Source organism: Nerophis lumbriciformis, linkage group LG15 (genome assembly GCF_033978685.3).
Source record: "Nerophis lumbriciformis linkage group LG15, RoL_Nlum_v2.1, whole genome shotgun sequence".
Classification (NCBI taxonomy): domain Eukaryota; kingdom Metazoa; phylum Chordata; class Actinopteri; order Syngnathiformes; family Syngnathidae; genus Nerophis; species Nerophis lumbriciformis.
The window spans coordinates 21556351-21628255 of NC_084562.2; the positions used below are offsets into that span (position 1 = coordinate 21556351).

Below are 71905 nucleotides of genomic sequence, written 5' to 3' on the forward strand. Positions count from 1 at the left end.
CTCAATTTGAGGAGAAACGTCTGGTCTGTACTCTTGTACAGTCTCTAGCACGCTCTGCCAAAAGATTGCACGCCTCCTTCTTTTATTTGGACCTTCCCTGACCACATGGCCACAGCTGTTTCTAAGGGACGCGGGTCGTAAACAGTTCACAGAAAAGGTCGTAAACAGTTCACAGAAAAAGGTCGGTTCAAAAAAGAGGTTCGTAAAACAGTTCAAAAAAGAGGTCGTCTGGAACTTGGGCAGACCCTGCCTTCTCTCCGCTTTGTAGTTCTTGGGTTAAAACTATATCTTTCTGTTGATTACAATACATGAAAGAAACAGAAACACCTTCATGTTGCTTCCCCCCTTACACAGTAGAGTTTTACAAGCCTTCTTCTTGGTAGGTTTTGACGGAGGCAGATGATTATATATATCCATATTTGTGTGTTACTTCTTTATTTTCATAGTCATATTACAAAACAGCTAGTGTTCTTTATTTGTTCTCTTCTGGTTGTCTGCAAGTACTGTGTGCCAACTTTGAATTTTAGGAATGTGAGGAGGGATCTTCTCTGCTTCTCGTCTCAGGCCAACTTTAGATAAGAGACACAATGGACATGTGTTGAGGTGAGAGAGGGGGGGGGGGGGAGATAGGAGAGGAGAGTGTTTTTCCATTTCTGGTTATCCTCAAGTCCAAGGGGAGTAGCAATAAATCATTTCTCTTATCTGTTCCTGTGCCCAGCTGTGGAGGAAGGGACAACGAGGGTGGGGGCAAGGGAGACGTTATAGAAGAGTGTTTTCCGTGATATTAGATTAGACCATTTTTAGCTGCGCTAGTGAGCGCTTCTGTACTGGATTTGGTCTCACGTTTATTTCCAAAGGCTTTGGAAATAAATTACAAAATACCTATTCTGTCTCTGGTGGTCCTTCTTACTCAGCTTATGTGTCATCAAAAGAGCTTGGGAGTGACCAGCAACTTGAATTCCCTGGGAGGAACAACTGGTCGAAACGCAACAGTTTCAAAGACAGCTTTTGGTCTTCTCGCTGGGAACTCATTTCAATACAGGTCACCCTCAGTGTGACCTGTATGGCTGTTGACCAAGTATGAATGGCATTCACTTGTGTGTGTGTGAAAAGCCGTAGATATTATGTGATTGGGCCTCCACGCAAAGGCAGTGCCTTTAAGGCACGCCCCCAATATTGTTGTCTGGGTGGAAATCGGGAGAAATTCGGGAGAATGGTTGCCCCGGGAGATTTTCGGGAGGGGCACTGAAATTCGCAAGTCTCCCGGGAAAATCAGGAGGGTAGGCAAGTATGACTGGGAGATGCAACTGCTCTGTACTTCTCCCTACGTCCGTGTACCACTCCGTACAGCGGCGTTTTAAAAAGTTATACATTTTACTTTTTGAAACCGATACCGATCATTTCCGATATTACATTTTAACGCATTTATCGGCCGATAATATCGCCAGTCCGATATTATCGGACATCTCTACTGTCAACTCATCATAAACACATGGGAATATTTACAGTTAATACATGTGATTGGTATTGGTATTGGTATCTCACTCATGGAGAATGGGCAGCATAAAACCCTGACCAGCACATTGCTCAAAAGTAACAAACCCACAGTATGGCCAGGTCCATCATGTTCTCCAGTGCAATGATGGAGGACCTGCGGATCTTCTTCAGGTTTCCTCGAACGCCGACCTTAAGGGGAGCTGTTGCAAACATAGCGACAAGTGGAGCATATGAGAGACAATAATACAACTTTGGTTGTAACATATACAAAATATTGTCTTTTGCAAGTCAGTAAATGTTGCAGTAGGTACAGTACAGCCCAAAAGTTTGGACAAACCTACATACATATACATATATATATATATATATATATATATATATAGTCGAGGTTTCTGTGGTTTATTCGTTATACAGTGCTCAATACCGGGGTAGAGCGGAATATACGTTAGGTCAGGAAAAAACAGAGGCTATTTCATCCCTACAAGCCTGTTTTGCAGGTTTCCCTGCTCTTCAGGGGATTTTATATCAAATATAAAATACAGTTCACCTGTTTGCTCTTTTATTCCACTTTTTGATGGTTTTTTTTCTTAAAATATAAAATATTTTAGATTTGATATAAAATCCCCTGAAGAGCAGGGAAACATGCGAAACAGGCTAATAGGGAGGAAATAGCCTCTGTGTTTGTTCCTGACCTATACTTCAGATGTATCTGAAGTTGATCGACAGATTTAAATTAACATATGACTTTTTAAAATATTTTTTGACTGAGACCCTGAAAGGTTTTATAAATATATATATTGTATTGGTTTTGAAAATGAAAATATTAAAATGGCCCCCACATGCTTACATTTTTCAGTCAGTGGAAAAAGTTTGGACACCCCTACTCTAATGGCATCTAATACAGGGGTTGTATTAAAATGTAAAGATATTCACACATCATAATAACACAGGATTTTAAGTAAACAATTTGTTATAATTGTCAGTGGTGTAAAACTGCACTGAATTATACTGAGGTTATGTCTGATATTTCGGCCATATTTGCTACATTAGGGACTAAACATTAAGTGACTACAACCACAAAATAATTAACACGATTCTAACATGTTTAATTAATCGAAGTAAGCAAGGAGCTGAAAACTAAAACACACCTTTTCTTTTCTTCGGTGATTGCCTGTCATCGTCGTCCCTGCGTGGAGAATCCTTCACAAAATAACCACAAATAAAGACATTTTAGTAGTCATTTTGACCGGAAGTACAAACATTAATGGACATAAAAATAAATGTTTACGTTGTCTTACCGGATGTTCTGTTGATGAATTGACAACATTTGTAGTTTTAGTCTTCTTTTTTAGGTCGGGTACATTTTTTGCTCTTCGATTAGAACCGCGTACGGGCTTCATTTTAATTCACCTTTCCGTTTATTTATCAGTACATATGTTCATTTATGGCAAAGGTTCCAACGTCCTCGCGTTTATTTACAATATGCCGTCTCCGCGCCACATTTCGAAGTGTGCATAAACACGCATGCGTCACTTCAAAAAGTTACCCCTCCATTTTCCCTCATAGGCAGATGTTTCGCTTCTGCTCAATACCTGTCCAAACCATAGGAACTAAAAAAGATAACTTGTGTTGATTTCTTATTAGTCACTTAATATAAATAGTCTTTGTTCTTCCAGAAAGATTACATTACATTTTAAAGAAATAATGGCAACATATACAACCTATCAGTAATACCGCAGGGCGAAATCTTGTAATGTTCCCATCTTACGTCAGCACGCTGTAGCGGCCAACGTGACATGACTTCATGGCGGCCATCTTGGTGGGGGCCAGTTTCCCATTCAAGGCAATGCAATATGATGCGTCGTATACAGAAAACAAATTATAACTTGCTTGCAATTTGCATTTAGCTTACTTTAACGACAACTTAAAACACCTGCTATCAATACACATGTAATTATTTTTCGTATACAGAAAACAAATTATAACTTGCTTGCAATTTGCATTTAGCTTACTTTAACGACAACTTAAAACACCTGCTATCAATACACATGTAATTATTTTGTAAAAAAGACAAAATATCCCACCTATGTTATTTCCAATGTTCTTGTTTGGGCAATTTGGATTGATTGATTGAGTTTGAGACTTTTATTAGTAGATTGCACAGTACAGTACATATTCCGTACAATTGACCACTTAATGCTAACACCCGAATAAGTTTAATGGAGTTTCAAATTTTTCTATAAAACCTTTTTGCTTTTGTTTAGTACAAGTACTATGCACCTTAAAATATGTATAAACATTTAAAACATGAGTTTTGAAGTATCTGAACATGTTTAAGTATCCGAAGACTGTTGCTAACAGGAAAAAAACTGAAATAAAGATGCCTACTCAGCATTTACTGCATGGTCTTCTTATTCGTGTTTTTGATTGGATCGCGTTGTAATTGAGTGTAGAAATGCGTTTTCACATTGAAATATTTTTTTATTGATGAGGCTAAAACTCAATATTGTTATGGGTGGATTTGTCAGAAAAAGGTGATGACGATGAAGACATTTAAAATGGAAATGCATAGCACGAGTCTCTCATATATATTCGGAAAAGTAGATCGAAGGATCCTCCAATGGCGTTGAAAAGAAGTGTCTTTAAGGACAATCACACTCTACCAGGAGAGAAAAATTTTCCTGTGTATCGTCCCTGATTCGCCAGGTCACGCGGGCTGAGGACCTTCCTAATACCGAGCATGTTCCCTTGGACGATCTTTTTGAAAGTCCATGGGTTTTGGTTATTCTTCTCCTTGTCGATCTGTTTCTGTTTGAAGGCTTCTAGGCTCTCTCTACTCATCACCTGTTGGAGATACAAAGAAAGTTGCAAATAAAAAAATAATTATATATATATATATATATATATATATATATATATATATATATATATATATACACACACACACATATATATACACACACATATTTATATACATACTCATAAGCACTGCAGTTCTTCGGTAATTAAATAAAAAGACCAATTCACAGGTTTTCATGTTAGTTGGAATATTGTTACTGCTCCTATGTTGTCTACAGAAGAAGAAATTAACATCACACACACACACACACACACACACACACACACACACACACACACACACACACACACACACACACACACACACACACACACACACACACACACACACACACACACACACACACACACACACACACACACACACACACACACACACACACACACACACACACACACACACACACACACACACACACACACACACACACACACACACACACACACAGCTTAATACCACTTTTATGAGTGGGGCCCCTTTGGGTCATACTTGCCAACCCTCCCGGATTTTCCGGGAGACTCCCGAAATTCAGCGCCTCTCCCGAAAACCTCCCGGGACAAATTTTCTCCCGAAAATCTCCCGAAATTCAGGCGGACTCAGGTCCTCCACAATATAAAAAAGCGTACCTGCCCAATCACGTTATAACTATAGAATGATGGAGGGCGAGTTCTTGGTTTCTTATGTGGGTTTATTGTTAGGCAGTTTCATTAACGTCCTCCCAGCGTGGCAACAACACACAACAACAGCAGTCACTTTTTTGTATACCGTAAAGCAGTTCGTCTGCCGTAAACAGCAATGTTGTGACACTCTTAAACAGGACAATACTGCCATCTAGTGCATTTGATGAAAGCACTTTTGTGCGTGCCACACATCAATGCATCATCAGAGAGGGTGTTCAGCATGGTTCGAAAAATAGTGACAAGAGAATAGAACAAGGATGGACAATAAAACCCTTAACTCAACAATGAGTAGATGAGTGTTATGTGTGTGTATATGTGTAAATAAATGAACACTGAAATTCAAGTATTTATTTTATGTATATATATATATATATATAATATAATAATATATATATATATATATATATATATATAATTTAAAAAAAAAAAAAAAATATATATATATATATATATATATATATATATATATATATATATATATATATATATATATATATATATATATTTGTATATACATATATATATATATATATATATATATATGAAATACTTGACTTGGTGAATTCTAGCTGTAAATATACTCCTCCCCTTTTAGCCACGCCCCCGTCCCACCCCGACCACGCCCACCCCCTTTCCCCACCTCCCGAAATCGGAGGTCTCAAGGTTGGCAAGTATGCTTTGGGTCCCCAAGAATTTCAGTGGGATTTTTATTTTTATATTGTCATTGGTCAAAACATAATTATTAAAATCAATATTGTTATCATTTATTGACCTATTTAGGCTCCAAATGTTCCACATCAAATATATCAGATTTTAAATTTGGGCATTATTTGTGTTTTTTCTGTAATAAAAAACAATGTTTTCCTTGACAAAAAGGGCATAAAACAAAACAAAAAATGATAGACTTATAATTGATGGATAGATCTGAAGTTGATCTGGACATAAGCATTGAAAGTAAAAAACAAAATAAAATAAAATGTATGACTAATTTTTAACACTTTTATGAGTTTATGAATTTTTTTAACTGTCATTGTTCCAAAAATAATAGATGATTAAACTCAATGTTATTATTAGAGATGTCCGATAATATCGGATGCCGATATTATCGGCCGATAAATGCTTTAAAATGTAATATCGGAAATTATCGGCATCGGTTTCAAAATTATCGGTATCGGCTTTAAAAAGTAAAATGTATGACTTTTTAAAACGCCGCTGTGTACACGGACATAGGGAGACGTACAGAGCGCCAATAAACCTTAAAAGGCACTGCCTTTGCGTGCCGGCCCAATCACATAATATCTACGGCTTTTCACACACACAAGAAAGGGCGTGTTCAGGACCAGTTTCGCTTCAAGATCAGGGAGAACATCATCCCAACTGTCCAAGACAAACCTGTGAAGTGCTTGGGGAAGTGGTACAGGGCAGACCTCAATGACCGACTGAGTGTGAAAGAAATGCTTAGCCAAGCAGAAGCCTGGATGACATCCCTCGAAAAGAGCGGCCTCCCGGGCAAGTATAAGGCCTGGGGTTACCAACATGGGGTTCTCCCCCGTCTGCTCTGGCCACTCCTGGTTTAAGAGGTACCTGTATCCACAGTTGAGAGTCTGGAGAGGAAGTTGAACACCTACTTGAGGAGATGGCTGGGTGTCCCAAGAAGCTTCTGTTCCATTGGACTGTACAGCACAGGAAGCAAGCTACAGCTGCCAATAACATCAGTGGTGGAGGAGTACAAGGTGACAAAAACACGCCAGGCCTTGATGCTACGAGACAGCAAAGACGAGCGAGTACGGCAGGCAGGCATTGTCGTCAGAAAGTGGTCAGCCAGCAAAGCACTGAGGGAGGCGGAGGATCGACTGCATCACGTGGACATTGTGGGATCAGTAGCCCAGGGAAGACTTGGTCTGGGTTGCTCATCCAGAACAAGATGGAACAAAGCTGACCCAAAGGAGCGGCGAGGCTTGGTGCAGAGGGAGGTCCGAAAGGCTGAGGAGGAAAGCCGGTATGTCAAGGCGGTAGCCATGAACAAACAAGGCAGCTGGACTAGATGGGAGAGTGTAAAAGACAGATCTCTAACCTGGCAGGACATCTGGGGCATGGAAGGCCACCGGATCAGGTTCCTGCGGTGTTCTACATATGATGTCCTGCCCACCCCATTAATGTTGTGTCGTTCGCGAACGATTCGTTCGAACGAACTAATCTTTTGAGTGAACGTACTAAACCAAATCACTTCATGAACTGATTCGTTCCTTTCTCAGTTCAGTTGAGCTCCGCCGCGACCATGCCGGTATGAGTGGAACTGCCGCATTCTGTGACGTCGGCGAACGACGCAGCCAGCTACTCATCATGGGGGCGGGGGGAGGGACTGAGCGAACGATTCGTTCACCGCGGATTAACGACATGAATCACTCAGTGAACGATAACGCTCTCGCTCTCTGCTCTGCTTGCCCCAATGCCGCCAGTGTTTCTCCTCCCGTCGCGGGGATATGTTTCATGCCATTGGCATCCGTTCTCCATTCATTCTCCAAGCTAACGGCTAATGTTGACTCAAGCCACATGAAAACAAACACACACACGCGCCCCATCCCCATTATCTCAACACATGAAGTTATGAGAGTAGAGGAGACAGAAAGAAAGTCAGTGCAGGGCAAGGCTGAGCAGCAGCGACGCGAGGGGGAGGGGCGGGGGGTAAAGTGTAGGGCAGGCTGTTTTGAGAAGATTTAAAATAAAAATAATAACTAATGTATGTACATATACATAGGCTATTATTTATCTTGATATTTATATTATTTAAGCTATTTATTTTCTTTTTTATTGCATATTTAAGTTGATATTTCCATTTTTATATTTCTAAATGTAAGCTACAGAAATTTTAGTTTTAATGTTGGCTTTTCTGGCACTTGGTTTAATATTTGTTTTATTTAAATAAATAAATAAATAAATAAATGATAAATGGGTTATACTTGTATAGCGCTTTTCTACCTTCAAGGTACTCAAAGCGCTTTGACAGTATTTCCACATTCACCCATTCACACACACATTCACACACTGATGGCGGGAGCTGCCATGCAAGGCGCTAACCAGCAGCCATCAGGAGCAAGGGGTGAAGTGTCTTGCCCAAGGACACAACGGACGTGACTAGGATGGTAGAAGGTGGGGATTGAACCCCAGTAACCAGCAACCCTCTGATTGCTGGCACGGCCACTCTACCAACTTAGGTAGCCTATTTATTTTCTTTTTGTTCGCACATTTAAGTTAATATTTTCTTTGTTATATTTTTAAACGTAGGCTACAGAACATTTAGTTTTTATGTTGGCATTTCTGGCTCTTAATTTATTTGTTTTATTTTGAAGGTATTTATTTTCTTTTTGTTTGCATATTTAAGTTTACATTTTCTTTGCTACAGAACATTTAGTTTTTTTGTTGGCATTTGTTAAGGGTTTCTTAATTTAATATTTGTTTTTGCACTAAACAAACAAGGCCTATTTATTTAACTGTTGATTGCAAGCATTTTAGTAGGCTATAACTATTTTTTTTATTTCCCATTTTTATTTATTTCTTATTTTCATTTCAGTGCAATAAAACATATTTAACAACAGGACTCGCGAACCTACTGACACAGAGAACTGACTGTGTCGCGGAGGAGGACGTCACATTGAGGCTCTCGTTCAGTCACTGTGCGTGTCGTTCATTGGGTGCTGAGGGCTTGTGTCGTTCGCGAACTGACACACACCGAGATCTGCCGCTGGGGAATCTGTTACTGACTGACTCATGATTTGCCGACCTGCACACAGAACTGCTGCTGCAGAAGTGATTCGGTGATTCGGTGAACACATTTTTTGAACGAATCAATTTAAGGAACTGATTCTAGTGATTCAGTACAGTCAAAAGAACTGCCGATCCCATCACTACACCCCATCAAACCTCCATACTTGGGGAATGGTAGAGAGCCCCAGCTGCACACTCTGCGGGAAGATAGCTAACCTGGAGCATGTCCTCTCCTCTTGTCACTCAAGTTTAGCAGATGGCAAGTTCCGGTGGCATCATGACCAGATCCTTGCTCAGCTGGCAGAGGGTGTTGAGCAGGCCAGGAAGAGGACAAGGCAGCTCTCTAATGGGCCTCCCTTCATCCACTTCATCAGGGCAGGTGAAAAAGCAGCAGCAGGAGGGAGGAACAAATGAGTCCTGGCCACGGCAAACGACTGGGAGATGCGGGCCGACCTGAAGAAGCAGCTCAAATTCCCAGAGGAGATAGTCCACACTACCCTGAGACCTGATATTGCTCTGTGGTCTAGAGGAACCAAACAGGTGGTGCTTATCGAGCTGACAGTACCTTGGGAAGAGAGGATGGAGGAGGCGTACGAACGCAAGCTCATGAAGTACCAAACCCTCATCCTCGAGAGCCAGCAAAATGGATGGAAGGCCTGGAACCTACCGGTGGAGGTGGGCTGTAGAGGCTTTGCGGGGCGGTCGCTCTGGAGAGCCCTCGGACTGCTATGGATCGAGGGGCTGGCTAGGAAGTGGCTGGTAGTCAACACCACTAAAAAGGGCAGAGGAAGCATCACGCTGGATTTGGATACAAAGAAAGGTGCGGTGGCAGAGCCGACCTACTGAAGGACTAGGGACATAGAGTTGGGTGGCATTCAGCAGGGGTAGATCCAGGACACGAGCCCCTCCGAAGCGTCATGGGCTTAAATTCGACAAAACGTTGATGACGGGGGGGTGCCCATTTGAGAACCTACTGATGCCAACCAACTCATGTCCAGTTGAGGTATGCGGTCAAGCTTGGTCTTGGCTCAGGGAGGAGGACGTCCCTGCCATGCAGAGTCCCGCCGGTGCTTTGATGGAAGGAGAGATGAAGAGAGCGAGGCCACAGGCTCACAGATGGTGCAGGGGCGAGTACCTGTAAAGGTGAGCCAGTTGCGATACCCTTATCGTATTTTGCATGTAATGCAAGGCATACTTGGTCAACAGCCATACAGGTCACACTGAGGGTGGCCGCATAAACAACTCTAACACTGTTACAAATATGCGCCACACTGTGAACCCACACCAAACAAGAATGACAAACACATTTCGGGAGAACATCCACACCGTAACACAACAGAACAAATACCCAGAATCCCTTGCAGCACTAACTCTTCCGAGACGCGACAATCCACACCCCTTGTCACCCCCTAACCCCCCCCACCCCCCCCACCCCCACCTCAACCTCCTCATGCTCTCTCAGGGAGAGCATGTCCCAAATTCCAAGCTGCTGTTTTGAGGCATGTTAAAAAAATAATGCACTTTGTGACTTCAATAATAAATATGGCAGTGCCATGTTGGCATTTTTTTCCCCATAACTTGAGTTGATTAATTTTGGAAAACCTTGTTACATCGTTTAATGCATCCAGCGGGGCATCACAACAAAATTAGGCATAATAATGTGTTAATTCCACGACTGTATATATCGGTATCGGTTGATATCGGTAATTAAAGAGTTGGACAATATCGGAATATCGACAAAAAAGCCATTATCGGACATCTCTAGTTAATATAAATTATTGAACTTTTTAAGGCTCCAATTATGTCACATTAAATATTCCAGTTTGACATTTTTTCGGGGGAAAATATTGCATATTTGGGGGTTTTGCCATGAAAAACAGGGTTTTCTTTGACGAAAAGGGTATTAAAATATTTATTTTCCAACTTACGTTGACAAAATAAAAATATTTATATACATTGATACCATCCATCCATCCATCCATCTTCTTCCGCTTATCCGAGGTCGGGTCGCGGGGGCAGCAGCCTAAGCAGGGAAGCCCAGACTTCCCTCTCCCCAGCCACTTCGTCCAGCTCCTCCCGGGGGATCCCGAGGCGTTCCCAGGCCAGCCGGGAGACATAGTCTTCCCAACGTGTCCTGGGTCTTCCCCGTGGCCTCCTACCGGTCGGACGTGCCCTAAACACCTCCTTAGGGAGGCGCTCGGGTGGCATCCTGACCAGATGCCCGAACCACCTCATCTGGCTCCTCTCGATGTGGAGGAGCAGCGGCTTTACTTTGAGCTCCCCCCGGATGACAGAGCTTCTCACCCTATCTCTAAGGGAGAGCCCCGCCACCCGGCGGAGGAAACTAATTTCGGCCGCTTGTACCCGTGATCTTGTCCTTTCGGTCATAACCCAAAGCTCATGACCATAGGTGAGGATGGGAACGTAGATCGACCGGTAAATTGAGAGCTTTGCCTTCCGGCTCAGCTCCTTCTTCACCACAACAGATCGATACAGCGTCCGCATTACTGAAGACGCCGCACCGATCCGCCTGTCGATCTCACGATCCACTCTTCCCTCACTCGTGAACAAGACTCCGAGGTACTTGAACTCCTCCACTTGGGGCAAGATCTCCTCCCCAACCCGGAGATGGCACTCCACCCTTTTCCGGGGTGATTGATATATTATATATATATATATATATATATATATGTATATATATATATATATATATATATATATATACATTGATACCATTTCTAAAAAAAAATGTATGACTGGGTAATTGCGACATCACTGTTTTCTGGACAGTATTATTGGATCTTGTCAGAGTATGCAAGTGTATCGAATGTTGTGGCAGGCGAGTCTCACCTTAGAAGGAAATGGAAGCTTTTTGGTGATTTCGATGAGGTAATCCTCCACTTCCTTGAGCTCCACCTTTCCCCCGACTTCTATGATAAAGCGACCGCAGCGCACAGGCGTCACGTAGTGGTCGATGGCTCCCTTGCCTCCACCCATGCGCTGACCGAGCCCTTTACGGGTGATGGGCTTGTACGGGGCTTTGATGCGCCAGCGGGCAAACGTGGTTCTGGTGTCCATCTTTCGGTTGACTATTAGACGCATCATCTCGATGTGGCCAAAATGGAGGTAGCCCCCACCCATAGCCTGGGCACCACGAAGGGAAGGGAGTTTAAGTGTCACAATCAGGAGTATTCATAATACATGACCTTACCACTATGGCGTACTGTCCATTGGTGAAGGTGTTCGAAGTCATAGCGGGGCCTTGAATGTCTCGCAGCTTCTTCATCTCCTTCTTAGGTTTTTTCAAGTTAGGCACCTTGTCCATAAACTTCAGTTTGGTCCTCTCTGGCATCAGCACATCTTTAAAAAGGGAAAAAAAACAAATGATAGGTTAAGATGGTGCACTCAAACATGGGATGTGCTTTGAAGGAAATACAAACAAATGAGATTAAAATAGGAAGTGCAAAAGAAAGCAATACCGCTGAAGTCAGGAGGGATTTCGTATGTCTTCACTCCGGAGGTTAGAGCTTTCAAGTGGCCGTGCAGGAGTCCTGTACACACATTCGTTAAGTAAAACTCATCACTTGGCCGTGTTGTTTTATATGCCCTTGCAAAAGTTTGACTATTTGTTGAGTCTTTTTTTTTATTCTACAATTGAACAAACAACAATGACTATACAAACTAAATAAGGCACTTCCTATACAATTCAATAATTGACAACAGGTTGAGCAATTTTCATGTCAATATGGAAGAAGAAAAATACAATCTATATACAAATAAAACCTGCTTAAGCAAATAAAAGTCAAAATAATACAGGCAATATAAATTGAAGGAGACTAGTAACAAACAAACCGGGCTTATGTAAAAGAAAAATAAAGTAACCAATTAATAGTCCATAGACCTACTCAGTGGCCTAGTGGTTAGAGTGTCCGCCCTGAGATCGGTAGGTTGTGAGTTCAAACCCCGGCCGAGTCATACCAAAGACTATAAAAAAATGGGACCCATTACCTCCCTGCTTGGCACTCAGCATCAAGGGTTGGAATTGGGGGTTAAATCACCAAAAATGATTCCCGGGCGCGGCACCGCTGCTGCCCACTGCTCCCCTCACCTCCCAGGGGATGAACAAGGGGATGGGTCAAATGCAGAGGACAAATTTCACCACACCTAGTGTGTGTGTGACAATCATTGGGACTTTAACTTTAACTTAATAAAATGAGCTATTAATTGATGGTAAATCTTACCCAAATAATACATTTTTTATTTATAAAATTGTAATAAGTTGTTCTCTAAATAATAAACAACATATACACATTTCCATTAATAAAACAAATGTTTAAAAAATAACAGTGAATATATTTAAATATTTTATGTAATAAAAAAAACAATAGAATGTGGCAGTAATTGATGGTAAATCTTAACTCAATTTAGTATTTATAAAATTGTAATGAGTTGTTCTCTGAATAATGAACAACATATACACATTTCCATTAATAAAACATGTTTAAAAAATAACAGTGAATAATGTTGTCTGTCTGTCTGTGTTGGCCCTGTGATGAGGTGGCGACTTGTCCAGGGTGTACCCCGCCTTCCGACCGATTGTAGCTGAGATAGACTCCAGCGCCCCCCCGCGACCCCGAAGGGAATAAGCGGTAGAAAATGGATGGATGGATAACCAATAAAGGCAATAACTTAAAGCAGTGTTTATTAACCATAGGGCCGCCAAAATGATCTGTTTCCCTCTAAGGGCCGCAGCAGTACTCAGTTGTGATACACTTTTCCACTACTTCTGGCAGCAATGACAATATTAAACAGAAGTAGTCTGCAGCTAAAATCGTAGTGTTGTTTTAAGCGCAAAAATTATGATTAAAGTGGTGAAGCCGTAGTTTTTATTTGCACTTTAATTTTATTGACAGTTAAGTTAAACATAATCATTACCGTATTTTTCGGACTATAAGTCGCAGTTTTTTTTCCATAGTGTGACTTATACTCAGCAGCGACTTATGTGTGAAATTATTAACACATTACAGTAAAATATCAAATAATATTATTTAGCGCATTCACGTAAGAGACTAGACGTAAAAGATTTCATCGGATTTAGCGATTAGGAGTGACAGATTGTTTGGTAAACGTATAGCATGTTCTATATGTTATAGTTATTTGAATGACTCTTACCATAATATGTTACGTTAACATACCAGTTGGTTATTTATGCCTCATATAACGTACACTTATTCAGCCTGTTGTTCACTATTCTTTATTTATTTTAAATTGCCTTTCAAATGTCTATTCTTGGTGTTGGCTTTTATCAAATAAATTTCCCAAAAAAAATGCGACTTATACTCCAGTGCAACTTATATATGTTTTTTTTTCCTTCTTTATTATGCATTTTCGGCTGGTGCGACTTATACTCCAGAGCGACTTATACTCCGAAAAATACGGTAATTAATTTATTTCAGCAAAACATAATTGTATGTCAATTTAGAGTCCCTTCTCATGCAGTATATTTGGTTAGTACCTTTTTTCTTAATCAGCCTTGGCCTAACCAAGTAAATAAATCATCTTTGTGATTAACACATGCTTTCATATCATTTGAAAAGGTTGTAAACTGTAGGTAGGTTAGATGTAATTATTGAATACATTAAAATCATGAGTAAGATTACGAATTCGGTGTTAATATTTGGGCCCTTCTATGGTGGAAAAGTTGGACCCTGAGGTCTAAAAGGTTAAGAACTAGGAATGTCCGATAATGGCTTTTTTGCCAATATCCGATATTGTCCAACTCTTAATTACCGATACCGATATATACAGTCGTGGAATTAACTCATTATTATGCCTAATTTGGACAACCAGGTATGGTGAAGATATGGTCCTTTTTTTTTTTTAATTAATAAAATAAAATAAGATAAATACATTTACAAAAATTTCTTGAATAAAAAATAAAGTAAAACAATATAAAAACAGTTACATAGAAACTAGTAATTAATGAAAATGAGTAAAATTAACTGTTAAAGGTTAGTACTATTAGTGGACCAGCAGCACGCACAATCATGTGTGCTTACGGACTGTATCCCTTGCGGACTGTATTGATATATATTGATATATAATGTAGGAACCAGAATATTAATAACAGAAATAAACATCCCTTTTGTGTGAATGAGTGTAAATGGGGGAGGGAGGTTTTTTGGGTTGGTGCACTAATTGTAAGTGTATCTTGTTTTTATGTTGATTTAATAAAAAAAATAAAAATAAAAAAAACCCGATACCGTTAATAAAAAACCAGTACCGATAATTTCCGATATTACATTTTTTAAAGCATTTATCGGCAGGCCAATATTATCGGACATCTCTATTAAGAACCACTGATTTAAAAGATGGACTTTTATGGACAGAATTTCTAGGCGCAGTCTAGGCTTTGAGGGGATCCGGTTTGGTGGCTGCAGGATTAGGTCTCTACTTTTTGCAGATGATGTGGTCCTGATGCCTTCATCTGGCCAGGATCTTCAGCTCTCACTGGATCGGTTCGCAGCCGAGTGTGAAGCGACTGGGATGAGAATCAGCACCTCCAAGTCCGAGTCCATGGTTCTCGCCCGGAAAAGGGTGGAGTGCCATCTCCGGGTTGGGGAGGAGACCCTGCCCCAAGTGGAGGAGTTCAAGTACCTAGGAGTCTTGTTCACGAGTGAGGGAAAAGTGGATCGTGAGATCGACAGGCGGATCGCTGCGCCATCTTCAGTAATGCGGACGCTGCATCGATCCGTTGTGGTGAAGAAGGAGCTGAGCCGGAAGGCAAAGCTCTCAATTTACCGGTCGATCTACGTTCCCATCCTCACCTATGGTCATGAGCTTTGGGTTATGACCGAAAGGACAAGATCACGGGTACAGGCGGCCGAAATGAGTTTCCTCCGCCGGGTGGCGGGGCTCTCCCTTAGAGATAGGGTGAGAAGCTCTGCCATCCGGGGGGAGCTCAAAGTAAAGCCACTGCTCCTCCACATCGAGAGGAGCCAGATGAGGTGGTTCGGGCATCTGGTCAGGCACGTCCGACCGGTAGGAGGCCGCGGGGAAGAGCCAGGACACGTTGGGAAGACTATGTCTCCCGGCTGGCCTGGGAACGCCTTGGGATCCCCCGGGAGGAGCTGGACGAAGTGGCTGGGGAGAGGAAAGTCTGGGCTTCCCTGCTTAGGCTGCTGCCCCCGCGACCCGACCTCGGATAAGCGTAGAAGATGGATGGATGGATTTAAAAGATTATTTTAACTTTTTAAAGACCTAAATTATAGCTAATATTTTTACATTATTAATCCAAAGAGAGGGTTTCACTAAAACAACGACTTTTATGTATGGAAATTTCCCTATCAACAAATTGACACAAATAATCAGTGTTGGCTGATTGATGACGTCATATGAGGACGACTTTTGTGTTCTATGCGGTAACCCGGATGTACGTTAAAAGGGTTTGCACGCTCGCTCCAAAGGAGTTCAAGTCCATTCGTTTTTGTAACTTACAATGTAGTTTCACAGAATACAAATGATGTAACACAAAATAAAAACCACGGAAAATAATGATTTGCCTAACCTATTGATTTTGTCCCAAAAATTAGTTACCTTGTTGGTGACCACGGCTACAGACGGCGGCCACGCTACACACGGCAGTCTTGATTAAAGATATCATCGTGTGAATCTTGATCAAATCAACACGAGCAATAAAACAGCACGTAATGTGAGAACATTTTAGGTTGCTTTTTAAATAAATTCCATGCTCTACGCAAGGTCGGGAGCACCGCTTTGATGACGTCACTTCCGCAGCGTCGTTCTTCTTCGTGCGTTGGAACGAAGCCCTCCAACGTGTTATACCGCTCCTTGTCGAGTACACGAGGAACTACAACAATAGAGACCTGCTTCATCTGCCCAGTTATTTTCTGCTGCCCAAAAAATACATCCATCCATCCATCCATCCATTTTCTACCGCTTGTTCTACCGTTCGGGGTTGCTGGAGCCTATCTCAGGTGCACATGGGTGGAAGGCGGGGTACACCCTGGACAAGTCGCCACCTCATCGCAGGGCCAACACAGATAGACAACATTCACACTCACATTCACACACTGGGGCCAATTTAGTGTTGCAAATCAACCTAAAAAAATAATTTTGATATATTTTACTACTTATTTAAAAAAAAAAAAAAAATTGGTAGTACATGTTTATCATGAAAACAATTTAAAAAAATGTTTCCCCCCCATATAAATTATTTGGATATATTTTATTTGTTTAAAAAAAAAACTAAATTGAAAACATTACGTTTAGTGTTTTGTGATCCAGAAAAACTAAAAAATATTTTGGGTATATTGTATTACTTATTTTTTTTAAAACATACTTACATGTTTTTCATCAAAACATTTTTGTAAATTAGTTTTTATCCAGAAAAAATATTTGGATATATTTTATTACTCGTTTAAAAAATACTAAATTGGTAGTACATGTTATTCCATGAAAATATATTTATATTTTTTTATTATCCAGAAAAAAATATAATTTGGACGTATTTAAAATATATTTTTTTTTAATTAAAAAAAATATTTAAAAAAGTAAATTGGGAGAGACATGTTTTTCATAAAAACAATTTTGTAAATGTATTTTTTTACAAAAACTAAGAAAAAATATTTGGATATTTTTTATTACTTATTTAAAAAAAACTACATTAGGAGCTAATGGAATTGAATGTTCCAAATGTATCTTTAATAAAAGGCAACATGTCATTCTACGCAGAACATTTTGTGAGATTTTTCCACAAAAATAATAACTTTTTTTTTATAATAAAGAAATATATTTAAAATAAACACACACTTTGAATGTCTCTTTTATTACATGCATATAGTTTTTTTTATACAAAAAAAAGCTAAAACAAAAGTATTTTATTTATTTCTGAAGGTAGGTATCTAAATTGGGAGATGCATGTTTTTCATCAAACAATTTTTGTGATTGTTTGTATTAACCAGAATAAGTTAAGGAGAATTTTTTGGATATATTTTATATATATATATATATATATATATATATATTTTTTTTTTTTTTTTTTTTTTTTTTTACTAAGTTGGGAGATACTGACAAGTTTTTCATGAACACATTTTTGTAATTTATTATCCCAAACAACTAAGAAAAATATTTTGATGTTTGTGTGTATATATATATATATATATATATATATATATATATATATATATATATATATATATATATATATATATATATATTATTTTTATTTTTTTATTTTTTTGGGAAATACACGTTTTTAATCAAAATTTTGTTGTGAATTATTTTTTATCCAGACAAACTAAGAAAATAATTTGGATATATTTTATGACCTATTTTTAAAAAAACTAAATAGGTAGACATACAATTTAAAACTATTAATGGAATATACCCTTAAAATTATTTTTTTAAACTAAAATTTAACATGGAGGTTGACAGCTATGGAGCTGTAGAGGATGTCAATCATCTGTTTGTGGAATGTGAGACTGTACATGTGTTTTGGGAGGAGATCAGAAAGGGTGTGGAGATGACTCCATTCACTATAGAAGAGATCAAATTTGGCATATTTATAAATGATGGTAACATAGAAATGTTTGTCAACATTATTATGCTCCAAGCAAAAAAATTTTATACATAAATGTCGATTTCGTAAAGTAAAAACTACATTTTCTAATTGGCCTAATGGTTTCAAATGATCAATTAAATCTTGGAAAATAATTAAAATTACAAAAGCCCTTTAAATTTATATCTTTATTGAAAACATTTAAAGTGATTTAAATTAGCCCTTTTTTTTTGTGTCTTTTTTTGAATTTAGTATTTTATCATATTGTTTATTATTATTATTTTCAATACTCAATTTGTATTTGCTTGTATTTTCTTTCCTTGACATGTTTTGTTAAAGTCATATTTTGCTCAACCCGATGGATGTGTAAAATTGTTGAATATGTTGCAAGTGCCTTGACTTTTATGTACATTGTGGATATATATGTTTGTTGTTCAATAGAAACAAATAAAATAAAAAAGCATGTTAACAGTTAACATGCTAACTGTGTCATCATCAATATTTGTACCAATTATGATTGATTACTTTGACATGCGTCCTCTCATTATCGACGTCTCCATCGATATTCAGGATGAAACGTAAATCTGGTCGCAGGGGGTAATTTGTTCTAATTTTTAAGGGGGCAATACCCCATCAAATTAAAAATTTAACATTCGGGCCCCCAAAAATTCAATAAAATATATTTGCAAAAATTCGGGCCCCCAAAAATATACAATTCGGTGATTTTTTTTTAGGATGTTAAGGGCTTTATAAACATGACTATAGTCGGGGGATTAAAATGAACAAATAGATAAATACTGTTTGTATGGAGGTGCCATTACTGTACTTGGCATAGTTTTGTTAAACTGCCACTGTCAAATCAATTATGAAAGAATATTGGAGAGCATAGACAATTTTATTACAACAAGTGGTAGAAATGGATGGATGGATATGTATTGGATTAATACATATTTATAAACAACCGTTTTTCCATGGGAAAAATATTTTATACAAATATATATATATATATATATATATATATATATATATATATATATATATATATATATATATATATATATATATATATACATATATATATATATACATATATATATACATATATACATAATTGCATATGCATTAATATGAATACACATAAATATACATATTTACATAAATAAAAAATAAAAATATTTATAAATAGTACAAAAAAAATATTGTATATTGATATACGACTTATTTTAACACTTTTATGAGTGGAGGCCTTTTGGGTCCCCCGAGACATTTAGTCTGATTTTTTTAAACATCATTGTTAATTTAAAAAAAAAAAAGAAAAAAAAAGAATCAAAAGTAGGGATGTCCGATAATATCCGACTGCCGATATTATCGGCCGATAAATGCTTTAAAATGTAATATCGGAAATTATCAGTATCGGTTTCAAAATTATCGGTATCGGTATCAAAAAGTAAAATGTATGACTTTTTAAAACGCCGCTGTGTACACGGACGTAGGGAGAAGTACAGAGCGCCAATAAACCTTGAAGGCACTGCTTTGGCGTGCCGGCCCAATCACATAATATCTACGGCATTTCACACTCACAAGTGAATGCAAGCAAACTTGGTCAACGGCCATACAGGTCACACTGAGGGTGGCCGTATAAACAACTTTAACACTGTTACAAATATGCGCCACACTGTGAACCCACACCAAACAAGAATGACAAACACATTTCGGGAGAACATCCGCACCGTAACACAACATAAACACAACAGAACAAATACCCAGAACCCCTTGCAGCACTAACTCTTCCGGGACGCTACAATATACACCTCCCCACCCCCACCCCGCCCACCTCAACCTCCTCATGCTCTCTCAGGGAGAGCATGTCTCAAATTCCAAGCTGCTGTTTTGACGCATGTTAAAAAAAAAAAGCACTTTGTGACTTCAATAATAAATATGGCAGTGCCACGTTGGCATTTTTTTCCATAACTTGAGTTGATTTATTTTGGAAAACCTTGTTACATTGTTTAATGCATCCAGCGGGGCATCACAACAAAATTAGGCATAATAATGTGTTAATTCCACAACTGTATATATCGGTATCGGTAATTAAGAGTTGGACAATATCGGAATATCGGCAAAAAAGCCATTATCGGACATCTCTAATCAAAAGTAATGTTGTTATGAATTATTGACCTATTTAAGGTTATAATTACTTCACATCAAATATTCTACTTCGAACATTGCTTGAGGGGAAATATTGCATACTTTCTGCCATAAAAAAAGTTGAGTTTTCTATTTAAAAAAATAAATAAATAAATAAATCGTCATGAACCAATTAAAAAATAAAAACTTTATTTCAACGGATGGATCAGAAGTTGATTTATAGATATTTTATATAAATAAAATCAGACTTTAATGCCTGAGCCCTTTTTACATTTACAAACAATAAGGGAAGACACAATGGTTACAATAACTATTGGTTTTGAAAATGAAAAATATCAAAATGGCTCCCAGCAAGTTTGGACCTGATTAAGGGACAATGGCAAGATATAAAATATTGTCAGTCCCTCCAGGATTTTGTGATGTCACAATTGCGCCAATTTAGGCAAATTCCTGCTTGAGCACATTTTCACTAATCCAGTTCATCTCAGAGTGGCACTCGTTAACTGTCTAATCAAAACCTGTGTTCTCTCGTCAACAAGTTGCAGACATTTTATTATTACCATTATTAAATGTGGTGAATTTAAAGGGGAACATTATCACAATTTCAGAAGGGTTAAAACCATTACAAATCAGTTCCCAGTGGCTTATTTTATTTTTCGAAGTTTTTTTCAAAATTTTACCAATCACGCAATATCCCTAAAAAAAAGCTTCAAAGTGCATGATTTTAACCATCGTTATATACACCCGTCCATTTTCCTGTGACGTCACATAGTGATGCCAACACAAACAAACATGGCGCATAGAACAGCAAGCTATAGCGACATTAGCTCGGATTCAGACTCGGATTTCAGCGGCTTAAGCGATTCAACAGATTACGCATGTATTGAAACGGATGGTTGTAGTGTGGAGGCAGGTAGCGAAAACGAAATTGAAGAAGAAACTGAAGCTATTGAGCCATATCGGTTTGAACCGTATGCAAGCGAAACCGACGAAAACGACACGACAGCCAGCGACACGGGAGAAAGCGAGGACGAATTCGGCGATCGCCTTCTAACCAACGATTGGTATGTGTTTGTTTGGCATTAAAGGAAACTAACAACTATGAACTAGGTTTACAGCATATGAAATACATTTGGCAACAACATGCACTTTGAGAGTGCAGACAGCCCAATTTTCATCAATTAATATATTCTGTAGACATACCCTCATCCGCTCTCTTTTCCTGAAAGCTGATCTGTCCAGTTTTGGAGTTGATGTCAGCAGGCCAGGGAAGCTAGGGTCGATATTCTTCTCTTGATCATCTTCGGTGGCATAAGGGACGGTGTGAGCCAAGACATCCAGGGGGTTTAGCTCGCTCGTCTGCGGGAACAAACTGCCGTGCTAGCGAAGTCCTTTGTCCCTGAATTGCTCACACACTCCGGCAGATTCAATGGGGGTCTGGCGGCAGATTTCTTTGACTTTATCGTTGGAAATGCATCTGCTTTGAGTGTCGCAGGATATCCACACATTCTTGCCATCTCTGTCGTAGCATAGCTTTCGTCGGTAAAGTGTGCGGAACAAACGTCCAATTTCTTGCCACTTTCGCATCTTTGGGCCAGTGGTGCAACTTGAATCCGTCCCTGTTCGTGTTGTTACACCCTCCGACAACACACCGACGAGGCATGATGTCTCCAAGGTACGGAAAACAGTCGAAAAAACGGAAAATAACAGAGCTGATTTGACTCGGTGTTTGAGAAAATGGCGGATTGCTTCCCGATGTGACGTCAAGTTGTGACGTCATCGCTCCGAGAGCGAATAATAGAAATTCGCCAAAATTCACCCATTTAGAGTTCGGAAATGGGTTAAAAAAATATATAGTCTTTTTTCTGCAACATCAAGGTATATATTGACGCTTACATAGGTCTGGTGATAATGTTCCCCTTTAAACAGCATGGTAATTTGACAATGAGCTCTGAGTATGTGCTGTTACTGCCATCTCGTGTCTACTTTTAGATCTGCGCGGTGGAAACGAGTAAAACATCAATACAGTATTTGCTGTCCAATTTTTGTCGCAGTTTTGTGTTTTTCTGAGGTTAACACTAACAACATTGATAACAAATTAAATCAAACCAGGGTTCAATCTTAGTGGAAAAAAATAAAAAAACGCCTCAAAACATTGTGACTTTTGCCGCAACTTTCCGGGAACGACAACACGACTTTAGGCGTTTTCATGTTTGCATTTGGCGATGCTAAATGCCATGGTACAGCAGGTCATATTTGGGAACATTTTGAGGGTCTATGGGACTCTGGACAATCATTTTCCCCCGCATGGCTCCTCTGTATATGACCTCAATCAGATCCATGAAGTCCTGCTTGGTTTTGAAGCTGCCAACAAACTTGGTGTGATCTGGCGAGCTGAAAAATAAAAATAAAACATCTTATTTTTATACTATTGTGAGGCAATACAGGTCCTAATAAAGCTCGCTTAATAATATGTGGATATCAATAAACGCTTGATGTATTGGTTGTTTACTAAGGCGCAAACAAACAGGAAAAATGCTATTAATAGGATGATTATTATTATTATTGCTCATAACATACATTTAGACCTACTTTAGGTTCCTGTCTACCGCCCTGTATGGTGTAAAATGAGTAAAACATCACTATTATTTGCTCCGAGTATGTGCTGTCACCATACTTGCCAACCTTGAGACCTCCGATTTCGGGAGGTGGGGGCGTGGTCGGGGGTTGGGCGGGGCGTGGTTGGGGGCGTGGTTAAGAGGGGAGGAGTATATTGACAGCTAGAATTCACCAAGTCAAGTATTTCATATATATATATATATATATATATATATATATATATATATATATATATATATATATATATAAGAAAAGTATTCAACAAGAACAACATTAAATTGAGCTACAGCTGCATGAACAATATACGACAAATCATCTCAAACCACAACAAAACAATTGCAAATGAGCCGTCGGCCCCCAGACAGAGCGACTCCAAAGGCTGTAACTGTCGAAAGAAACCTGATTGCCCTCTCAACGGGGGGTGCTTACAAACATCAGTTGTCTACCAATCTAAGGTAATACGCAAGGACATTAACACATCCGACACATATGTAGGATTAACCGAGGGAGAATTCAAAACCAGATGGAACAATCACAAGGCTTCTTTCAGGAACAAAAACCTGCGAAATACCACAGAACTCAGCAAACACATTTGGGACCTCAAAGACAATAATGTTGAATATTCAATAACATGGCAAATTCTTGCATCCAGCACACCTTACAATAGTGGTAATAAAAGATGCAACCTATGCTTGAAAGAGAAACTGTTTATTATTTACCGTCCAGACCTGTCATCCCTCAACAAGCGCAGCGAAATTGTAACAGCATGCCGCCATAGACGGAAACACCTCCTAGGTAACACATGAGCCAATCACCACGCCCCTACGCCAGCCTGTACCCACCCACTCTGTGCCCTATATAAACCATGGTATGTGAATGCTCCCATTAAAATCTCCTGATGATTGAGGGTACCCCCCCTCATGAAACAGGCCTGTAGAGATGAAATAGTCTTGTGATTTTTTTCCCACACATACATATATGTATATCTACATTCTGAAAATATGCAAACAAAACTGTGTTTGGATAATTGATACTTCAAACTTCCATCCATCCATTTTGTACCGCTTATTCCCTTTTGGGGTCGCGGGGGGCGCTGGAGCCTATCTCAGCTACAATCGGGCGGAAGGCGGGGTACACCCTGGACAAGTCGCCACCTCATCGCAGTACTTCAAACTTGCATAAATAAATATTAAGGACTATAACATAACTTGGCTTCTGAGAGCTTCAAAATGTAGTGAATAAAATGCTAAAGTTGTTGATAAACAAGCAATTTTAATAATTAAATATGGTCATTTTAAATGAATTATTATGATAATTTAAAATTAATTATTTCAAATATGTTTATTTTAATGTAAAATTCTATAGCTGGATGTAATAAGGAGTCAGAAAAAATAAAAATTAAAATACAATTAATTGTGATGTTTTTAGCAAAATATAGTTAAAATGTATTTACCGGTAGTTTTTATTTTATTTTTTATTAATAAATATCTATTTATTTTTAGGTAAGATAAACATAATAATACAATGTATCTCTAGTCTGGATGATTTAGTTCTTGTCACCCTGTTGTCCTCCCGTAGTGAAAAAAGGCTGTCCTCACTCAGGTCCGCATGGATCCGGCTGAAAATCGGGAGATTTTCGGGAGAATATTTGTCCCGGGAGGTTTTCGGGAGAGGCGCTGAATTTCGGGAGTCTCCCGGAAAATTCGGGAGGGTTGGCAAATATGGCTGTCACCATCATCTACTGTTTACTTTTGAGTTGGTGTGACATAAACATCAATACAATATGTTTTTCCAATTGTTGTTAAAATCCTGTGTTTTTTAGTTTAAGATTACACTTAAAAATGGTTAGCAAATTCATAAAATCACAAGTTAAAGGTCACAGAAAAATATCTTTGCCACAACTTTCTGAAACAGCTACAATCACAAAAAAAAAGCTAGCAAAATCCCCCAGAATGAATGCGTTAAGATTCTTGTTTATTCAGATTCTGAATCAAATTTAATTTTCAAGCAAAAGAATAAAGAATTGTTGACTTTGTCTTTTTAAGGATCTATTTTTTTTTAAATACGTTTTTTTAGGCCTCAGCCTTCCCGGTAAGGTTTATTCAGATGTACTGGAGAGGAGGCTACGCCGGACAGTCGAACCTCGGATTCAGGAGGAACAGTGTGGTTTTCGTCCTGGTCGTGGAACTGTGGACCAGCTCTATACTCTCGGCAGGGTCCTTGAGGGTGCATGGGAGTTTGCCCAACCAGTCTACATGTGCTTTGTAGACTTGGAGAAGGCATTCGACCGTGTCCCTCGGGAAGTCCTGTGGGGAGTGCTCAGAGAGTATGGGGTATCGGACTGTCTGATTGTGGCGGTCCGCTCCCTGTATGATCAGTGTCAGAGCTTGATCCGCATTGCCGGCAGTAAGTCGGACACGTTTCCAGTGAGGGTTGGAGTCCGCCAAGGCTGCCCTTTGTCACCGATTCTGTTCATAACTTTTATGGACAGAATTTCTAGGCGCAGTCAAGGCGTTGAGGAGATCCGGTTTGGTGGCTGCAGGATTAGGTCTCTGCTATTTGCAGATGATGTGGTCCTGATGGCTTCCTCCGGCCAGGATCTTCAGCTCTCACTAGATCGGTTCGCAGCCGAGTGTGAAGCGACTGGGATGAGAATCAGCACCTCCAAGTCTGAGTCCATGGTTCTCGCCCGGAAAAGGGTGGAGTGCCATCTCCGAGTTGGGGAAGAGACCCTGCTCCAAGTAGAGGAGTTCAAGTACCTCGGAGTCTTGTTCACGAGTGAGGGAAGAGTGGATCGTGAGATCGACAGGCGGATTGGTGCGGCGTCTTCAGTAATGCGGACGCTGTATCAATCCCTTGTGGTGAAGAAGGAGCTGAGCCGGAAGGCAAAGCTCTCAATTTACCGGTCGATCTATGTTCCCATCCTCACCTATTGTCATGAGCTTTGGGTTATGACCGAAAGGACAAGATCACGGGTACAAGCGGCCGAAATGAGTTTCCTCCGCCGGGTGGCGGGGCTCTCCCTTAGAGATAGGGTGAGAAGCTCTGCCATCCGGGAGGAGCTCAAAGTAAAGCCGCTGCTCCTCCACATCGAGAGGAGCCAGATGAGGTGGTTCGGGCATCTGGTCAGGATGCACGCCTCCCTAGGGAGGTGTTTCGGGCACGTCCGAACGGTAGGAGGCCACGGGGAAGACCCAGGACACGTTGGGAAGACTATGTCTCCCGGCTGGCCTAGGAACGCCTCGGGATCCCCCGAGAGGAGCTGGACGAAGTGGCTGGGGAAAGGGAAATCTGGGCTTTCCTGCTTAGGCTGCTGCCCCCACGACCCGACCTCGGATAAGCGGAAGAAGATGGATGGATGGACGTTTTTTAGGGCTTCTACAAATTGACTAGTCACGTGTGTTCAGCAGCACTATTAAGAAACTGTTTCCATAGTGCTGCATGTAATTACAATAAAAAGTAATTTAATTAAAACCATTTAAAATAATACTTAAAACAATAAAAAAAAAATCTATAAAATAAAACAAAACAAAACAATAAACGACACACAACTAAAGCCGATTTAAAAGCCAGAAAATAATCAGTTACCTTTAGCCTGTTTGGAATAGTTTCCATATTATATTTTTTGGGGCGGCATGGCGTAGTGGGTAGAGCAACCGTGCCAGAAACCTGAGGGTTGCAGGTTCGCTCCCCGCCTCTTATCATCCAAAAAAATCGCTGCCGTTGTGTCCTTGGGCGGGACACTTCACCCTTTGCCCCCGGTGCCACTCACACCGGTGAATTGAATGATGAATGATAGGTGGTGGTCGGAGGGGCCGTTGGCGCAAAAATTGCAGCCACGCTTCCGTCAGTCTACCCCAGGGCAGCTGTGGCTATGAAAGTAGCTTACCACCACCAGGTGTGAATGATTGATGGGTTCTACATGTAAAGCGACTTTGGGTACTTAGAAAAGCGCTATATAAATCCAAGTTATTATTATTATTATTATTATTATTATTATTATTATACCAATTCATACATTGCAGGAATCAGTTAGAGTTGAGACTTGATTCTGAATTGAATCATCACCCCAAGAATCACAATTACAACTGTAAGTTGTTTTAAGATACCACATCCATAATAACTAGGTTAAAAAACATAAAAATGTGAGAAGAATTTGGCAGAAATGAAAAAAAACCGGAAAACAAATACATTTGTTTTTAAATAACATTCTTAAACCGGAACCGGAAGTTGCTACTTTAAACTTTTTCATTTTTGTTGACTGGTTATTTTTATTTTTGTTGTATGACAAACATTTAAAGTCAAACCGTTTTTATATCTATTTTTTTGCTTTTCAACACTGAATAGGAAAACTTAATTTTTTATGTGTTGTATTTAAAAATTGAATTCAGATAAAACAGACAGCAAATCTTACCCATAGTCCACTTTCATGTGCTGTCCATTGAAAAAGAAAACGGTGGACGGTATGTAACTAATATCAAAGTATCTTGTGTAAACAGGAGCTTTATCCACATCCACGATGTAGATGGACGCCATGTTGCTCAGGTCATGGGCTGTTTTTGACAGCTACAAAAGAACACAAAGAAGCATTTTAACGTCAAGCGGACATGTTTGTTTCCGGTGGCAAATAATACCAAAAAATACTTACAATCTCATCTAGCTGGAGACAAACGGAGTCTTCATCCCTCCCAAACCTCAAAACAAGCACCTTTTCTGCCACCTCCTTAATAACATCATCTATGTCTTTTTTGCAGGTCAATTTAGGCAAAAATAAACTCATTTTCAGCTTGAGTGAAGCTGAACTGCCCGGAAAATGAAGCCGTGTGCAAGTGCAACGCCGTAAAAGTTCCGTGTGGACAGCATGGCGCATTATTTGTTTGCGTGTTTTGTATAGTTTAAAAAGCATGGTGAGTCAAAGCCGTACGAACATAATATTTGAAGGTGTATTACACCTAATATTATGTGAAGATATTTTGTTGTACAGTCATTTTAAATGTCAAAAAAATAAACAAACGCTGTTGTTTCTTTCCGGAGGAGTAAAGTGCAGCGCCGCAAAAGTTTATTTATTATTTATTATTTATTTGTGTGCATCGTTTAAAAGCCGTAAAAAAATATTTCACGGTACATTATAACTAATATTAATTGACGATGAACATTGCCGTATTATGGTTATAATGTAATGTTGAATGTAAAAAATGGCGCATTATTTGTGTGTGTATAGTATAAAAAATGCATGGCGAGTCAAAGCCGTACAAAAAATATATATTTTACGGTGTATTACACCTAATATTATGTGAATATGAAGCTGAAGTATTTTGTTATACTGTAATTTTAAATGTAAAAAAAATAAAATAAACAAATACTGATGTTTCTTTCCGGATGAGGAAGCCGTGTGTAAGTGCAACGCCGTAATTGTTCCGTGTAAACAGCATGGCACATTATTTAATTGTGTGTGTATAGTTTAAAATGCATGGTGAGTCAAAGCCGTAAAAACATAATATTTGAAGGTATATTACACGCAATTTTATGTGAAGATGAAACCGCAGTATTTTGTAATACTGTAATTTTAAATGTAAGAAAAATAAACAAACGCTGTTGTTTCTTTCCGGAGAAGGAAGCCGTGTGTAAGTGCAACGCCGTAAAAGTTCCGTGTGGACAGCATGGCGTATTATTTGTTTGTGTGTATCGTTTAACAGACTTAAAGTGAGTCAAAGCCGTAAAAAAATATTTGACGGTACATTTTACCTATTATTAAGTGACGATGAACACTGCTGTATTATGGTTATAATGTAATTTTGAATGTAAAAAATGGCGCATTATTTGTGTGTGTATAGTTTTAAATGCATGGCGAGTCAAAGCCGTACAAAAATAATATTTTACGGTGTATTTCACGTAATATTATGTGAATATGACACTGCAGTATTTTTTATACTGTAATTGTAAATGTAAAAAACAAACGAACAAAAAAAACACTGTTGTTTCTTTCCGGATGAGGAAGCCGTTTGTAAGTGCAACTCCGTAAATGTTCCGTGTAAGCAGCATGGCGCATTATTTAATTGTGTGTGTATAGTTTAAAATGCATGGTGAGTCAAAGCCGTACAAAAATAATATTTAAAGGTGTATTACACCTAATATTATGTGAAGATAAAACTGCAGTATTTTGTTGTACTATAATTGTAAATGTCATAAAAATAAACAAACGCTGTTGTTTCTTTCCGGAAGAGGAAGTCATATGTAAATGCGCCGTAAAAGTTTATTTATTATTTATTTGTGTATATCGTTTAAAAGCCGTAAACAAGTATTTGACGGTATATTATACCTAATATTAAGTGGCGATGAACACTGCCGTTGTATGGTTATAATGTAATAATAATGCGGAAAATGACGCATTATTTGTGTGTATAGTTTCAAATGCATGGCAAGTCAAAGCCGTACAAATATAATATTTGACGGTGTATTACACGTAATATTATGTGAAGATGAAGCTGCAGTATTTTTGTTATACTGTAATCTTAAATGTAAAAAAGTAAATAAACAAACGCTGTTGTTTCTTTCCGGATGAGGAAGCCGTGTGTAAGTGCAACGCCGTAATTGTTCCGTGTAAACAGCATGGCGCATTATTTAATTGTGTGTGTATAGTTTAAAATGCATGGTGAGTCAAAGCCGTACAAACATAATATTTGAAGGTATATTACACGTAATTGTATGTGAAGATGAAACCGCAGTATTTTTTAATACTGTAATTTTAAATGTAAGAAAAATAAACAAACGCTGTTGTTTCTTTTGGGAAAAGGAAGCCGTGTGTAAGTGCAACGCCGTAAAAAGTCCGTGCATTATTTATTTGAGTGTATCGTTTAAAAGACTTATTGTGAGTCGTAGCTGTAAAAAAACATTTGACGGTTCATTATACTTAATATTAAGTGACGATGAACACCGCCGTACTATGGTTATAATGTAATTTTGAATGTAAAAAAATATATATATACACAAACGATGTTGTTTCCTTCCGACTTAATATAATGTGACACCTCAAACAACGTGACCTCGCCTACGGTGAATGAGCGGTGATATACTATGCCAATATTTATATGAACTATTTGTCATCTGTAATGGACGCGTTGACATACTTTTGTACTATCGTGACAGTGTGAAAAGGTTAAAATAATCGGTTTGTTGTTTTTGCTGTGGTTGCATCTGGTATCATCATTTCGACATGTTGCGACATCTCGTATCGACATCTTGTTTGTACAAAGTATGGAAAAGCACTAATAATGTGCTATCCCGTGTCATCATGCGAGAAGCAACCAGGGTTTCGCCGCTCCTCGGTGCCTGCCATCCCCACTACGCCCTATGTCGTCCCTCCAGTACCGAGAGTCCACAGAAACAGGACGACTTGGACTTGGACAAATGGAAATCAGTCATGAAGTCCCAAGCTTGTGCAGTTGAGAAGGAGAAGGAGGATGCGAGTGCAGATGAGCAAACTGACGGGGATGGTCCGAACAACAGCCTGGAGGCCACTCGGGAGATTGTTGCGTTTTGGCGTCTATCTAATATACAGGTACCTCAGGAGATGACGGATGAGGAGTTAAAAGAACTGGCAAAACTCACCACAAAGTCTGCTAGAAAGAAATTCCTCAAGTACCTGGCCATCAAGGAAGGTCATAAAAAAGCGCGCAAGCAGCAGAAGCAGCAGAAGGCGGCGGCGAGGGAGGCCTCGCTCAAGCAGAAACTAGAAGAAAACGGGGAACAGAAAGAATGCAAGAACACATACCTTCTCCAGTTCTGGAGCCGGAGCTTGGACCGTTTGCTGGCCTGGAGGAGCGCCCAGGCCATGCGGTTTGACCAGCCCCTGGTCCTGGACATGAGCTACGAGTCCAGCATGTCCAGGCGGGAGATTGTAAACACGATCTCCCAGCTGATAGAGCTGGAAGCCTGGAACAGACGCGCCAACGAGCCCTACCATCTACACTTCTGCAACCTCCAGCCGGGCGGAGACTACATGGCGGAGCTCGTCAAGCGCTACGGCGCGGGCGTCTGGGAGCGCCTGCTCATCACCAGCACGGACCGCCAGGCGGTGGACCTGTTCCCCGCCGACCGCCTCGTTTACCTCACCGCAGATTCCCCCAATGTGCTCCGCAAATTTGACCACTCCAAAGTCTACATTGTCGGCGCCCTGGTGGACCGGTCCATCCTCTCCGGCGTGTCTTTAGCCAACGCCAAGCGTCAGAAGCTGGCCACGGCCAGACTACCGCTGGACGAGTTCCTCCACTGGGAGACGGGCGCCAAGAACCTGACGTTGGACCAGATGATGCGCATCATGTTGACCATCAAGGAGACGGGGAAATGGGAGGAGGCGCTGAAATTTGTGCCGAAGAGGAAGCACGGGACCGATCTGGCGTCTGGAGAGAACGGGAACAGGTCTTGGCAGTCCAAAGGGCAAATGAGTAAAAATACTTTCAGACGTGAGGAACTCGGTACATTTAAATCCCAGAGGAAGTCGGGTTGGATGGACAAAGCAAGAATCGGGGAAAAATCAGCAGAACCGAGAGTACGGACGTCTCTCAAGAGCGGCATGGAAGGGAGACGTGAAGGCAGAAGCAAGTTACGGTGGGACGATTCATGAACACATTTACAAAGTCAAAGCTCAGCCAATAAAATACTAGAATCATTTGTTTATACGTTTTTGCAAAGCACTCACCCGAATACTTTATTGTCAAAGAATGCTTTACAGATGGAATAAGAAATTATTAGGGGTGTAACGGTACGTGTATTTGTATTGAACCGTTTCGGTTCGGAGGTGTACCGAACGAGTTTCCACACGGACATATTAAGTAGCGTAACGCACGTTGTGTAAACAATGCACACTGAGGCACAACACAGCGACCGGGCTAGGATAGACTGACCATACGTCCTCTTTTCACTGGACATGTCCTCTTTTGCGGAGCTGTCAAGGCGGAGTTTCTTAAATGCCTCAAATGTCCATTTAGAGTTAGGGTTGCATGTATTTTCAATGTGCGTTCAGGGTTAAGAAGGGGTTAAAAACAAAACAAATTGTGTGTGCAGCAGCATTGGTGAGGGAGGGGCAGAGACAGAGAGAGAGAGAGAGTTATGATAAACGCGCATGCGTCGCCAGGCTCTGCTTTTTATCCATAGATTTATCAGATTTAATTTTTTATTATCTATAGCAGGGGTGTCAAAAGTGTGCCCCGGAGGCCATTTGCGGCCCACAGCTAATGTTTTAAAGGCCCACGGCACATTCTAAAAAATACTATTAAAATAAACAAAAACATAACAAAAGTTAAATTAAAAAAAGGTTAAATGTAATTTAGAAAAAGTTGCAATGTTGACTAATAAAACAAAGCTGTTTTTTTATTTTCTTTCAAACTGTCATTGCTCAAAACATAATATTGAATCAAAATCAATATTATGGATTATTGACCTATCCAAGGTTCCCATTACTTCACATCAAATATTCCACTAAGAAAAATATTTTTTGGTGGAAGATTTTGCAAATTTGGTACATAAATAACCCAAAAATGTTGTTTTCTTACTGTACCGAAAATGAACCAAACCGTGACCTCTAAACCGAGGTACGTACCGAACCGAAATTTTTGTGTACCGTTACACCCCTAGAAATGACATATCTTTATAGTTAGTTAGCTAAATACAAATTCAAGTTTACTCGGAAGTTTAACTTTCAACGGCCCAAACTTTTTCCACTGAAGGCCACAGACTGACAAATTTCTACCTACTCAGTGGCCTAGTGGTTGGAGTGTCCGCCCTGAGATCGGTAGGTTGTGAGTTCAAACCCCGGCCGAGTCATACCAAAGACTATGAAAATGGGACCCATTACCTCCCTGCTTGGCACTCAGCATCAAGGGTTGGAATTGGGGGTTAAATCACCAAAAATGATTCCCGGGCGCGGCACCGCTGCTGCCCACTGCTCCCCTCACCTCCCAGGGGGTGATCAAAGGGGATGGGTCAAATGCAGAGGACAAATTTCACCACACCTGGTGTGTGTGTGACAATCATTGGTACTTTAACTTTAACTTAAATTAAAAGGATGCGGGGGCCATTTTGGTAGTTTTTACCTTCTATATGCACTTTTTCAGAAAACTCGAAAACACAATTTCGGTATAAATGTTGTAGTATGAATGCCGAAGAGCTTAAAACGAACTGAAATGCTAAGTTAACACGCTGGCCAGGTAGCGTCGAGCAACTAAAAATATGAGCTAAAAAAGCTAGTATGCTAACAATAGCATTAGTGACATACACAAATATATGATACTGAGGTGTGTGCCTGTTAAATTAGCTTGAAAAAGCTAGCATGCTAAAATACTAACAAGCATCAAGTACCAAAATATATTACTCCGCGTTATATACCTGAACATTTTGTTAAAAATGCTAACATCAAGTACCAAAATATGCTTCTTGTATATACCTTTAAAATTATTTTAAAAGCTAGTCTACTAACATTACCATGCTAAAAGGTAGCAAGTAACAAAATTATTGAGGCTCGGATGTATACCTGCAATATTTGCAAAAAAAAAAAAAAGAAGCTATTACGCTAACATAAGAATGCTAAAAAAATTTCCACAGGCCATTACAACAATAGCTACGGGCTGTGAATGGACCCCGGGCCGCACTTTGGGCATCCCTGCCTTACATAAAAGCATTTCATGATGTAGCAGACAATAAGCACATAATCATCTCAGAACAAACAGTACAAAAGATGCTGAATTGGGACCACTGACGCCACTTGTGGCTTTGAAATAATTTGTGCACCAAAATTCAAAAAGCTACATTTTAAATTCAGTATTTTGTCATATATACATCTACTCATAAACTCAGGATATGTTCAAAAGTTTTTCATCCAAACATTTAAGGATAAGTCCTTAAGGCTGCAGTCTGTTCCACTGATTGAGTAATCAGATACATCACACTTTAAAGCATGAATGCGTAATTTAGGTGAAATAAACAAAAATGTTCTGCTTGCCATAACCTTGGTTCTGTCTTCTAATAAATGCATACGCTCTCCCTGACCACCTGAGGGCACCACAGACTGTGGATGCTTTTAAAAAAGGCTTAAAAACCCTTCTTTCTTTTTTTTAAAAGCCTTTTTTTAAAGATATATGCATACTAGTTTTAGCTATTTTGGCTGTTCTAGTTTTTATTTTTATTTATTTTTTATTATCTTTTTTAATACACTGTAGTACTTTGAGGTTGTTTACTCAATGTAAAGTGCTTTTTTACAAATAAAATCTATTATTATTATTATTATATCTTCATCATTGAAATTGCCCTTTTTAAATAAGAGTTTTAAAAGAAGATCACAGCCCCCACACACCACCACTCTCATGAACGCTCTATTGCAGCGGCTAAGCGGAAACTACGTTTTTGATTTAAAGTTACAGGCACTCCATGTGGTCCGATTTTGATCCATTTCTAATAGTCATACTCATTAAAAACTTCTACGAATATTTGGATCAAATATTTTTTACTAGTCAAATTAATCGCTGCCGCCCTAACATAATATAACACTTCAGTTCACGCAATTGTTCCTAAATGTCATAAATCAAAAGTGCCCAAAGTGCGACCCGCAGCTTGAGTTTTGTTGGCCTGCAACATTTTGTCGGGGGGGGAAAAAAACTGTAAAAAAGTTAAGCAAAAAAGCTGAAAATGTAGTACAAAACATGAAAGTCTAAGTACCGGTATGTGGGTGACATTTTGATATTTTTTTTAATTTGTAAAAATAAATGAATGCTACAAACACACTATATATCAAAACTTAAGTGTTAGCTTTGTGTTATAGGTCAGGGTTCCCCAACCTTTTTCTCACCAGGGACCGGATTAATGTATGCATTATTTTCACGGACCGGCTTTGTACGTGTGGCAGATAAAAACAGCCAACAAATTAGCTCCGATCTGGCACATTAACACATGTACTATAACAAAGGAGTTGTAATATACAACTATTAACAAGCTTATTGGTGTGTTTAGTGGGACAGCCGAAAGTTAAGTCAGAGAAAATGCGGTAGTTTATAAATTAATTAATGTTTCTGTGCGGCCCAGAAGCAAATGCGTCACGGACCGGTACCGGTCCCCACTGGTATAGGTGACAAATTGTATTGTGAGTATCAAAAGGCCATCTTTTTCCTCGTTACATTGTTGTTTCCCTCTTTTTCTTACATTTTTAGTTGTTTTTTTTAAGTCAGTATGTTGCGGGCCAACAAAACTGGAGCTTTGGTCTGCGAATGACCCTTTGGCCACATTTTGGACACCCCAGAAATAACTAATGAAAGTACACTTCGTCCCATATAACACAAGTTTTTTGTCTTAAATATGTCATCTGTCATTTTTTCACCATGCTTTCTGTAACCAACCGGACCAAACTCACACGCATTACAAACATAGCAGCTAAAATCATCGGCCTACCCACACCCAACATTTCAGACATAAACCACAGGTCCATCACCCGACTGGCAAAAACAATAGTCCAGGATATCACTCACCCACTACACCAATACATCATCCCACTACCATCAGGGCGCAGGTACAGAACAATCAAATTCCGGAGGGCCCGCCTCAGGAAAAGCCTGATCCCTGCAGCTATAGCCGCCCTTAACAGCAGGCCCGGTCGACCTGTCTGACAAGCCTGTAAATGTGTGTTGGTCATGTATGATGTCTTTTTGTTATTTTTTTTTTTGTGTGATGTGTAATGTCTAGTGTTTAAATGTACGGCAGTGACAATGAATTTCCCCAAGGGGACCAATAAAATCTAATCTAATCTATCTGTCTATATGTAATATGTCTGTTTCCAGCATTTATTTTAAACAAAATAAAACAATATCAAAATGGCTCCCGTATACTTTGACTTTTCGTTATGCCGCCCTTGGTCAAAAAGTTTGGAAACGCCTGTCATAGATGATAGTATGTACAGTATTCCCCTAAGAAAATATAATTGATCAGGGAAAATTTTATGAAATTTTTGACCTAAAGTACAAACACTCTCATCCGTGACCTGAGACACTTTGGACAGCACGTGTTGTTGGCATTTAAAATACAGCAAATGGGTTATTTTGAGAATAATGTGCCCCAAAAGTGATTAAATCCAACGAGCTGTCGTCTACAACACCAGGATGTCTCCAGTGCAGCGTTCGCAGCAGTTAAAGGTGATGTTCTCATAGCGTGTGTACGGGTGGAACCTGCCGATGCTCTTCTTGTTATTGCTCAGGAAGTTTGAGGGAGCCGAGTCACTTAGCGCCGACTCCGCCTGGTTTTCTGCGCGGGAGATTGGGTCCAGTTTCTTCAGCACCTACGACGCAAAAAAACAAGCTGAGCATCTGATTTCAAAATAAGACATGTCAAATGTGTCCCTACCTTCTCAGCCATCTTCTCGGCAGGTGTGCTGCAGAGTTGCTCAGACGCTGCGCTGTTGCTTCTCACCGCAATGCTGGTGTTCTTGCCCAACAGGTGAGAGTTGATGGTGTCTGCCAGCTTATGATTAGCGGCTGCCAGCTCCCCTGTGCCGAGCGGCTGCGCGCTGGGGTAATACGTCTGCTGTCGGCCCCACTGCAGAGACACCAGCAGCTGCTCCAGAGATCTGCCGACAAAGAAGGTACGGCATCGAGTCAGTGGAATAGAGATGGAAAGGACTTCGTCAAGGCCAACGTCTGTGAAAAGTAGTATCCATGTGCACAGCGTACATTGGCATACCTGCCAACTTTTGAAATCAGAAAAACCTAGTAGCCAGGGTCCAGGGGCCGCAGGCCCCGGTAGGTCCAGGACAAAGTCCTGGTGGGGGGTTCAGGTTCGCCCCCTGACGCAAAATGATTATTAGCATTCAGACAGGTTAAAATGTTGCTAAAACCATCACTTTTCTATCAGTCACAGTGACTTTTCAAAACAAAAATATTACAGCAAAAATCATATGGGTTGATTGACATGTTTATTCTGTAAGCTAACTTCAATAGTTTGAAATTATTTTGACAGTTAATGCCAGTTATCCTGTCAACCTTTCACAAGACTTCAATTTGTTAATTGAAAGTATAAACAGTATAAACACTTTTTACAGTAAACAAATGGTAAAACAGTACTAAACAATTCCATTAAAAATAAAATTGGTGTCATTATTAACTTTCTGTCCAAGCTTGTATAATCTACTGCCTTGTTCAATTGTAAAAAATATTCTGTGCCTAAAATTCACATTTCTATCACAATTATCATACTGTAAACATGGTAAGCTAACTTCATTAAAATTAATAGTCCTGTCAATAGCATGGAATTACAATTCAAAAGTAGTTTTTTTTTGTAAGCCTTTCAAAAGAATTCAAAATATGAAAAATTAATGAAAATTAATTTAAGCCATCAGACACTTGAAAAGTGGCACATCACATCTCTAATGTAATCATTTTAACTTTTCAACAGAAATAGCACTGCAAAAATATTAAGGACATACTTCTGTATTTTGGTAGTTATGCTCTCAACATTTAACAAGATTTCTTCAACTTGGACTTGAAAGCATAACTAGTATAAACACTTTTAACAGTATAACAGTACTAAACAATTCCAATAGATAACATTGGTGTCATTACCTTTTTGTGGCTAAAATCCGAAAAACGTTGAAAGTTTTCCACTTGTATCGCTAGCAACGGCATTAGACTTGTGTTTTTTTGTCCCAACGTGGTCTTTTACATCGCTAATTCCTCCGTGTCCGATCGAAAAATCTTGTCTGCACAAGGTGCAATTCGCGTAGTTTTCACCCTTTTTGGAACGGATAATTATTCCCGGATAGGCTTTTGAATATTCTTCACGGAATGACTGCAGTTTTCTTTTCGGTTTAAGACTCGTTTGCGATTTTTCTCCGGCTGATTCCATGATCGTTCGCTCGTTTGGAAACAATGGCAACAGGTGCCTCGTGCTTGGCAGCGGTGCTATAAATAGCCTCGCGCATGGCATTCGGAAAGGCTCGATAGGAAGTTACGGGAAGCAGTGTCGATTGTCATTGTTGTTACGCGATTTCGTGAATAAAACTTTAAAAAAAAAAATTTTTTTTAATTAATGAAAAACCGTATTTTTTATCACTGCAACCGTAACCCGGAATAGGTTGATGAAAACCGTAATAATTACGGGAAAACCGGAGTAGTTGGCAGGTGTACATTGGTGTAGAACTGCACAACATTGAGCGATGTTATTAATATAGTGACAACCTCATTTAGCTCCACTTTTGTAAATACCCAAGTTTTGATGTATAGCAGATTATAATACTGGTGGTCATACAGCAGAGCTGGGCAAATATTTTGACTCGGAGGGGCCACATTGAGAGAAAAAATGTGTCTGGGAGGCCAACATGTATGCATGTATAAATGATATATACATATTTAGCTGTAAAAATCTGCTGTACAGTATGTGTGTTTGGGTCCAATACCAAAAGTCACAAAGTCCGATAGAATTCTAAAAACAGACCACCTCAAAAAAACGGAATGGAATTTTACAGTTTTTTTACTGAATGGGACACCCAGAATGTACATTTAAAATAAAGAAAGTGGGATTTACAATATTTACTATGATCAATAAAACACTGAATATTAACAACATATGAACATCGCTCCTCTTTTACTTCTCAGACCAGCTCGTTGTGTGTGTGTATATATATATATATATATATATATACATACACATATATAAACAGTATATACATCCATCTATATATACACAGTATATATATATATATATATATATATATATATATATATATATATATATATATATATATATATATATTAGGGATGTCCCGATCCAGGTTTTTGCACTTCCGATCCGATACCGATATTGTTTTTGAACTTCCGATCCGATACCGATACTGACCGATACTGATACTGACCGATACTGGCCTATCCGAGCATGTATTAAAGTTTAAAGTTATTTAGCCTACTTAGTTGTCAGAATCATGTTGAAAAGGGTTTTAGTACTCTTGATAACAACTAGCCAGCTGAATTAGGGGAGTTTGAATAATACACAATGGTTGGTAACAAGAAACTGACCTGTTTATTCAAGGATAAACACAAAATAGACAAAATTATACATGACAAACAGAAATGGCATCATTGAACTAGGGCTGGGCGATATGGCCTTTTTTAAATTTTGCGATATTGTAAGGCCATATTGCGATACACGATATATATCTCGATATTTTGCCTTAGCCTTGAATGAACACTTGATGCATATAATCACAGCAGTATGATGATTCTATGTGTTTTGATTGATTGATTGAGACTTTTATTAGTAGGTTGCACAGTGAAGTACATATTCCGTACAATTGACCACTAAATGGTAACACCCCAATAAGTTTTTCAACTTGTTTAAGTCGGGGTCCACTTAAATTGATTCATGATACATATATATACTATCAGATATATACTATCATCATAATACAGTCATCACACAAGATAATCACATTGAATTATTTACATTATTTATAATACGGGGTGTGGAGGGGGGCGCCGGATGTAAGTGTCAAAAAGACAGCCAAAAGAGTTTGATATGAGAATAAATCTAAAGTTAAAATATAGGGGAGAAATGCATCCATTTGCAGGAAATGTAGTCTTGATTTTCAGAATTTTCTTTCAAGGCTTGCATGTCTACATTAAAACATTCTTCTTCATACTGCATTAATATATGCTACTTTTAAACTTTCATGCAGAGAAGGAAATCACAACAAAAAATTTGATGTGGAAATGTTTGCCTCGGCATTTTGATGGTGTGGGCGTGTGGCACCGAATGGAGATAAGCGCCTCGACAGACGTTACAATATTTGAACAATGATGACGAAAACTGTTTTCTCTGTCGTGTCCGTGTGTCGAAAATTGTTATGCGCTTATTTTTTTATTTGATTTTGTGCGTGGCATATAATTGCTATGCGCACAGGCGCGCACCTTAGAGGGAACATTGGTCACACGGCTGCGCTAGCATCACAGCTAACGTTAGCCATGCTGCTACCTCTCTGCTCGGGGAGGACGTATACGTATGTGACGTATGACGTGACAGTATGTGACGTATGACGTGACAGTATGTGACATGTGTAAGAAGGTGCGCTTGCTGTCTGTGAGAGGGAGACACAGAAAAGAGTGAGAAGAGCCTGTCGTGTAATGCCAGCAGCTAAAAGCAACTGCTTGAGAATCCACAGACCTGTGGATGTGTTGAAGGTGTGCTGGAAAATGCGGAACAGAAATTAGGGAGCAGCAGAAAAGTGGAATGTATTATTTAAATAGGTGCGTTAGAAAACACGGACCGGAGTTTGTTTTTTTTTAAACTGGATCTGGATCGGCATTTTCCCATGCCTTGCCGATACGCATTTTTTGGCAAATATCGGCGGCCGATCCGATCCAAATATCGGATCGGGACATCCCTAATATATATATATATATATATATATATATATATATATATATATATATATATATATGTTTTAGAGGGCTTTATAGGCGGGATAAGTGAATCCTTGCGCCTTGTGGTAGCAGTTTTTTTTTTACTATCTAGAAGGCACAGAAAAGGGAAAGACTTGAGTTCTTGTCTCACTTAAGGGTTGAGGATAGTGGGCAAAATTATAAATGAATATATTGCCCAGTAATTTGTAACATTAAGATTGCGCAAATTAACGCAAATTCAACCATTCCATGCAATTATGCGCAGCCCCAAAACTTTTTCCAATTATAGACGCTTCTATTGCCATCTAGTGTCTACTTTTAGTCTGTATTGTGTACAATGAATATACAATAGAATTTCCAATTGTGTTGCAATCCTGTGCTTTTTAAAGGTCAAGATTACAAGCAACATTTAAAAACATGGATAACAGATTCATGAAATCACAAGATAATTCAATGTTATTGAAAAAAAACAAGCCTCAAAACATTGAACTTTTGCTGCAACTTTCTGAAAAAGCTGCCGCAAATTCAGTCATTTTAGGCCTGAACAATCACCAAAAAAAAGCCTGCGAATTCCTCATCGACAAAATGGAGGGTGCACCGTGGGATTAAGTATGATCGTGTACGATCTTGAATTTCTTTACTCAAGCCATTAAGTGTGTGGTGGCGCCCGCAGTATGAACGTTACCTGTGAGTGAGCACCATTTCTCTGGAGTACTCTTCTCGCTCTAACAAAAGGTCTTGAATGGCTCCTTGTGCTTCCCTGGTCTGGCGCTGCAGAGCCGCTCTGGCATTTGTCAGCTCCTCCGCCATCACTCTGTGGACACAATGAAGCCTCGTGTTCATTCAGCAGGCAATTATGGCATTCTGTATTGTGTCCATGATTTATGACTGATTAGATCAAAAACAAGAATGATGGTAACAAAAAATGCTCAGTATTGAGTGCAATTGTAACAGATTTCCCTCAACACTGCAAGCTACAACCACCATAATAAAAATGGCACAAGCCTTGTCAATTAAAACTGAGTGTTATCACAGCGGTATTGAATGTCATTAGAATGTATGAATAAAAATAATAGTAATATTCCTGAGGGCAAAATTGCAGTTGATGTTGCTGTAAAAACAGACATACGCTTAATTATCTGAACACAAAATCCATATTTTAGCTTTGTGTTATGGGTAACAAAGCAAATTCTACATAATTGTTGCCTTAAGTTAAGCATCTTCCGGCATAAAAATGACTAAATGGACTAAAAATAACAATACTACAGTAGTATTAGCCACTAGGCGAGACCAAAACAATTAGATCGCACTGTTCAGTATCGTGGCCACTGATTGGCTCAGCTTCAGGAAGCATTACACCTCCGCTGCGGACAGGCTAACCTCCTCCAACCTCCGAGTACAAAGCTACGAACAATGGGAGACCGGGCTTTCTGCTCCGCCGCTCCCAGTCTGTGGAACGCTCTCCCTGACCACCTGAGGGCACCACAGACTGTGGATGCTTTTAAAAAAGGCTTAAAAACCCTTCTTTTTAGAAAAGCCTTTTTTAGATATATGCATACTAGTTTTAGCTATTTGGCTGTTCTAGTTTTTATTTTTATTTTTTTTAATTTAATACACTGTAGCACTTTGAGGTTGTTTACTCAATGTAAAGTGCTTTTTACAAATAAAATCTATTATTATTATTATTATTACTAACATTAGCATGCTAACTTTTTTTAGCCAATTTTTCAGTCCAACGCCCAAGACTCATAAAGCTCAGTACTTGACACATGCTAATATTGACGAGCTAACTTTTTTAGCCAATTTTCGAGTCAAACACCTCAGAGTCATAGAACTTGGTACTTAACAAATGCTAACTGTTAGCAGGCTAACGTTAACATTCTGGCATTTTAACTTTTTTTAATCAATTTTTACAGCCAAGCACCTCATACTCATATAACTTGGTACTTGACACATACTAACATTCGCATGCTAACCTTTTTAGCCAACTTTGCAGCCAAACACCTCAGAGTCATAGGACTTGGTACTTGACACATGCTAACTTTTAGCATGCTAAATATAGCATTGGGGCATGCTAACTTTTTTAACCAATTTAACAGCCAAACACCCCACAGTCACATAACTTGGGACTTGACAAATGCTTATAGTTAACTTGCTAACTTTAACGTTCTCGCATACTAACATGAGCACGCTAACTTGTTTAGCCAACTTTGCAGCCAAACACTTCCATAGTCATATCACTTGGCACTTGACACATGCTAACTGATAGCATGCTTACTTTTTTAACTAATTTGACACACTTCAGTCATATGAGTCATACATTGCGTATTCAATTTTTTGGGTGTAATGTTCTAATCCAGGATGTTTTTATTTTGTTTTAAAGGGGAACATTATCACCAGACCTATGTAAGCGTCAATATATACCTTGATGTTCCAGAAAAAAGACCATATATTTTTTTAACCGATTTCCGAACTCTAAATGGGTGAATTTTGGCGAATTATATATACGTTGTGACGTCACATCGGGAAGCAATCCGCCATTTTCTCACTTTCGTCGGTGTGTTGTCGGAGGGTGTAACAACACGAACAGGGACGGATTCAAGTTGCACCAGTGGCCCAAAGATGCGAAAGTGGCAAGAAATTAGACGAAATTTGTTCAAAATACGAGGCTGTGGGGAAAGCCGACGAAATGGTCAGTCGTTTGTTCCGCACACTTTACCGACGAAAGCTATGCTACGACAGAGACGGCAAGAATGAACCGAAGATGATCAAGAGAAGAATATCGACCCTAGCTTCCCTGGCCTGCTGACATCAACTCCAAAACTGGACAGATCAGCTTTCAGGAAAAGAGAGCGGATGAGGGTATATCTACAGAATATATTAATTGATGAAAACTTTATTACTCGCGGTTTTACGTAATTATTATACATAAACTGTGTTTACCAATAATTTAGCTTAAAAACTTTTTTTTTTTTCCATTCGGGTAGTCTTGTGTAATGCAGTATTTTGTGTCAATTTAGGTATGGTTAACCTGAGTGCTGAAATCGTGGAAAAATATATGTTCTTAGCGCGCCTGAAATGGGCTGTCTGCACTCTCAAAGTGCATGTTGTTGCCAAATGTATTTCATATGCTGTAAACCTAGTTCAGAGTTGTTAGTTTCCTTTAATGCCAAACAAACACATACCAATCGTTGGTTAGAAGGCGATCGCCGAATTCGTCCTCGCTTTCTCCCGTGTCGCTGGCTGTCGTGTCGTTTTCGTCGGTTTCGCTTGCATACGGTTCAAACCGATATGGCTCAATAGCTTCAGTTTCTTCTTCAATTTCGTTTTCGCTACCTGCCTCCACACTACAACCATCCGTTTCAATACATGCGTAATCTGTTGAATCGCTTAAGCCGCTGAAATCCAAGTCTGAATCCGAGCTAATGTCGCTATTCCTTGCTGTTCTATCCGCCATGTTTGTTTGTATTGGCTTCACTGTGTGACGTCACAGGAAAATGGACGGGTGTATATAACGATGGTTAAAATCAGGCACTTTGAAGCTTTTTTTAGGGATATTGCGTGATGGGTAAAATTTTGAAAAAAACTTCGAAAAATAAAATAAGCCACTGGGAACTGATTTTTAATGGTTTTAACCCTTCTGAAATTGTGATAATGTTCCCCTTTAAGAATGTGTCGCGGCCCAATAAAAAAACAAGTCCTAGGCCGCACATTGGACACCCGTGCTCTCAAACAAAATCAGGTGCCACATCTGCTTCATACCTGCTGGCCAGGAACTTGCTCCTCCACACATCACACTGGATACTCATGCGTTCCAGCTGTTCTGCCGTGTGCGACAAATTCTGACCCAGAACCTCATTCTCAAGAATGAGCTGGTTCTTCTCACGTGCCATACGCTCAAATTGGTACTGCAGGTCATCGCCCACAGATGCCACCAGCAGTTTCTTGAGCTCTCGGTTGACCTGTCATGTATAATAAAACAAGGGCATTAATCCTACCTGTGCAAAAGCAAAGGACTTCATGCGGGACTTGCCTCGGTTTGCACACGCAGCTGATTAGACAGGCCTTCTTTGTCCTGCAACAGCCTGCGTTCGGAGTTCTGAAGCTTCTCCAGCTGGCCTCTCCAGTCCTCCACCACAGGCTGCGGGGATGAACTTCGCTCCTCCGCCTGTTGCCCCGCGTCTCCTTTCACCGCAGCAGCACGGCGACTTCTACTTATGGCAGCACGAGGGATAAGGATCCTTACAGCCTCCACCTCGGTGCAGGCCTCCCTGCACACCTTGCCCAGGTGGAGCACACCGAGAGGTTGTGGGGCGACATGGGGAGGAGGTGGGGAAGATTTGGTGTTACGTTTGGGGCTTGCTGCCTTCAGAGGCGGAAGAGATGCCAGGCAGACTGGCATCTTGTCTGTGCTGACCTCCAAAATGGAGGGGTTTTTTTCCGTTTCCATGCCATCACCAGCTACTCGGACCGGGACACGGGCAGATTCTGGAAGAACAGCAGCGGGATGCAGACATGAACATGTCAAGGCACTCAACAATAAATACTATGGAGGTTAATTGATGTCTTTATTACAAAAGCCTTTTTTGGACACTGGATTTATGTACCGTATTTTTAGCGTTCGAATTTTGTGAACTGAATTTTTGTACATTAGAATTATCCTGATAAATTCATCCATCCATCCATCCATCTTCTTCCGCTTATCCGAGGTCAGGTCGCGGGGGCAGCAGCCTAAGCAGGGAAGCCCAGACTTCCCTCTCCCCAGCCACTTCGTCCAGCTCTTCCTGTGGGACCCCGAGGCGTTCCCAGGCCAGCCGGGAGACATAGTCTTCCCAACGTGTCCTGGGTCTTCCCCGTGGCCTCCTACCGGTCGGACGTGCCCTAAACACCTCCCGAGGGAGGCGATCGGGTGGCATCCTGACCAGATGCCCGAACCACCTCATCTGGCTCCTCTCGATGTGGAGGAGCAGCGGCTTTACTTTGAGCTCCCCCCGGATGGCAGAGCTTCTCACCCTATCTCTAAGGGAGAGCCCCGCCACCCGGCGGAGGAAACTCATTTCGGCCGCTTGTACCCGTGATCTTGTCCTTTCGGTCATAACCCAAAGCTCATGACCATAGGTGAGGATGGGAACGTAGATCGACCGGTAAATTGAGAGCTTTGCCTTCCGGCTCAGCTCCTTCTTCACCACAACGGATCGATACATTGATATCAGCGTCATCAGTAATGCGGACGCTGATAAATTCAATGAATTAAAAAAAATGGTCTGTTTAAAAATTCAGTTTATCAAAATAGTGTTTTAAAATTCAGTGTGTAAAAATTGAGTGTTAAAAAAATCAGCGTAGAAAAATTCAGTGAATAACTATCAAGCGTAAAAAAAAATTAGTGGAAAAAAAATTGTGTGTAAAAAAAAAAGCAGCGTGTAAAAAGGAAAACTGTGTAACGTTTCTTCCAGAAAAAAACCCCACTATGGTTAGATAGTATCATACTAATGCACAATTATTCACTCGTAATGCCGTTTTATTATGTTTTTCAACCATTTTCCGGTTTGCATTGAAAACGGTAAGTCTGCTCTCGCCGCTGATTTGTGTTAAAATAAAGCCAATAATGCAATTTTTTGTGGTCCCCTTTATTTAGAGAAGTATCGAAAAGTACCGAAAAGTATCGAAATTATTTTGGTACCGGTACCAAAATATTGGTATCGGGACAACCCTACATTACATATATACTTACAGTGCGTATATACAACTTTGATGGATGTGTTTGGATCGCCATTTGTTAGCTGGATTTTTGCTAACATTTATTTACAATTTAGAATGCATTAAAATTAGTATTGTGGGATTGTAAATGACAGGCATTTTTTAATTTTTTAAGTGCAGTTCCCCTTCAATATTGGGCCTATCTCACAATGGTTTGAGTACCATTGAAAAGTTGTTTCCAATGTCTTTGTAATTCTGAGTTCTAGGAGTGTGTATCCTGTATTAAAAACTGGCTGTTCTCAAATTTCCTCCAGATAAATTCTAACAAAACGGAAAGTCTGATCATTGCTCCAGATAAAAAGATCCCCCTGATCGGGAACTCTCTTGGTGCTCTGGGTGCATCTGTTAAAAGCAGCCTCAGAAACCTTGGGGTTGTGTTGGATCGGTCCATGTTTTTGGAGGGTCGCTGTCGTCAACTGACCAAAAACTGTTTTTATCATCTCAGAAATATTTCTGAAGTGAGAAATTTGTTGTCAAAATTGGATCTCGAAATTATAATTCACGCGTTCATTTCGTCTCGCATTGACCGTTGCAATTCTCTCTTCACCCTTTTCAGCAAGTCAACGCTAAAGAGGCTTCAGTCTATACAAAATGCGGTTGCCGGACTTTTGACCGGTGCACCCAGAACAGCCCATATCACCCCCGTTTTATCCAGTGTTCATTGGCTTCCAGTTAAATTCCGCATTGAGTTTAAAATTTTAGTCCTGACATTCTGTGCGTTGCATGGTGGGGTCCCTCAGTACATCACTGACTTGTTATGCCCCTAGTCTTCAAGACGCAGCCTCCTGTTTTTGATTGATTGAAACTTTTATTAGTAGATTGCACAGTACAGTACTGTGGAGGGGGGCGTGGCCTGCGGACCTGCAGCGAAGCGGGGTGTGCCAGGACCGGCTTCGAAATCAGCGACAACACTCACTCTTCCCTGAATATGGAACCCTGCCATCAGGGAGAAGACTCCGGGTCCCACTATGCAAATCTAACCGCCTTAAATTATCATTTGTCCCAGCCTCCATTAAGCTGACCAACAATGTGCAATAGAATGTTAATACATAAGTTAGCACTTTTTTAGCACATAGCATTTTAGCACATTGCACTTTAGAACTAAGCACTTTAGCACACAGCACTTTATCCATGTGCTCTAGTGCAATGCACACTGGTACTTTATCTTTATCTCCATACTGTAGATTTTATGCCGACATCAAAGTGCCACCTATGTCTATCAAGCTCCATGTTCTGATGTTTAAATGTTAGTTGTATGGTTGTGGTTGTGTCTGTGCTTGTGTTTTTGTTCTGTTGTTTTTGGGTATGTTAAGAAAGCAATGATGCACTGTGCCCAAGACAAATTTCCCCGCGGGGACAATAAAGTTGAACCTTGAACCTTGAGGTGCGTAGATGGCCCACCTGGGCTTGGGTATCTAATCACCTGTCGCTGATCTCGAAGCGAGTCCTGGCACACCCCGCTTCGCTGCAGGTCCGCAGGCCACGCCCCCCTCCACAAGTACATATTCTGTACAATTGACCACTAAATGGTAACACCCGAATAAGTTTTTCAACTTGTTTAAGTCGGGGTCCACGTTAATCAATTCATGGCCAGGGGTCTTCTAAATATCCCGAAAACTCGTTTTAAAACCCGTAGAGACCTGGCATTCCAGGCTATAGCTCCCAGACTCTGGAACAATTTGCACCAGTCCCTCCGTGATCTTGACTGTGTTGAAACGTTGAAGAAACATTTGAAAACTTCTCTTTTTAGTAAAGCTTTAAGTTAATGCACCTTTTAATTAAGTCTTAAGATGAGAACCACATGACTTTAAACAACAACAAATTTGAAACAAATGTGCTTGTCGTTGCTGGTGTGAAAGCAGGGAATTCTCTAAAGAAAGACTTCAAAAGTTGCAAGAATATCTTTGAATTTAAAAAAAAGAGTTCCAAAAAAGAGACAACTGGAATTATATCAAACTGATTTTTGATTTTGATTGGACGTGTCATTGTGAAAATGCTTAAACGAAAATTTAAAAAGTTCGGGTGTTGGTGGAGGGAACAGTGATAAAGTCATCTAAAATAATTTGTGTTAAAAAGGGGGCGGATAAATATAAGAATATTATTCTTCCATCTGCTCCTTTCTGATCATGGAAATGTATAAGAAACAAAAAACAGTGGCTTGTATATATGCATTTTCATAAAAGGAATAAAAAGAAATGATGATGATGAACTTTAATCCACTTTGTATCCTTTTTATGATGTTGCCGCTGTTGTTTGAAATTGAATTGTTGTTTTACTTTACCTATGTTTTGTACAGCGCTTTGTGATTTTAGGAGTCTAGGAGTGTGAAGCGACTGGGATGAGAATCAGCACCTCCAAGTCCGAGTCCATGGTTCTCACCCGGAAAAGGTTGGAGTGCCATCTCCGGGTTGGGGAGGAGACCCTGCCCCAAGTGGAGGAGTTCAAGTACCTCGGAGTCTTGTTCACGAGTGAGGGAAGAGTGGATCGTGAGATCGACAGGCGGATCGGTGCGGCGTCTTCAGTAATGTGGACGCTGTATCGATCTGTTGTGGTGAAGAAGGAGCTGAGCCGGAAGGCAAAGCTCTCAATTTACCATCTACGTTCCCATCCTCACCCATGGTCATGAGCTTTGGGTTATGCCCGAAAGGACAAGATCACGGGTACAAGCGGCCGAAATGAGTTTCCTCCGCCGGGTGGCGGGGCTCTCCCTTAGAAATAGGGTGAGAAGCTCTGCCATCCGCTGCTCCTTCCCATCAAGAGGAGCCAGATGAGGTGGTTCGGGCATCTGGTCAGGATGCCACCCAAACGCCTCCTTAGGGAGGTGTTTAGGGCACGTACGACCGGTAGGAGGCCACGGGAAAGACCCAGGACACGTCGGGAAGAGCTGGACGAAGTGGCTGGGAAGAGGGAAGTCTGGGCTTCTCTGCTTAGGCTGCTGCCCCCGCGACCCAGCCTCCGATAAGCGGAACAAGATGGATGGATGGCTTTGTGATTTTATCTGTGAAAAGCGCTTAATAGATAAAATTTACTTACTTACTTACTATCAATTGCTTTGAGATATTTAGCATTTAACATTTTTTACACGTACCTAATCTACATATATATACACATATACATACCCCTGATTACAGCAGTCATGGTGGAGGTCAGCTGTTTAAATGGTTGAGCGTCAAAGTAGACAGAGGTCCGGTGGAATTTGGCAATTCCTATTAAGATACACTCTGAAAGAAAACAAGAAGATGTTTGCTGACTTTTCATCGATTGTAAGTTCAATAAAAGTAGTTTTGTTTTTTTAACAACAGTCACGTGCCGATAAGATAACGTCAGGTAGGCTAGCTAGCTAAGCTACAAGGCTCATTTCATTGTGAGCTTATTCACTCGTGAGCGGTAGAAACTGCCCCAAAACGTCCATTATTCGTGATAACTTAACCAAAAATTGTGCTTACCATCTTATACAGCTTGTGTTCGGGATTACAGACCATTCTGCAATTGAGTTGTTTATTTTGTCACCGGACAGCCGGAAACAGTTGGCGTTGGGGGCTTCTAGTTGTAAACCCTACACTTAGACTGGCAGGGTGAGTGTTCTTTAATAAAAATATGTATGGACGGGTGTTGAAGTCCAAGACGATTTAAAGGTTTATTAAATACCTATATAGGAATACAATGTATACATTTTGGTCATAATACATCAACTAAGTGGAGAAATGTCGCATAGATTGCAGCCTTAGAGGTAAAACACGGGAACAATCCTCACCACCATAGATATCTTATAAGGGTACGCAGCATGGAGGGCTACTGCCTACTGGCGCGGGCCCGCCATCTTGGAGTGGTGATCCGCTCCACTCAGTGCAATTCATTTGGCAGGAGCAATGAACTGTCAGCGCATTTAATTCATTTTACCTCACTGAATACCACTGATTTACACGCGGTTTTTTGTCATACGTGTAGCTATGATAAAAGGACACATGTTTTGGCGTGTTTTATTATTCATAGTTTGGTTAACAGTAATATCCATCCATCCATCCATCCATCTTCTTCCGCTTATCCGAGGTCGGGTCGCGGGGGCAGCAGCCTAAGCAGGGAAGCCCAGACTTCCCTCTCCCCAGCCACCTCGTCCAGCTCCTCCCGGGGGATCCCGAGGCGTTCCCAGGCCAGCCGGGAGACATAGTCTTCCCAACGTGTCGTGGGTCTTCCCCGTGGCCTCCTACCGGTTGGACGTGCCCTAAACACCTCCCGAGGGAGGCGATCGGGTGGCATCCTGACCAGATGCCCGAACCACCTCATCTGGCTCCTCTTGATGTGGAGGTGCAGCGGCTTTACTTTGAGCTCCCCCAGATGACAGAGCTTCTCACCCCATCTCTAAAGGAGAGCCCCGTCCCCCGGCGGAGGAAACTCATTTCGGCCGCTTGTACCCGTGATCTTGTCCTTTCGGTCATGACCCAAAGCTCATGACCATAGGTGAGGATGGGAACGTAGATTGACCGGTAAATTGAGAGCTTTGCCTTCCGGCTCATCTCCTTCTTCACCACAACGGATCGATACAGCGTCTGCATTACTGAAGATGCCGCACCAATCCGCCTGTCGATCTCATGATCCACTCTTCCCTCACTCGTGAACAAGACTCCGAGGTACTTGAACTCCTCCACTTGGGGCAGGGTCTCCTCCCCAACCCGAAGATGGCATTCCACCCTTTTCCGGGCGAGAACCATGGACTCGGACTTGGGGGTGCTGATTCTCATCCCAGTCGCTTCACACTCGGCTGCGAACCGATCCAGCGAGAGCTGAAGATCCTGGCCAGATGAAGCCATCAGGACCACATCATCTGCAAAAAGCAGAGACCTAATCCTGCAGCCACCAAACCGGATCCCCTCAACGCCTTGACTGCGCCTAGAAATTCTGTCCATAAAAGTTATGAACAGAATCGGTGACAAAGGGCAGCCTTGGCGGAGTCCAACCCTCACTGGAAACGTGTCCGACTTACTGCCGGCAATGCGGACCAAGCTCTGGCACTGATCATACAGGGAGCGGACCGCCAAAATCAGACAGTCCGATACCCCATTCTCTCTGAGCACTCCCCACAGGACTTCCCGAGGGACACGGTCGAATGCCTTCTCCAAGTCCACAAAGCACATGTAGACTGGTTGGGCAAACTCCCATGCACCCTCAAGGACCCTGCCGAGAGTATAGAGCTGGTCCACAGTTCCACGACCAGGACGAAAACCACACTGTTCCTCCTGAATCCGAGGTTCGACTATCCGGCGTAGCCTCCTCTCCAGTACACCTGAATAGACCTTACTGGGAAGGCTGAGGAGTGTGATCCCACGATAGTTAGAACACACCCTCCGGTTCCCCTTCTTAAAGAGAGGAACCACCACCCCGGTCTGCCAATCCAGAGGTACCGCCCTAGAATATTCTTATATGCTCTAAGTGACCAGACGTCCGAGATCAAAACTGGGAATATAATCCCAGAGAAGCGGGAAAAAAACGGTCAGCTCTTTTTAAATTGAAGAAACAATATGATTAGGTTATATATACATGCGTATATCCTACATAAACAATGTATGAATGCTATATATCTTAGGGACCTATAGCTTGTATCTCTGTTGCTGCAGCAGCAGAGAGTTTATTCTGTTTTAACACTTTGTATTGATATTTTGTATTACATTCTTCCCTTAAATGATAATGTTTACAGTGATTGTTTTATATGTATTTCTTTATGTATGTCGCTTTGGATAAAAGCATCTGCCAAATACTTAAACATAAACATAAATAAACACCTGCAAGTCTTTATATCAGCTAAAACCACCAATCTGTTTCACTGGATTCAGAATAAAACCACATTCTGTTTTACCCAACAATGTTAGTATTTGAATATTGTTACTTGAAGACTTATACATTTTTAAATTTAATTAATTTAATCGACAAGCAATTATATTATGGTCATACTCTTGTTTGCTAGCGGCTACGATTTCAGTACTATTGAAGATCTTTTCTCCTTCTCACATACTTGCCAACCTTGAGACCTCCGATTTCGGGAGGTGGGGGCGTGGTTGGGGGTGGGGTGGGGCGTGGTTGGGGGCGTGGTTAAGAGGGGAGGAGTATATTGACAGCTAGAATTCACCAAGTCAAGTATTTCATACATATATATATATATATATGTATATATACATATATATATATATATATATATATATATATATATATATATATATTTCTATATATATATATATATATATACATATATACATATATATATATATATATATATATATATATATATATATATAGATATCTACATCCTGAAAATATGCAAACAAAACTGTGTTTGGATAATTGATACTTTAAAAAACTTGCATAAATAAATATTAAGGCATATAACATAACTTGGCTTCTGAGAGTTTCAAAATGTAATGAATAAAATGCTAAAGTTGTTGATAAACAAGCTATTATTTTAATATTTAAATATGGTCATTTTAAATGAATTATTATGATAATTTAGAATACATTATTTCCAATATGTTTATTTTAATGTATAATTCTATGGCTGGATGTAATAAGGAGTCAGGAAAAAATACAAATAAAAATATCATTAATTTTGATGTTTTTAGCAAAATATAGTAAACATGTATTTATTTTTATTTTTATTTTTCATTAATAAATATATTTATTTTTAGGTAAGATAAACACAATAATACAATTTATCTCTCGTCTGGATGATTTAGTTCTTGTCACCCTGTTGTCCTCCCGTCATGAAAAAAGGCTGTCCTCACTCAGGTCCGCATGGAGCTGGAGGGGGCGTGGCTTCCAGCTCCGGCTGAAAATCGGGAGATTTTCGGGAGAATATTTGTCCCGGGAGGTTTTCGGGAGAGGCGCTGAATTTCGGGAGTCTCCCGGAAAATTCAGGAGGGTTGGCAAGTATGAGCCTTCTCATCTCTGTGGTAATATTATTTTCACAAAATACAACCAATAGTACGTTAATGTTAAATCTTACTTGTGAAAATTAATCCCCCGGTTCCTATTTTCAACAGCCCGCTCATTTAAGCAGGAAAACGCTGGAAAATCTTTGTTTTCTACCTGTCAACTGTCAGTTTAGGCTGCTCACCGGCTCCTCATCACCACTTCAAGATGGCGGCCGAATTTCTCGCGTCACAGCAGCCAATGCTGCGTCTACTTATAAGATGTCTATGACCACCACCTCCATATAACCGGAAACAGACTCGGAACCTTTTTTTTTTTTAGCACCGTCAGTTGTTGCTCGTCGAGCACTTGGACGGGTGCATTGTTGCCAAGGTGGCGAACTGTTTATATTATTGTGGCGTTTTGACGTGATTTTGTTCACATTGTGTTGTTATAGTAGAAGCCATGGGAGTTCACGGACTTTGGAGGCTGCTGGAGAGCACAGGGAAGCCCATCAACCCTGAGACACTGGAGGGAAAGATTCTTGCTGTCGGTATCCTAACTTGTGGCATCTGATCTTGTTTTAAGTGTGATGTACCCGAAAGGGACAAGCGGTAGAAAATGGATGTATGGATGTAATGCAAATGCTCTTTATCTACACATTGCAAACAAAACAGAATCTCCGATTCAATCGCAAAAACAATAATAATATTCAAAGAAAATAATCTTACCTTGTCTTTCCCTATCATAATCTGATGATTATAATCTGATTATTTATATGCATTATCACTTGATACTTGACAATATTTAGTATATTATTAAGGATACATCAGGGGTGTCCAAACTTTTTTCCAGCAAGGACCGCATTAAAAATAATGAAAGGATGTGGGGGCCACTTTGATACATTTTGTAAGTTAAAAACACTAAACCAATACAATATAGGACAATCGATATATGTTAAACTATCTGAACACAACAACCTAGACTAGAGACTTAGACTTCCTTTTATTGTCATTCCAATTTTAACTTTATAGTACAGATAAGAGCCAAATTTCATTGCATTAGCTCGTTGTAGTGCAGGATAAAAGAGCAATAAGATGCAGATATAAATAAATAGATTACTGTACAGATAAATATATTGCACTTTTGCATATGCATCCACATTTATGGATGTATGTTATATTGTCTTTATATTTCAGCGAGTTAATCCGTTTTTGGGGGGAATTGAGGGAATTATTTTGATGCGTTCAAGAGACTTATGGCCTGAGGGAAGAAGCTGTTACAGAACCAGGTTCTGCTACGGAGGCTGCGGAACCTCTTTCTAGAGTCCAGCAGGGAAAACAGTCCTTGGTGGGGTTGGGAGGAGTCTATACAGATTTTCTGAGCCCTGGTCAGGCAGCGGCTTTTTGCGATTTCCTGAATAGGAGGAAGAGGAGTCCCGATGATCTTTTCCGCCGTCCTCGCCACTCTCTGCAGAGACTTCCAGTCTGAGGCACTGCATGCTCCTGGTCCAGACAGAGATGCAGTTGGTCAGCAGGCTCTCTATAGTGCGTCTGTAGAATGTGGTGAGAATGGGGGGAGGGAGCTGTGCTCTTTTCATCCGACGCAAAAAAGTGCATGCGCTGCTGAGCTCTTTTTACAAGCGCTAGGGTGTGTAGGGACCGGGTCATATTGTCAGTTATCTGCACACCCAGGAACTTGGTGCTGCTTACGATATCCACTGCTGTGCCGTTGATGACGATGTAGTTCTGTGTTATCCGTAACAAATCATATTCTACATAACGTTTGCCCTAAATTAAGCATTTTCAAGCATAAATATGGCTAAATCAACTAAAATACCGATACGACAGTAATATTGGCCACTAAACAAGACCAAAACAGTCAGACCATGCTGTTCAGTATTGTAGCCACTGATTGGCCCAACCTCTAGCAGTATTACTGACATCAACATGCTAACTTTTTAAGCCAATTTTCCAGTCAAACACCTCAGAGTCTTAAAACTTGGTAATTAACACATGCTAACTGCTGCTAACCTTTTAAACCAATTTTACAGCTGAAAACCTCAGAGTCATATAACTTGGTACTTGACACAAGCTGTTAACAGATTCCGATTCAGAAGTACTTTATTAATCCCCGAGGGGAAATTGAGATTTTCAGCACAATCCCATTCAAGAGCAGACAAACATTACAGGGAGACAGAAAAAGGATTGCTGACGGGTCTGCCAACGTCCTTACAAAAAAGGGTGAGGAACAGGTAAACGTTGGGGATGGGGAGGGGGAGAGTAAAAAAATATCCAGTCAAAGGCTGGACTCCAGGGAGGGGCTCCAGACACACGTACATAGAATCAACAAAACTTGCAACAGAGGTGAGGTAGAGGGAGCAACGGAGGCAGGCCGCTCTAGCATACTAACACATACTTGCCAACCCTCCCGAATTTTCCGGGAGACTCCCGAAATTCAGCGCGTCTCCCGAAAACCTCCCTGGACAAATATTCTCCCAAAAATCTCCCGATTTTCAGCCGGAGCTGGAAGCCACGCCCCCTCCAGCTCCATGCGGACCTGAGTGAGGACAGCCTTTTTTCATGATGGGAGGACAAGAACTAAATCATCCAGACTAGAGATAAATTGTATTATGTTTATCTTACCCAAAAATAAATATATTTATTAATTTAAAAAAAACAAAAAAAAACTAAATACATTTTTACTATATTTTGCTAAAAACATCGAAATTAATTGTATTTTTATTTATATTTTTTCCTGACTCCTTATTACATCCAGCCATAGAATTATACATTAAAATAAACATATTTGAAATAATTGATTTTAAATTATCATAATAATTCATTTAAAATGACCATATTTAATTATTAAAATAATTGATTGTTTATCAACAACTTTAGCATTTTATTCATTACATTTTGAAACTCTCAGAAGCCAAGTTATGTTATATTCCTTAATATTTATTTATGCAAGTTTGAAGTATCAATTATCTAAACACAGTTTTGTTTGCATATTTTCAGGATGTAGATATATATATATATATATATATATATATATATATATATATATATATATGTCTTAATAAGGTTATCCAAAAAATAGTGCTCGATACCGTAGTAGAGCGCAATAGATGTATGTGTGGGAAAAAAAAAAATCACAAGACTACTTAATCTCTACAGGCCTGTTTCATGAGGGGTTCCCTCAATCATCAGGAGATTTTAATGGGAGCATTCACATACCATGGTTTATATAGGGCACAGAGTGGGTGGGTACAGGCTGGCGTAGGGGCGTGGTGATTGGCTCATGTGTTACCTAGGAGGTGTTTCCGTCTGTGGCGGCATGCTGATACAATTTCGCTGCGCTTGTTGAGGGATGACAGGTCTGGACGGTATATAATAAACAGTTTCTCTTTCAAGCATAGGTTGCATTTTTTATTACCACTATTGTAAGGTGTGCTGGATGCAAGAATTTGCCATGTTATTGAATATTCAACATTATAGAGATGAAGTAGTCTTGTGATTTTTTTTCCCACACATACATATATATATATATATATATATATGTATGAAATACTTGACTTGGTGAATTCTAGCTGTCAATATACTCCTCCCCTCTTAACCACGCCCCCGACCACGCCCCGCCCCACCCCCGACCACGCCCCCACCTCCCGAAATCGGAGGTCTCAAGGTTGGCAAGTATGTACTAACATTAGCATGCTAACTTTTTTTTAGCCACCTCAGAGTCATATAACTTGACACATGCTAACTGGTAGCATGCTAATGTTAGCATTTAAATTGAGCTTGCTCATTTCAGCGGCTTGCCCAATGTCAGGAGTTGTAGGACACAAACCCCAAGATGCAGAGAAGGTGGAAGGCAATGTGCGGGAAAACAAGATTTAATGTTCATAAAATAAAGGAAAAAACACAAACCAGGAACTAGGAACAGGAAACAGGATGCCAGGAAAACAGGAACTGGAAGACGAGAAACAAAAAGACAGCAAGCTACAAACATCTACAATAAATAGCTTACAGCTACACTGGCATCGACAAGTAGGAAAGACAATAATCCAGCACTGACTGGAGGGGAAGGCAGGTTTAAATAGCAGGTGGCTGATTGACACCAGGTGTGGCCAGGTGCCAATCAGCCACAGCTGAGGGGAAGCAGCACTCAGGGAGACACTCAGGAAATGAAGACAAAATAAAAGCGCTGACAGAAAACTAAGACAAACGCAGAGGAAAAACTAAAACACAGTCAAACTGTCAGGGACAAGCCTGACACCCAATTTAGCATTCACACTGAATCTCTCCCAAAATGGCATATTCCAGTTTTCCGTGTCATGTTCTAATCCGGAATGTTTTTTTTTTTGGTCTTTAGTATGTGTCGCTGGCCCATAAAAAACAAGATGCGGGATGCAAGTAGCCCTAGGGCCGCGCTTTGGACACCCCTGGGATACATTATATTAATTACATCAACCCGTACTACCAATAATAAACCAAGTTTATATAAATATTCTACGATAATTAGTTTCCTCCCGATCAAAAATATGTTTTGTTGTATTTCTTTTTAAACCGAATGATGTTTTTGCTTTGTTTGATTTCCCCGTTGAGTCACCCCATGTTAAAGATGCAGCTTAACCCGGCACCACTAGATATCAGTATATGGCTGAATCAGGCTGTGAAGGGCGTGCGGGACCGTGACGGCAACAGCGTCCACAACGCCCACCTCCTCACTCTCTTCCACCGCATCTGCAAGCTGCTCTTTTTCCGCATCCGCCCGGTCTTTGTGTTTGATGGTGATGCGCCACTATTGAAGAAGCAAACGCTGGTAGGTCCACACCTTTTCTCCCAAAATTAGACGCGTCTCATTACTTTTTATCTTTGCAGGCATTGAGGAGACAGAGGAAGGAAGAGTTGAGCCAAGAGTCCAAAAAGACGAATGAGAAGCTCCTCAAGACTTTCCTGAAGAGACAAGCTATCAAAGCTGTGCTTGGAGACAAGAAGTAAATGGCATATACATTATTTTCTCTTAGTTCAATGGTGTCATGAAGTACCAGAATGTGTGTTTGCTCAGAACACACACGTCCAGTCAACTTTCAGTTTCGATACTCGTCAAGGACAAAAGCATGAGAGACGGGCGACCATTTTAAAGATAGCTTCGACCTTTAGATAGCCCGGTTCTCTCTCTGTAGCGCTGGTATCACAATTCTTTGTACTTACTCTTTTTTGTAGAATAATCGTTACTATTCAATTTCAGTACTTCTCATTGTTTAGACCAGGGGTCGGCAACCCAAAATGTTAAAAGAGCCACACTGGACCACAAATACAAAAAAGTAATCGGTCTGGAGCCGCAAAAAATTAAAAGTCTTATATAAGTGTTGGAGGCAACACGTGATGTAAGTGTCTATATTAGCTGTATTAGCCTACTATCAAAGTGACTTTAAAAGTCTTATAGAAGTGTTATCATGAAGACAACACATGATGTGTCTATACTAGCCTACTATCAAAATGACTTTAAAAGACTTATATAAGTGTTATAATGAAGACAACACATGGTGTAAGTGTTTATATTATTTATATTAGCCTACTATTAAAATTACTTCAAAAGTCTTATATAAATGTTATAATGAAGACAACACATGGTGTAAGTGTCGATATTATTTATATTAGCCTACTATCAAAATGACTTTAAAAGTCTTATATAAGTGTTATAATGAAGACAACACATGGTGTAAGTGTTTATATTATTTATATTAGCCTACTATCAAAATTACTTTAAAAGTCTTATATAAATGTTATAATGAAGACAACACATGATGTGTCTATATTAGCCTAATATCAAAATTACTTTAAAAGTCTTATATAAGTGTTATAATGAAGACAACATATTGTGTAAGTGTCTATATTATTTATATTAGCTTACTATCAAAATTACTTTAAAAGTCTTATATAAGTGTTATAATGAAGACAACACATGATGTAAGTGTCTATATTAGCCTACTATCAAAATGACTTCAAAAGTCTTATATAAGTGTTATAATGAAGACAACACATGATGTAAGTGTCTATATTAGCCTACTATCAAAATGACTTTAAAAGTCTTATATAAGTGTTATAATGAAGACAACACATTGTGTAAGTGTCTATGTTATTGATATTAGCCTACTATCAAAATTACTTTAAAAGTTTTATATAAGTGTTATAATGAAGACAACACATGATGTAAGTGTCTATATTAGCCTACTATCAAAATTACTTCAAAAAGTCTTATATAAGTGTTATAATGAAGACAACACATGGTGTAAGTGTTTATATTTTTTATATTAGCCTACTATCAAAATGACTTTAAAAGTCTTATATAATGTTATAATGAAGACAACACATGATGTAAGTGTCTATATTAGCCTACTATCAAAATGACTTTAAAAGTCTTATATAAGTGTTATAATGAAGACAACACATTATGTAAGTGACTATATTAGCCTACTATCAAAATGACTTTAAAAGTCTTATATAAGTGTTATAATGAAGACAACACATTGTGTAAGTGTCTATATTATTTATATTAGCCTACTATCAAAATGACTTTAAAAGTCTTATATAAATGTTATAATGAAGACAACACATGGTGTAAGTGTCTATATTATTTATATTAGCCTACTATCAAAATGACTTTAAAGGTCTTATATAAATGTTATAATGAAGACAACACATGATGTAAGTGTCTATATTAGCCTACTATCAAAATGACTTTAAAAGTCTTATATAAGTGTTGTAATGAAGACAACACATTGTGTAAGTGTCTATATTATTTATATTAGCCTACTATCAAAATGACTTTAAAAGTCTTATATAAGTGTTATAATGAAGACAACACATGATGTAAGTGTCTATATTAGCCTACTATCAAAATGACTTTAAAAGTCTTATATAAGTGTTATAATGAAGACAACACATGATGTAAGTGTCTATACTAGCCTACTATGAAATTACTTTAAAAGTCTTATATAAGTGTTATAATGAAGACAACACATTGTGTAAGTGTCTATATTGTTTATATTAGCCTACTATCAAAATGACTTTAAAAGTCTTATATAAGTGTTATAATGAAAACAACACATGATGTAAGTGTCTATATTAGCTATATTAGCCTACTATCAAAATGACTATGTGTCCCAGGCTGACGCAAATCTTCGTTGAAAAATGTTGAAATGTAATATTTATTCTACACATTTTTACAACATTGTAAAACTTTAGTAACACTTCTCAAAGGGTGAGATAACTCATGGACATGACTGTCTTAGAATGGCCAAAGGTAAAGATGTGTGTCTCCGAGTTAAAGGAAACGACAGGCTGTCTTCTTCTAATAGATTTATTACAATCTTTGCAAGCTGGGTAACGTTTGCTGTGGTCTGGAACAACATGGCGCACATACAACTATCAGATATGCAGCCAATATTACATACAGATAATGTGTCATGAAACATGGAAAAGTAAACTGAATACACAAAAGTAAAGGAAATTAAATGAGCTCAAATATAGCTACAAATGAGGCATAATGATGCAATATGTACATACAGCTAGCCTAAATAGCATGTTAGCACCGATTAGCTTGCAGTCATGCAGTGACCAAATATGCCTGATTAGCACTCCACACAAGTCAATAACATCAACAAAGCTCACCTTTGTGCATTCACGCACAGCATAAAAGGTTTGGTGGACAAAATGAGACAAAGAAGGAATGGCATAAAACACGTCTTTCCGTGGCAGCGTCGGAGAAAGTTGTACATGTAAACAAACTGTTGAGTCACAATCCACACAATGGTGAGTTCAAGGGCCGCTGAAATTAGTAGGACAAAACGGTGCTCGCCAAATACTCTCATCAGTGAAGCACATACTTGCCAACCCTCCCGGATTTTCCGGGAGACTCCCGAAATTCAGCGCCTCTCCCGAAAACCTCCCGGGACAAATTTTCTCCCGAACATCTCCCGAAATTCAGGCGGAGCTGGAGGCCACGCCCCCTCCAGCTCCATGCGGACCTGAGTGACGTGTTGACAGCCTGTTCTCACGTCCGCTTTCCCACAATAGAAACAGCTAATGATCGAGGGCGAGTTCTTGGTTTCTTATGTGGGTTTATTGTTAGGCAGTTTCATTAACGTCCTCCCAGCGCGGTAACAACACACAACAACAGCAGTCAAGTTTTCGTCCCCCGTAAAGCAGTTCGTCTGCCGTAAACAGCAATGTTGTGACACTTTTAAACAGGACAATACTGCCATCTACTGTACATGCATATGTGACCCACCCATAATGTGTCACATTTTTGTGTTGATTTATTTATTTTATTTTGTTGTTTGAATTCGTTTTTGGAGCTGTCATTACACATTTATCAGTATTCACATTGGTCAGTAGGGGGCAGTAGGGTGTTTCTTCCCAATTGAATGCTATCACCTGCAGACCGGAAGTGTCTTGTCATTCTGATGAGAGCGACCAGTCTGTGAACAATTGAAACGTTCTGTGTGCTTTTTCCTCCTGTATAACAGGTTAGTTTTGGTAAATCAACTCACTGAATAATATCCATGTGATCTTTATAAGTTTAAGTACACATTCTGATGGTGGAGCCTAACTCTAAAGTGTTTGTGAGTTGTAGTTTGTATTTGTGAATGAATCCAGTGCACAGCTGCAGTAATCAATACAAAAAGGTGACGTGAGTGCGCCATGTTTATATAGGAACTCCCAATTTAGAGCTCTCGTTTTCTTATTGATTTTATAATGTATATTTGTATAATGTGTGTGTTCTGAAATAGTGACAGAGAATAGAACAAGGATGGACAATTCAACCCTTAACTCAACAATGAGTAGATGAGTGTTATGTGTGTGTATGTGTAAATAAATGAACACTGAAATTCAAGTATTTCTTTTATTTATTTATATATATGTACATACACACATATATATATATATATATATATATATATATATATATATATATATATATATATATATATGTAATAAAATAAAAATATATAGCTAGAATTCACTGAAAGTCAAGTATTTCTTATATATATATATCTCTTAAGCACGCCCCCCGACCCACCCCCGACCACGCCCCCCACCCCCCACCCCCCACCTCCCGAAATCGGAGGTCTCAAGGTTGGCAAGTATGGTGAAGCATAAACACAAACATATTAAACAGTGGACTTTCTAACAATTAGGAAGGTTTGTGTCAAGTTTGTCCTCCTACAGAAACCATATTACAAAAAAAAACATATTTTTCACCCCATTTTTTTTCCATTTCCATACATTTTTGAAAAAGCTCCATGGAGCCACCAGGGCGCCGCTAAAGAGCTGCATGTGGCCCTAGAGCTGCTGGTTGCTAACCCCCGGTTTAGAAAGCCTTAGAAGTAAATAACTTGGGAGGACTCTCTCCTCTTTAAAGGGGGGTTCCTAATAGGATCAACATAGAGTTTAAGCATAACCACTATATTTGCACATTTTCCCCCAGTAAGGAGCCGCTACCCAGCCTCTCCAATGTGAGGAGGAACGAGGAGGATGACATGTATGTTCTACCAGCTCTGCCGCCTGCAGAGGAGGAGTCGAAAAACAGGTCAGAAGCCCAGAATGTGCGTTTCTTTGTAAATTCAAATAAAAAAAATAGTACCCTCTGTTTGAATCAGATTTTCTCAATTTCAAGTTGCAATCTAAATGCTGTGTTTCTTCTTTGTCAAAGCTCAGAGGAGGAGGAAGAGAAAGACGATGAGGATATGGCGGAGCAGATGTCTGAGGTAAAAAAAACTAAGGCACTGAATAAGTTATATGGTCATGAAGTCAAGCCTCATTAGATTGTGCAGGTATACTTAAAAGACCCATAGGAGCGTCCATACTTGCCAACCCTCCCGGATTTTCCGGGAGACTCCCGAAATTCAGTGCCTCTCCCGAAAACCTCCCGGGACAAATTTTCTCCCGAAAATCTCCCGAAATTCAGGCGGACTCAGGTCCTCCACAATGTAAAAAAGCGTACCTGCCCAATCACGTTATAACTGTAGAATGATGGAGGGCGAGTTCTTGGTTTCTTATGTGGGTTTATTGTTAGGCAGTTTCATTAACGTCCTCCCAGCGCGGCAACAACACACAACAACAGCAGTCACTTTTTTGTGTACCGTAAAGCAGTTCGTCTGCCGTAAACAGCAATGTTGTGACACTCTTAAACAGGACAATACTGCCATCTAGTGCATTTGATGAAAGCACTTTTGTGCGTGCCACACATCAATGCATCATCAGAGAGGGTGTTTAGCATGGTTCGAAAAATAGTGACAGAGAATAGAACAAGGATGGACAATTCAACCCTTAACTCAACAATGAGTAGATGAGTGTTATGTGTGTGTATATGTGTAAATAAATGAACACTGAAATTCAAGTATTTATTTTATATATATATATATGTATATATATATATATAATAAAAAAAAAAATATATATATATATATATATATAAAATAAATATATATATATATATATATATATATATATATATAGCTAGAATTCACTGAGCGTCAAGTATTTCTTATACATGTATATGTATATATATATATATATATATATATATATATATATATATATATATATATATATATATATATATATATATATATGAAATACTTGACTTGGTGAATTCTAGCTGTAAATATACTCCTCCCCTTTTAGCCACGCCCCCTTCCCACCCAGACCATGCTCTGTTTTATAGTAGCTTCTTTTCACTGCTTTGGCATGTTTTTTATCAAAGATAAAACACTTTTAGGGCTTTGATACATTCCCGAAGTTCGGCAGAGATGTACTGTATCTACAGCAGACCTGGGCAAATTAAGGCCCGGGGACCACATGCGGCCCGTTGAGCTTTTCAATCTGGCCCGCCGGACATTCCCAAATAATTTTTTAGATCTTTAAGATCAAAACTGTAGCTGCCATTATGATGTGCAGTGATGTTTTCAAATTGCTGTAAGTCTTGAACTATACAAAGTATTTCAATGGTTGGAATCTGCGCTTTTGCATGATATACTAGTTACTATGGTCATCTAATTAGTTACTATGATAATCTAAGTCACAGCAGCTCAAACAAGGCACCAAGCAGTGTGGGTGGGGAGCGTTTCCACAGAATGTTTCCAGAGCAGTCAGCCTGAAATGCGGGTGTCAGGGACAGACGTGGAACGAGATTTTTACAACAAAGTTCTAAAGCTTAGTGATATCTCAGATGTATCAGATTTTTTTTTAACCTTCGCGTTCATATTTCGCGGTGTTTGTTGCTTTTTTGTCGCGTTTCGCTTGATTGTAAAATATGTCGTTCGAGAGGGGGTGTGACGTTCATATATTGTCAATATTCAATGTTTTATCGTTCATAGTTAATATTGTAAATCCAAAATTCTTTATTTTCATGCACATTCTGGGTGTCTCATTCAGTAAAAACATTTAAAATTCCATTCCGTCATAACGTTTTTAGCATTTATTTAGACATTATTGTCAGGTTTTGTATTAGTGTTCCTAAAAATAGATATACTGGCACCCAGACACATTTTTTTCTCTAAATTTGGCCCCCCGAGTTAAAATAATTGCCCAGGCCTGATCTACAGTAACCCCAAGACGTCCCAGATTATAAGACAAAGACTGCTGTGATGTTTGAAGATCACTAATTGATATTGTATTTGTCTTTTGGTCAAAAAGTTACTCTTCAAATGGGTTTCTTTTGTGATTGGTCCTGCCTTTTTCATGTTTAACCACGACATTCCTGTTTTTGCTAATATCACAATCAGATGGTGTGTTTTGCTCATCCCACTCCTTCTAATCTCCCCTTCTCGCTCAACCCCTCCATTTTTTTTTCTCATTCCCAAAAGCAATAGAAGACTCTGAAAGTTTTCTTTGTCGGTCTTCTTTCTTTTCTCCTTCTTTCTGCAAGCAGCGTGACCTGTCTCCTATGTAATCTGATGATGTTTGAGATCTCTAATATTTAAAATACTTTAGCTTTTTCTGGACATTCCTTTATTGAATAAGAAAACATCCCCTTTTTTAGTTGTATTGCTACCACCTGCAACAATGCATCTAACAGACATATTTGATCATTCCTTCAAATTCAAAATACTGCGATTTGGGATGAAGATGCTACTAAAACACATAACACACAATATGAAATCGCCTCCAGGTGACGTCAGCTGGCTAATGTCGGCCCGCCCACATTTTGAGTTAAAAGTGGGCGTTCCAAAATGTGCTGAAACTCATTAGAAAACAAGCCTGAAATCAGTCTTGTCTATTTTGGGCGCAATTGTACCTGCAGGCGCCATTTTTAGGTCCAGAACTGTGAAGTGCCAATGTTGTCAGCATTAAGGTAAATTGTTGCACACAGTAGCTCAGTTACAAAGGATAAAAGATAATGTAGGTATAAAGTAGACAAAAAAAAATTACCAAAGTAGCAATATAAAATATAAAAAAGATGTAATATTTTATGGACATAATTTCTAGGTGCAGTCAAGGTGTTGAGGGGATCTGGTTTGGTGGCTGCAGGATTAGGTCTCTGCTTTTTGCAGATGATGTGGTCCTGATGGCTTCATCTGGCCAGGATCTTCAGCTCTCGCTGGATCGGTTCGCAGCCGAGTGTGAAGCGACTGGGATGAGAATCAGCACCTCCAAGTCCGAGTCCATGGTTCTCGCCCGGAAAAGGGTGGGGAGGAGATCTTGCCCCAAGTGGAGGAGTTCAAGTACCTCGGAGTCTTGTTCACGAGTGAGGGAAGAGTGGATCGTGAGATTGACAGGCGGATCGGTGCGGCGTCTTCAGTAATGCGGACGCTGTATCGATCCGTTGTGGTGAAGAAGGAGCTGAGCCGGAAGGCAAAGCTCTCAATTTACCGGTCGATCTACGTTCCCATCCTCACCTATGGTCATGAGCTTTGGGTTATGACCGAAAGGACAAGATCACGGGTACAAGCGGCCGAAATGAGTTTCCTCCGCCGGGTGGCGGGGCTCTCCCTTAGAGATAGGGTGAGAAGCTCTGCCATCCGGGGGGAGCTCAAAGTAAAGCCGCTGCTCCTCCACATCGAGAGGAGCCAGATGAGGTGGTTCGGGCATCTGGCCAGGATGCCACCCGAACGCCTCCCTAGGGAGGTGTTTAGGGCACGTCCGACCGGTAGGAGGCCGCGGGGAAGACCCAGGACACGTTGGGAAGACTATGTCTCCCGACTGGCCTTGGAACGCCTCTGGGTCCCACAGGAAGAGCTGGACGAAGTGGCTGGGGAGAGGGAAGTCTGGGCTTCCCTGCTTAGGCTGCTGCCCCCGCGACCCGACCTCGGATAAGCGGAAGAAGATGGATGGATGGATGAATGTAATATTTACATATTATATATTAGGGGTGTGGGACAAAATCGATTCGAATTCAAATCGCCATTCTCACGTTGTACGATTCAGTTTCGATTCTCATTTTTCAAAAATCGATTTTTTTTTCTCTTTTTTTTTTTCCTTCTTTTTTTATTTATTAATCAATCCAACAAAACAATACACAGCAATACCATAACAATGCAATCCAATTCCAAAACCAAACCCGACCCAGCAACACTCAGAACTGCAATAAACAGAGCAATTGAGAGGACACACAAACACGACACAGAACAATCCAAAGGTAGTGAAACAAAAATGAATATTATCAACAACAGTATCAATATTAGTTACAATTTCAACATAGCAGTGATTAAAAATCCCTCATTGACATTATCATTAGACATTTATAAAAAAAATAAAAAAATAAAAGTGAACAATAGTGTCACAGTGGCTTACACTTGCATCGCATCTCATAAGCTTGACAACACACTGTGTCTAATATTTTCACAAAGATAAAATAAGTCATATTTTTGGTTCATTTAATAGTTAAAACAAATTTACATTATTGCAATCAGTTGATAAAACATTGTCCTTTACAATTATAAAAGCTTTTTACAAAAATCTACTACTCTGCTTGCATGTCAGCAGACTGGGGTAGATCCTGCTGAAATCCTATGTATTGAATGAATAGAGAATTGTTTTGAATTGGAAAAATATCATTTTTGAGTCGAGAATCGCGTTGAATCGAAAAAAATCGATTTTGAATCGAATCGTGACCCCAAGAATCGATATTGAATCGAATCATGGGACACCCAAAGATTCGCAGCCCTATTATATATACAGTTTATAATATATACTGATATATTATTATATTATATTATGTTTTTATGTAATATATACAATATATTAACAAATCCCAATTACCATGTACAATGGTATACAGTATATGTAACAGCTGCAGCAAAAAAAATGGGCAGCATAAAATAGAGAGTAAATCCAGCAGAAAATATACATTATAAACAAAGAGAGGTAGCTAACATGTCAGGTGTCAGGTAATAGACAGATATCATCTATTGCTGTATGGCGAGTGATTATACAGCTGGATGGAGTGCGGAATGAAGGAGTTCTTGAACGAACACTGTGGGAACGAAGCTAAAGGAGCCTGTTGGAGTATGAGCTACACTGTCCCTCAGTTGTCTGGTGGAGTGGGTGTGGCAGGATTGTCCATGATGGCGAGCAGTTTGTCCAGTGTCGTCCTGTCCCTCAACTGCGTGCCAATAGTTTGGCCGGCTTTCCGGATCAGTTTGTCAATCCGGTTTAAGTCCCTTCTGCTGGTGCTGCTCCCCCAACAAACCACTGCAAAGTACAGGGCGCTGGCCACAACAGACTGAAAAAAGATCTCCAACAGCTTGCTGCACACATTAAAGGACCTAAGCTTCCTCAGGAAAAGGAGTCTGCTCATGCCCTTCTGGTATACAGCTTTGCTGTTGTCCTTCCAGTCCAGTCTGCTGTTCAAGTGGAGTCCCAGCAGTGACGTGCGGTGAGGTTGATGGCTGGTGAGGCACTGACTTCATCACAGTCAGATTTACAAACATATGAACCCTAAAGAGTATCTTATTCACCATTTGATTGGCAGCAGTTAACGGGTTATGTTTAAAAGCTCATACCAGCATTCTTCCCTGCTTGGCACTCAGCATCAAGGGTTGGAATTGGGGGTTAAATCACCAAAAATTATTCCCAGGCGCGGCGCCGCTGCTGCCCACTGCTCCCCTCACCTCCCAGGGGGTGATCAAGGGGATGGGTCAAATGCAGAGGACAAATTTCATTACACCTAGTGTGTGTGTGACAATCATTGGTACTTTAACTTAACTTTAACTTTACACATACAAACTGTAGCACACAAAAAAGCACATTTAACAAAAAAAACGTTATTATGGTCTTACCTTTACTTATAAATTAAGTCCATGCGCCGCAACTAAAGCCCTCACTTAAACTTTCCACGTGCAAGATTGAATCTATTTAAAAAAGTGTAACCGAGGGTTTATAAATGTCGCCTATACTGTATGAAACTACAAAATAACAAACACGGAGGCTCCAGTTTACACGAGGACCACTTTATTTACCTTCTTTCAAAAACCTCCGCAACGTGACATCACTTCCGCTCTTAGCGCCTTCAAAATAAGAGCTCAAGGCATATACTGTACAACAGCGCATAACAGGAACTTAACATCACAAAGAGGAAAGCCCATGAAAATAGGTTACAAAAGTTATTTAATAAGAAGCCAAAAAGTGCAAAAACAATAATGTTCATGTTGGAGGAGTTGTGAATTAGGTCCACCTGCAGTCTGCAGGTGTATCTAATGTTGTGTCCCTGCAGTCATTCACAACTCCTCCAACACCAACATTATTGTTTTTGCACTTTTTGGCTTCTTATGAAATAATTTTTTAAAATAGATTCAATCTTGCACGTGGAAAGTTTAAGTGTGGGCTTTAGTTGATATAACAATTCTACGGCGGGGGTGCAGGAGGCGAGCCTCAGCCAGTGCGTCTTTTGCAGCCGTTTTATGATCGCTCAGCACAAGAAATACTTTACACACATACAGTTGTTGACAAAATACACTGTACATTATATACCTCAGCTAACTAAACTATGGAAATGTATAATATAGTTCATATAGCAATACAGTCTCACTACACAGCAGGCCAGCAGTTAGCCGAGTCATTGCGCAATCCATGTTGCGGCACTGAGTGACGTGCCTCAACTGGCTGCTGTTCACCGCACCGTCTCTTCTCAGTATTTGAACGGCAAATGTGAAAATTCAGCGATTTTGAATAAAAATAATCTAAAACTGGTGAAGTTAAATGGAAAATAACTTTATAGTATAATCACTGGATACATATAACAATTTAATTTCTTTTTTTTCTTTTTACATTTTTTTTCTTTCCATGATGGCAGGTGAGGCCCCGTTGATGGGCTCCACCACGGTCACTCTCTTCTTGAAGTCGATGACCAGCTCCCTGGTCGTGTCCACTTTTATCACTTTGAATTGAATTCCATCTCTCAGGAGGAAGAACTGTACCCAGACCCCAACTCTGTGGACATCAACTCTGAGGAGTTCGCCTGCCTTCCTCTGGAAATGAAACATGAGCTACTCAAAGACATGAAGGAGTTTTCCAAAAGACGCAGAACCCTCTACCACAAACCTCCCGAGGTATTTCAACCCGTGCGTTCACAGCTTACGTAGACGGGCCTAAACATCTTAACGTCTGCGTTATCCCCTAGCTGTCTGCTGACTTCTCTCAGTACCAGCTGGCCGGCTTGTTGCACAGGAACAAGCTGAATCAACGTCTGGAAGGAGTGGAGAAAGAGATGAACCAGAGCAGTTCCGGCAGCACGGCGCAGCTCTACGGGAAGGACCAAGAGAGTCTCGACGTTGAGTCGCGTCGACTTGTCTCCGAAGATAACTCCCACTACATCCTCATTAAAGGTGAGGTCGTTACCCATCCAAGGAGAACAAGGACAGCCAGTTAGCATCTAAAGGTCCTCCAATAAGCACACATGTTTGTTTTTTCTTCTATTTTAGTCAAGTCATTTTCCAAAGGTAAACATGGTAGGCTATAGGCTACGATGGGCTAGCACAGGGGTCGGCAACCCGCGGCTCCGGAGCCGCATGCGGCTCTTTGATCACTCTGATGCGGCTCAGCAGCTTACTTGCTGAACCTCCCAATTTTCCCGTGAGACTTCCGGATTTCAGTGCCTCTCGCAGAAAACTCCCGGGATTAATATTCACCGAATTTCACCCTTATGGCTATAATAAGGGCGTGACATGATGGTACAACATTTGGCGCCCTCTACAATCAGTATTAACAGCGTGCCAGCCCAACACTTGTTCTACAATATACATCTTCTGCTTGTACACGTACGTGACATCAAGGCATACTTGGTCAACAGCCACACAGGTTACACTGACGGTGGTCATATAAAACAACTTTAACACTCTTACTAATAATGCGCCACACTTTGAACCAAAACCAAACACGAATGACAAACACATTTCGGGAGAACATCTGCACCTTAACACAACAGAACAAACACCCAGAATCCCATGCAGCCCTGACTCTTCCAGGCTACATTATACACCCCTGCTACCACCTAACCCCGCCCCCACCCCAACCCTGCTCCCTCACACATCAACCCCCCCCCTCTGTGCGTCGGTTGAGGTGGGCGGGGTTTGGTGGGGGGGTGTATAATGTATCCCGGAAGAGTTAGGGCTGCATGGGATTCTGGGTATTTGTCCTGTTGTGTTTATGTTGTGTTACGGTGCAGATGTTCTCCCGAAATTTGTTTGTCATTCTTGTTTGGTGTGGGTTCACAGTGTGGCGCATTATTAGTAAGAGTGTTAAAGTTGTTTTTTTTATACCGCCACCGTCAGTGTGACCTGTGTGGTTGTTGACCAAGTATGCCTTGCTGTCACCTACGTGAGCAAGCGGAAGCCCCATATAATTTGTGACTGATCAGGCACGCTGACTGTAGTGGGTGCTATATGCTGTACCATCACGGCATGCATGACGCTGACAAGCGCCATTCATTCAAAACCCGCGTGCCGCACCAGCTTTCAAATACCACATAAAGGTGTGGGCAACGTGTCTGAGACCCCTGGTTTATACATAGCACAAAGCAAAAAAAAAAATTGTATGCAGTGTTATTTCATTTAAAATATCAAAAAAAATTTGCGGCTCCCATTGTTTTCTATAATTTGTGAAACTGGTCAAAATGGCTCTTTGACTGGTAAAGGTTGCCGACCCTTGGGCTAGCAGCTTCAAAACAGACATACCTAATAAAAATGTCCTTCATTGAACAATATTGCAGTTTAAAAAAGCACATTTGTTAATACAAACAAGTATCAAATATTTATAATTGCATATTGCTTACACATACAACTTTTTCCCTGCGTGTTAAAAAGTCTACCGTAACAAACGTGTCCGCCTCATTTCAATTTACTGCGTCATGAGCTTAATGTAATGAATTAATGTGACCACTAGATGTCGCCAAGAAACAAAATAACGCTCCAATTCAGCATAAAGTTGGTGTTTTTCATAGCTACCATTGTTCTCTGATGAATTGGATACGCCTTTTCTAACATTCCACACTACAAAATAATAACAATATGTATTTTGATTTGTGCTATCAAATGGGATTAATATGGGGACGGGCCAATACTCAAGTCTTCAATATCGGTATCGAATTGTAAGAGAAAAAGTTGTATTGGGACACATTAGGTTTTTTTCTTTAAAGTGTGTGTCATTCACAGGTAATAGAACACCAG

The 71905-nt window shown here is 40.0% G+C and overlaps 6 protein-coding genes across 6 annotated transcripts in view; 2 read left to right on the forward strand and 4 right to left on the reverse strand.

The window, feature by feature from the left end:
• cenpq (centromere protein Q) overlaps positions 1-3303 on the reverse strand; it is an 11558-nt gene extending 8255 nt beyond the window's left edge. The window contains exons 1-3 of the mRNA XM_061975345.2: positions 2796-3303; positions 2646-2697; positions 1607-1697 (exon numbers count right to left, since the gene is read on the reverse strand). Of these exons, the coding sequence (XP_061831329.2) occupies positions 1607-1697; positions 2646-2697; positions 2796-2897 (245 nt within the window). The 5' untranslated portion in view covers positions 2898-3303. The remainder of the gene's footprint in view (positions 1-1606; positions 1698-2645; positions 2698-2795) is intronic.
• A 654-nt stretch (positions 3304-3957) lies between these two features.
• mrpl16 (mitochondrial ribosomal protein L16) lies at positions 3958-16613 on the reverse strand. Its single transcript, XM_061975343.2, has 5 exons — positions 16399-16613; positions 12282-12353; positions 12014-12162; positions 11653-11946; positions 3958-4341 (listed from the first exon to the last, which is right to left on the reverse strand). The coding sequence occupies exons 1-5, from the start codon at positions 16463-16465 to the stop codon at positions 4150-4152; spliced, it is 774 nt and encodes a 257-aa protein (XP_061831327.2). The 5' UTR covers positions 16466-16613; the 3' UTR covers positions 3958-4149.
• Positions 16614-22338: 5725 nt separating this feature from the next.
• txnl4b (thioredoxin-like 4B) lies at positions 22339-28028 on the reverse strand. The gene is made up of 3 exons (XM_061975342.2): positions 27798-28028; positions 27564-27715; positions 22339-22924 (listed from the first exon to the last, which is right to left on the reverse strand). Exons 1-3 carry the CDS (start codon positions 28017-28019, stop codon positions 22759-22761), a joined length of 540 nt encoding a protein of 179 aa, XP_061831326.2. The 5' UTR covers positions 28020-28028; the 3' UTR covers positions 22339-22758.
• Positions 28029-30103: 2075 nt separating this feature from the next.
• Positions 30104-34237, forward strand: trmt10c (tRNA methyltransferase 10C, mitochondrial RNase P subunit). The gene has a single exon (XM_061974736.2). The coding sequence runs from the start codon at positions 30363-30365 to the stop codon at positions 31770-31772; it is 1410 nt and encodes a 469-aa protein (XP_061830720.2). The 5' UTR covers positions 30104-30362; the 3' UTR covers positions 31773-34237.
• Positions 34238-34427: 190 nt separating this feature from the next.
• Positions 34428-49579, reverse strand: blzf1 (basic leucine zipper nuclear factor 1). The gene is made up of 6 exons (XM_061974737.2): positions 49452-49579; positions 44609-45063; positions 44338-44537; positions 41261-41389; positions 36530-36752; positions 34428-36464 (listed from the first exon to the last, which is right to left on the reverse strand). Exons 1-6 carry the CDS (start codon positions 49468-49470, stop codon positions 36276-36278), a joined length of 1215 nt encoding a protein of 404 aa, XP_061830721.2. The 5' UTR covers positions 49471-49579; the 3' UTR covers positions 34428-36275.
• A 4002-nt stretch (positions 49580-53581) lies between these two features.
• The window catches only part of ercc5 (excision repair cross-complementation group 5), a 40590-nt gene continuing 22266 nt past the window's right edge, over positions 53582-71905 (forward strand). The window contains exons 1-7 of the mRNA XM_072914796.1: positions 53582-53782; positions 57878-58053; positions 58113-58228; positions 62728-62829; positions 62953-63007; positions 69644-69790; positions 69862-70066. Coding sequence (XP_072770897.1) covers positions 53695-53782; positions 57878-58053; positions 58113-58228; positions 62728-62829; positions 62953-63007; positions 69644-69790; positions 69862-70066 — 889 coding nt within the window. The 5' untranslated portion in view covers positions 53582-53694. The remainder of the gene's footprint in view (positions 53783-57877; positions 58054-58112; positions 58229-62727; positions 62830-62952; positions 63008-69643; positions 69791-69861; positions 70067-71905) is intronic.

What these genes read in the sequence shown, in the direction of transcription:
- mrpl16 (XM_061975343.2), bottom strand. Translation starts at nt 16,465, where the DNA reads ATGATATCTTTAATCAAGACTGCCGTGTGTAGCGTGGCCGCCGTCTGT. An exon ending in AATCCCTCCTGACTTCAGCG is followed by an intron (nt 12,163 to 12,281) that starts GTATTGCTTTCT and finishes CCCTTTTTAAAG; the next exon opens with ATGTGCTGATGCCAGAGAGG. An exon ending in AGCTTCCATTTCCTTCTAAG is followed by an intron (nt 4,342 to 11,652) that starts GTGAGACTCGCC and finishes TATCTCCAACAG; the next exon opens with GTGATGAGTAGAGAGAGCCT.
- txnl4b (XM_061975342.2), bottom strand. Translation starts at nt 28,019, where the DNA reads ATGCGCCATGCTGTCCACACGGAACTTTTACGGCGTTGCACTTGCACA. An exon ending in GTCTCCAGCTAGATGAGATT is followed by an intron (nt 27,716 to 27,797) that starts GTAAGTATTTTT and finishes GTTCTTTTGTAG; the next exon opens with CTGTCAAAAACAGCCCATGA. An exon ending in CACATGAAAGTGGACTATGG is followed by an intron (nt 22,925 to 27,563) that starts GTAAGATTTGCT and finishes TTTATTTTTCAG; the next exon opens with CTCGCCAGATCACACCAAGT.
- trmt10c (XM_061974736.2), top strand. Translation starts at nt 30,363, where the DNA reads ATGTTGCGACATCTCGTATCGACATCTTGTTTGTACAAAGTATGGAAA.
- blzf1 (XM_061974737.2), bottom strand. An exon ending in GAAATGGTGCTCACTCACAG is followed by an intron (nt 36,753 to 41,260) that starts GTAACGTTCATA and finishes CTTTGTCGGCAG; the next exon opens with ATCTCTGGAGCAGCTGCTGG. An exon ending in CCGAGAAGATGGCTGAGAAG is followed by an intron (nt 36,465 to 36,529) that starts GTAGGGACACAT and finishes TTTGCGTCGTAG; the next exon opens with GTGCTGAAGAAACTGGACCC.